This window comes from Oryctolagus cuniculus, chromosome 3 (assembly GCF_051225735.1).
Source record: "Oryctolagus cuniculus isolate XC-2025 breed Fujian yellow rabbit chromosome 3, ASM5122573v1, whole genome shotgun sequence".
NCBI lineage: Eukaryota > Metazoa > Chordata > Mammalia > Lagomorpha > Leporidae > Oryctolagus > Oryctolagus cuniculus.
In genome coordinates, this window is record NC_142869.1 from 12,844,520 (window position 1) to 12,916,608 (window position 72,089).

At 37.4% G+C, this 72,089-nt stretch overlaps 1 long non-coding RNA gene across 2 annotated transcripts; it reads right to left on the bottom strand.

Annotated features, from left to right (window-relative positions):
• Positions 1-13,179: 13,179 nt before the first annotated feature.
• Positions 13,180-46,973, bottom strand: LOC138848919 (uncharacterized). Of its 2 annotated transcripts, XR_016231419.1 has the most exons (4): positions 46,843-46,973; positions 20,051-23,742; positions 18,790-18,862; positions 13,180-14,650 (listed from the first exon to the last, which is right to left on the bottom strand). It is a non-coding gene; the product is annotated as an uncharacterized LOC138848919 (long non-coding RNA). The 2 variants fall into 2 exon arrangements; XR_011387082.2 differs by lacking the exons at positions 13,180-14,650; positions 18,790-18,862; positions 20,051-23,742 and adding an exon at positions 38,149-43,309 and having other exon boundaries at positions 46,843-46,970.
• Between the last annotated feature and the right edge of the window lie 25,116 nt (positions 46,974-72,089).

Below are 72,089 nucleotides of genomic sequence, written 5' to 3' on the forward strand. Positions count from 1 at the left end.
TAAACATTCACTAACATCATGAAACCATGTCATGTAAACCACTTTCCCATTAGAAATGATGGTTAAATGTGTTCTCATATTACATATATGCAACAAGGTTAGTTAACATAGTTTAATGAAATATTTCTTTCAACCACAATGATGAAAACAAATGCCTGAATTTGGGAGACTTCCACTGGGGAAAGTAATCATTTCAATAGAAGGGGTTCTTTGTACTGCTAAATTTGTCTCCCAGTGGTAAATATTTACTTGTAAGAATGATGCTCTATTTAGTTATGCTTACAAGGCTTAATGAGGAAGTAAAAGAGCTAACAAAATAGACACTAGTATTCATTTCTTTGTGAAATATTTTATGTGGCTTAACCGTGCTATTGTTAGAAGGTTCTGTTTGTTTTCGCTTGTTTACAGATGAATAATTAATATGTTGATTCTATTCCCTTTATTAGGTTCATTAATGATTTTTCAAGCACATTGTTTCAGATTCCTTCTTGACAAGCTGTCATTGAGTTAATGTTGCTTTTTTTCGTTTCTCAGATTTAATTCAATGGTTATTTGAGATGAACTTATCCATGTTGTGATTTTTTTGTTTGTTTTAATCACAAAGTTGGTAATAATACACATGGGAATTTGTGATATCCTTTTTACACCCCACAATTTTGCAAAAAAATTCAAGGAAAGTCCATTGACTTTTGTCGTGTACCAGCTTTATTAACTGAGAAGTGTGTGTTAAACAATTTTGTAGAGATCTAAATGCAGGATTTCCTTTTAGTGCTGATAATAGAACAAACAAGTATACACTGAACAAGTGTGAATATTCCAACACATTTCTGTGACTCAATGGATGAAACATATTTTAAAAATTGATTTTAGGGGCAGTCATTAACATATCAGTTAACACGCTGCTTGGCATACCCACACCCCATATCAAAGCACTTAGGTTTGAGTACCTGCTCCACTTCTTTTTGCAGCTTCCTACTAATGTGCACACTAACAGGCAGCAGGGGATGACTCAAGTGGTTGGATGTCAAGCATGTGAAAGAACTGGACTGAATTCCCAGCTCCCAGGCATTTGAAGAGTGAATTCTCCCCCCGACACAGCCACACGATGCTGTCTGTCAAACAAAATTAAATAAATAATTAATTATATTGCATTTTTAATTTAACCCAGCCATAAGAAATAATGAAATCCTGACATTTTCAGCAAATTAGATTGAATTGAAGATCGTTTTACTAAGCAAAATAGGTCAGACAGAGACAGATTCCAAATATTTTCTCTCCTATGTGGCAGTTTTATATAATATAAATTTATATATATATATATATATGTACACACAGAGAGAGAATGAAAATGTGTGAATGCCATATTGTTCATCAGATATGTTGTCTTTACTGCATTTTACCTCTTATGTAATAATATAATCTTTACCTCACTTTATGCTCTTAAATAGCATATTATATTAATACATCCATCTTTGATTTTAAGAAAAATGCTATGTCTGTGTGTATATATCATATTTGCATATGAAATGAATATGGAAAAATGCTTAAATGATTAAATCTATGTGTGCTCATATACTTTTCTTTGTACTTTTCTGTGTTATCTGAAATATTTTAGAATAAAAGTAGAAACTAAAAATTGCTGTTGTAAGTTTCTTGTGTTTATTTCACCAGAGTAGAAGAGTTTATGAGGTTATATAAGGCTGACAAAGCTATTATCATAATATTTTATTAGAGATACAATTAAAAACCTGTAATTCAAAGGAAATGCATTATTGTGGAAACTACTACCTTGTAGAAGGTTTGCGTGAATGGCTGAAGGCCAAGGACATTAGGAGCATGAACAGAAGTTCTTCAACAGGGGAAGTTTTAGAGGTAAGCCAGAGTCAATAGAAAGTATTAGAAATGTGGGTCCAGGTGGAACTTCAGGACCAAGGACCCTTTCAGGGAAACCTGGTTCCTCTACTGAAGAATCAGAAAAAATTGTTAGAGAAGGTTTCCTCTTCAAAAAGGAATGAATTGGGGCAGGCATCCTGCAGTAGATAAAGCAGCTGCCTGTGATGCTGGCATCCCATATGGGTGCCATTTCCTGTCCTGGATGCTCCACTTATGATCCAGTTCCCTGCTGGTGGCCTTGGAGAAGCAGTGGAGGATGGCCCAAGAGCTTGGACCCCTGCCATTTACATAGGAAGCCTAGGTGGGACTCTCGGCTCTGGCCTAGCCCAGCACTGTCCATTGCAGCCATTTAGGGAGTAACCAGTGATCGGAAAGACTCTCTCTGTCTCCCTCTCCCTCCCTCTCCTCTCTGTAACTCTGACTTTCAAAATATATAGATAAATCTTTTAATAAAGCAATAGATCAGAAATAATCCTCCTTCTATAATTTCCATGGCATCACTCTTGAATACATAGTGATAATAGCAATTTCTGTCTTGTATCTGGGTCTTTCTGTGGACCAGATTCATTACATATTTCAGTTCAATGATAATGACACTGAGGTGCAGAGATTCGGTACAATCACATCTTCAAAGCTAGATGGCAAGAAAGCAGGAGAGGAAGAATCTGAAGCCAAGACATCTGAAGCCAAGATATCTGACACCAGAGTGTGCTCTTTAGCACAAGTCTATACAGCTGTAGGGAAAGAGGCTGACTACACTGGGTGTGGGGTTGGTTCGAGAAGCTGGGGAGGGTCTGTTCGAGTTTGCAGTTCTAGAGGTTATCACCAACTCTCCCACAAGGGTCAGAACCTCTTGTCTTCTGTCTCCTGTCTTGGTAACAGCAATCATGTTAATTTGATGAAACTTCTGATGGGAGGAAGGAAGAAGAGACAACGGTAATCTAAAGAAGTGGAGCTTTGTCAAGATAGAACCACGGCTTTCCAAATCAGAAACTTTGGAGGAAGTATAAAGAATCATACTATACATTTTGTCATAGTTTCAAATAATGGCTGTCCCTTACAAGTGCATGTCAAGGTTTCATAATTTTGGAGCTAGTGACATTGTAGGACACCTAATTTTATATTGCAAGAGGCTGTCCTGGACAATGTAGGCTGCTAACCAACATTTATTGCAACTGTTCACCAATGGCAATAGCACTAGAATTCCCAGTATAAATGTCCCAATGTTCCCTAGAAACAAACTCAGTCTTGTCTGAGAACCACTGATACATGTAGCTGTGACCCAAGCAGAAAAGCATTTTTATAACTTTAATATAAATAGAATTACTATGAATGTCTCTATATTTTGGAAAATGAGAGCCTTATTTTCTATCCTGATTATAATTTTTATTTGTCTTCTTATTGATTGATGGATTGCTTCTTAGTAGAGTGAGTAGTAGCATCTAAGGAAAGAAATATAGATGTATATCAAGGTATGAAATAATGAAAGTTAAAATAATCCAGAGTGCTAAGAAACAGACTTATGAGCAATTCCAGAAATGATTCAATAGAGATAATTCCAATCCATGAAGAATGATAATTTTTCATAGAAAAAGTAATTAGGGCTCAGTCTTATCACAAAAACAGTGAAAATGTTTATTTTATTAGCTTTCTTGAAAGATTAGTCTCATGGTAGGTCAGAGCCAGAGGAATTATCTAAGATGATCTAACTCAGCTTTTTCACTTTAAAAATAAGCAGGGGCACAGGAAGCCTAGTAGGAATAGTAGAACTAAAAAGCCAGTCTTCTGACTCCCATTAATGCTAACCATTTTTTTCCTGGAGAATAATTTAAATCAGGAAGTGAGTTGCTGGAAGACCCTTCAGTTTGCACCTGTAGAATCAAAGCCTCCTTATTCTCTGCTCCCATTGATGTTTTATTTCTCTCTTTAATATTTCTATTACAATGCTGTTATCCCATGTTTGTCTTTCCATAATTAATCTGTTTCACTTCAGACCAGAGATTACATTCATGTCATTCAGTATCTGGAACAGTGATCCAAGTAATTAAGAAAACAATATTGCTTGTATCTTAAGAATAAGTTCCAGGAACTGTAGGCTAATACCCAGCCTTCTGCTAAGCACTTGATGATACCTGTGCTTTCCCATAGGAGGAAAGTGTTAGTAGGCATAGATGTTTTATTTGATTAATTGGTCTGTCTTCTCCCCAAACATGACTCCTCAAAGACAGGGCTCTTTTCTTCTTTGCACAGTTTTGGCTCCCCATAGGCCTCATATGGTAACTGGCCAACAGACAGCCTTCACTAAATTTATCTGTTGAATTATAAAATAGAGAACTGTCATTGCCAGGGTAGACACAGTGGAAATTTTCAAAATGTGTTTCATAATCAACATGATCACTTGTAAGCACCTGCCAAACAGGGTATGTAGTATCATGTTTACAAACAAACTTGGGTAACAATGTCAGTTCTACTCATATTAGGCTTGCAATGCTATTTAAGTTATTTCACTCTGCAAAAACTCAACTCAACCTCCACATCAATAAAATAGCCATAATAGTAGTATTTATTTCTTAGGGTGATTAAATGAGATAATGTAGGTAAGCTGCTTAGAACAATGCTTGACACTTAGTAAGCAGCCAATAATTGTAAGATGGGCAGAAAAGACAGTTCCCTTCAAGTCCAAAATGACAAAAATGACAATAGACTAAGTTGTATGGGCCAAAACCTTGATTCATGAAAGGATTACCATGCTGTAAATACCAGGCAGATCTATCATTGCTTCTAGCATCTCAGTTGTTGGTACACTTGGCTGCCTTACCTCCCTGTCATATGTAGCCCAGGGCACAGGGCATGGGCCTGGGTAAGGATGGACATCTTGATCCATGTCATTTGTTGTGTAAATGGGCTTACACCCATTCACAGGCCTACTATCCTGGATTGATAGAGAAAGCAAAAAAAAATCCACTTGAAATTCAGCCTGAATCTATGATCCAACAATGCTGTCTAGAGAGAAGCCTGTGGGGGGAGAGGACTGAATATATGGTAACAATCAACAAAATTTACTTCATTTTCCATATGTTCATTTCCGTTCTTTGTGTCAGGGAATTCCACAGAGCAACAATGGTGAAATACCAAGGATAGGGCCTTAAAAGCTTTAGAATCCTAGCCTTTATCTAAATGGAGAACAAAATACAAATAACAACCACAACTAGCTGAGAGATGAACCTACTTTCATCAATAGAAAGATCAACCAGACAAAAAACCAGGAAGGAAACAACAGAGTTAATCAACCCTATAGACGAAATGGACCTAACAGATATCTATAGAACTTTTCATCCCAGAGATGCAGAAAATACATACTTCTCACCAGTGAAGGAAATGTTCTTTAGGATTGACCACATGCAAGGTCATAAAGCAAGTATCAGAAAATTCAAAAAAAAAAAATCAAAATCATACCATGTATCTCAACTGACCACAATAGAACAAAGCTGAAAATCAAAAACTCAATAATCTCTAAAACATATGCAACACATGGAGACTGAACAATATGCTCCTGAATGAATAGTAGGTCATAAGAGAAATTTAAAAAAAATCTGTTAATGAATGAAGATGACAATACAACATATCAAAACTTATGGGAAGGGGTAGTGTTAAGAGGAAAGTTTATAACAATTGGTACCTACATCAAGCAATTGGAAAAGCACCAAATAAATGAGTTATCAATGCATCTCAAAGACTTGAAAAACAACAACAAACGTAACCCCAAATGAATATAAGGAAAAAAATTTAAATTAGAGAAGAAATATCAAAATTGAACCCAACAAAATAATACAAATGATCAGTAAAATTGAGTTCATTTTTTGTAAAAATAAACAAAATTAACACAACATTGACAAAACTGAAAAAAAAAAACAACCCAAATCAATAAAATCAGAGATGAAGGAAATGTGACAACAGATATCAATAAATAAAAATAATCATCAGGAATTATTACAAAGAGCAGTAGGCCAACAATTCAGGAAACCTAGAAGTAATGGATGTATTCCTAGAAACATACAATCCACCAAAATTGAGTCATGAAGGCATAGAACACCTAAACGGATCAATAACCAAGTTGGAGGTTGAACCAGTAATAAGGACCCTTCCAACAAAAAAAGGACAAGATGGCTTCACTGCTGAAGTCTACCAAACATTTAAAGAACTGATTCTTATTCTTCTCTAGCTATTCAAAGCAATTAAAAGGGAGGGTATCTTCCAAACTCCTTCTATGAAGCCTCCATCACCTTAATTCCTAAACCAGAAAAAGACACAACAGAGAAAGAGAATTATAGACCAATTTCTCTGATGTACATGGATGCAAAAATCCTTGATAATATATTAGCCAATGGAATCCAACACTTCAGAAAGATCACTCATCCAGCCAAGTGGGATTCATTCTAGGTATGCAGGGATGGTTCAACATTCACAAATCAATAAATGTGATACATCACATTAACAAACTGAAGAACAAATGCCATAAGGTTATCTCAATAGATTCAGAGAGAGCATTTGGTAAAATACAACACCCTTTCATGGTGAAAACCTTAAGCAAATTGGTTATAGAAGGAACATCCCTCAACACAATCAGGGCAATTTATGACAAACTTACAGCCAGCATCTTATTGAATGGGGAAAAGTTGGAAGCATTCCCAATGATATCGAGAACCAGACAAGAATGCCCACTCTCACCATTGCTATTCAATGTAGTCCTGCAAGTTTTAGCCAGAGCTATTGTGCAAGAAAAAGAAACAAAGGGATTCAGATTGGCAAGGATGAAGTCAAACTATCCTGATTTTGGAGACTATTGGAACTCATAAAACGTTTTGGAAAAGTGGCAGCATATGAAATCAACATAGAAAAATCAATAGCCTTCTTATATGCAGACAATGCCGTGCTTAGAAAGAACTACTAAAATCAGCCCCATTCACAATAGCTACAGAAAATTAAATACTTTGGAATAAATTTAACAACGGACATCAAATATCTCTACAATGAAAATTACAAAACATTAAAGGAAGATATAAAAGAAGACATATAAAAGCAAAAAAATCTTTCATATTCAGGGCCAGTGCTGTGCCATAATGGGCTAAGCCTCTGCCTATGGCACCGCCATCCCACATGGGTGCCAGTTCTAGTCCCTGCTGCTCCTCTTCTGATCCAACTCTCTGCTATGGTTTGGGAAAGCAGTGTAAGATTGCCCAAGTGCTTGGGCCCCTGCACTCATATAGGAGACCTGGGAAAAGCTCCTGGCCCCTGGCTTCATATTGGGTCAGCTCTGGCCATTGCAGCCATCTAGGGAGTGAATCAGCAGATAGAAGACCTTTCTCTCTGTCTTTTCCCCTCTCTGACTATAACTATCTCTCAAATAAATAAATAGAACCTTTTAAAAAATCTTCCATGTTCATGGATTGGAAGTATCAATATCATACTACCTAAAGCAATTTACAGATTTAATGTGATCCCAATCCAAATCACAACATTTTTCTCAGATATAGAAATAATGATGCTAAGATTCATATGGAAACACAAGAGACCCGAATAGCTAAAGCAATCTTAAACAACAAAAACAAAGCTGGAGGCATCAGAATACCAGATTTCAAGATGTTCAACAAGGCAGTTACAATAAAAAAAAATCCTGGTACTGGCACAAAACAGATGTGTAGACCAATGAAACAGAATAGGAACCTCCGAAATCAACCCATGCATCCACAACCAACTTATACTTGACAAAGGAACTAAAATCAATCATTGGAGCAAACACAATCTCTTCAATAAATGGAGCTGGGAAAACTGGATCTCCACATGCTGAAGTATGAAACAGACCTCTACCTTACAGCTTACACTAAAATCCACTCAGAATGGATCAGAGACTTAAATCTATGACCCACTAAAATAAAATTATTAAAGAAGACTGGGAAACCCTAAAAGACATTCGCATAGGGCAAGACTTCTTAGAAAATACCCTACAAGCATGGACAATCTAAATAAAAATTGACAAACGGGCTTCCATTAAATTGAGAAGCTTCTGCACTGCAAAAGAAACACTCAGCAAAGTAAAGAAACAACTGACAGAATGGGTGAAAATATTTGCAACTATGTAACTGATAAAAGATTAATTTCCTAATCTATAAAGAGCTCAATAAACTAAACAACAACCAAACCAAAAATACATTTAAGAAATGGGCAAAGGACCTGAACGTTTTTCAAGAGAGGAAATTCAAATAGCCAACAGACACATGAAAAAATTCTCAGGATCTCTAGTCATAAAAAGTGCAAATCAAAACAACAATGAGGTTTTACTTCACCCCAGTTAGCATGACTTACCTACAGAAATCAACAAATAAATGCCTAGGAGGATGTGGGGAAATGGTACCCTAATCAAGGATTGGTAAGAATGTAAACTGGTGCAGCAACTGTGGACATCAGCATGGAAATACCTCAGAAATCTGAATATAGAGCTGCCATATAACCCAGCCATCCCACTGCTGGGTGTTTACCCAAAGGAAATGAAATCAGTGTATGAAGGAGTGATCTGTACCCTCCATGTTTATTGTAGCTTAATTTACAATAGCTAAGATATGGAATCAACCTAGATGTCCCTCTACTGAAGACTGGATAAAGAAATTATGGTATATATACAATATGAAATACCACATAGCAGTAAGAAAAAAATGAAATCCTGTCAGTCACAATAAAATGGATGCAACTGGAAATAAATTATACTTAATCAAATAAGCCAGTCCCAAATAGACAAATACCATATGTTCTCTCTTATCTGTGGTAACTGATAGAATATCTAAAAGGTAGTCTATAGGAGTGAAATTGACACATTGTGATGTGATGGTTTTGAATAGTCCTTGTCTTGACTATTGAGGACCATGCTTTTTAATTTATTTTTGTTTTTCTTCATACTATTTGTTCAACTCTCTACTTTGTATAGGGCTAATCTTATGAGTATAAAGTTAACTGAAAAAGATTTTTGTAAAAAATAAGAACGAGGATGAAAGAAGAAGGAGGAAGAAGAGTGGGAGTTTGGATGGGAGAGGGTGTGGTGGGAAGAATCACTATGTTCCTAAATTTGTATATATGAAACGCATAGTTTCTATTCCTTAAATTTAATTTTAAAAAATTTTAAAAGTATTGTATCTGATCCTGTGCCTACAGAATTCAACCTCAGATTTACCTTTGAGCTTGTTCCTGTTGTTATTAATGGTTTTTTTTGTGTCTATAAATTAAATTGGGATTTTTTTCCTTTGTCCCTTTGTTTGATTTCCAGGATCTTAGAAATCTAATCCCAAACTCTAATTAAAGGTCCAGCATTAATCTGTAAAAAAATACCCAATGTAAATTTATTGATTTATAAGGATAATAATAAGTGACAAATGGACCATAAAATATTTGAAACTAGATACTTTGTAAAGAAAATAAATGTATTTCTCACAGCTTTGGATACTTGGAAGTCCCAAAACATGATGTCAGCAAAAGTTCAGCTTAATGTGCTGATGGACAACATCACACAGAAGAGAAAGGAAGTATGCTACCTTGATTCTTCTCTTCTTGCAAAACTACTAATCTTTTCATGAGGTAACAACCTCATGACCTCATCTAATCCTAGTTATCTCCCAAGGGCCCCACTTCCAAACAACAATGACACATGAATTTGGGGACTAAGTTTCCAGCACATAGGTTTTTGGGAGATGCATTCAAACCCAAGCACATCTATTTACTTCTGGATGCATGACTCCAGGATTGTGACTTTGAGGTTTCATGTATATGAAAAGAACGTGGACAAGTTGAGGTAAAGGAGTGAGGTAGAAGACTGATCTGACTACAGAGTTTAGACTGCCTCTTGGAGGATATTTGGATGGGAGGCTGCACAGGGGGTGATGTAACAGGCTGGGTAAAGCTGATCAAAAAATGGTTATATTATTATGAGACCTGGCAGTGTTGATCTGAATTGATTAACAAAAAAAGATTATTCCACTTTTTTTTTCTCAAGTATGGACACTTCTTTATATCTCTGGGACAACTGTGCATAAGAGGCAAGAAATTGTCAATCTTTAAAAATTATGTATTTATGTGAAAGGAAGAGAAACAGAGACTGACAGAACTCTCATCTGCTAATCCACTCTCCAAATGACTGCAATGGCCAGAGGTGGGTCAGGAGCCATACCTTAAAACAGACCACCTTGTGGGTGGCATGGACTCAACTACTTAACCATTACCTGCTGCATCTCAGGATAAATATTACTAGGAAGCTGGAATGGGGAGCCAAGCCAGGACTTAAACTCAGGTGCTCTGATATGGGATGTGGGCAATCCAACCTGTGGCTGAACTGCTGTTCCAAATGCCTGCCATGAAGTCAATAAATTTGACACTTAAACAGGCTTTGAACACCTATGCAGAGCACTTGTTAAGTCACTCACTCACTTATTTGTCCCTTTAATAAGCATTTAATATGCTCCTCCTATGGCCAAGACAAGAAAAAATATTGTGATATACAGGGGTACTTCAAAATGTTTGTGGAAGAATAGAACTGAAAGAAATTGATTTTAGTTGAATAAATATTTGAAATTTATGAGTTGTTCATAATGTGCATTTTCAAGGAGTAATTTGAAGATCTCTTATACCTCTAAGTTTATCAAACCTCTTACTGAAAAGTTCAGGAATAAAAATTTTGGAGACATTCCTGCAATCCAGAGATGATCTATTAACAATTACTGAGTAATAGCTTCCATTAGGAAAGAAGTGTTTCTTTGTTTTATTTTAGTGACTATTACAAAAAAAATACATAAAGATGTCTGGTGTTCTTATTGATGGCCTATATGGGTTTTAGATTTTCAAAGATCATCTTTTTAAAAAATTACAATAGTTTCATGGAACTATATACTATAAATTTGTTTGTAATCACTCTATCATTTAACAGAAAAAAAATAAAATAAATGCAACACTTTCTTTAAATTGCCTAACATTCACTTGTTACTGGATAAGAGATATTTCATTTTAGTTCATATTGGAGGTTGACTGTTTCTTATAATTACTTTTTTATTAGTTTGTACAAATTGGAACTTGAGATCCTAAAGGTGAGATTTATAACACCCTGAAGAATTTTATTAAGCCGTGAAGAAAAAGAATAGGTTTATAAAGTGAATTTTAATTATGTTCCACTGATAAAAGCTAGTTCATATTTCATGATTAAATAAAAACCACTTAGGATTAAAAATTTCTATTTATTGGAATATTCTGAGTTCCTTGAAAAAGGTAAATCAAGAGAAAATAGGAAATTGGGATTAAGGAAAATATTTCTTGTTCTGACATTATTGATTCTAATAATCCTAATCCATAGTAATAATAATAATTATGATAATTCACGTTTATCTTGCAGCTATGGGTACCAACTTTGTGCTAGATGCTGGTAAACTAATCATTTTACTTAATACTCACCACAGCTATAAGAGAACATTACTATTTTCACTTTAAGATGAGATGTGTTGGCACAGAGATATTGAGTAACCAGTCCAAAGTCAGACAGCTGGTAAAGAATAGAGATTGGATTCTCCAAATTTCTCTCGTTCCCTAGCCCATGAAATTAACTATGGTGGGTATCATGCTATATAAATTACATTCTTTCCATACTGTCAGTTGATATTTGCATTAAGGGCAAAGGAATACCTACCAAAATCTTTCTTGATTTCAGATTATGAGGAAGGAATGTGGTTCCTGTTTCTTGATGGTTTATCAATGCTACCTCATTGGGACACATCCTTTGGCAATTTTTCTTCCATTCTGGAGTGCTACCTCCCATGTGGCTCTACATACATCTTGTCCAACGTGTAGACCATTTGATAAAACTCTCCTTAAGAGGACCAGCGCTGTGGCACAGTGGGTTAACACCCTGGCCTGAAGTGCCAGCATCCATTATGGGCACTGGTTCGAGACCTGGCTGCTCCACTTCCGATCCAGCTCTCTGCTATGGCCTGGAAAAGTAGTGGCAGTGGAAGATGGCCCAAATGCTTGGGCTCCTGCATCTGCATGGGAGACCCAGAAGAAGTTCCTGGTTACTGGCTTTGGCTATGCACGGCTCCGGCCGCTGTGGTCAATTGGGGAGTGAACCATTGATGGAAGACTTCTCTCTCTCTCTCTCTCTCTCTCTCTCTCTCTGTGTAACTCTGATTTTCAAATAAATAAACTTTTTTAAAAAAACTCTCCTTAAGGTGCATTCTGAAGGAAAAATGAAAACTGTAAACCAAAATGAAAGTGCAGGGGAAAAGAAAATGTTTAGCTCTGTTCTCCTATCCTGCCCCACACATTTCTCCTCCAAAATCTCCATTTTGGACATCATATTGATTTCTCATGTTATTAGAAAAGACTTTTTGTATCCATAAATCTTTTATTTAAGGTATAAAAACTTCATTAACTTCATAAATACAAGTTTAGGAACATAGTGATTTTTCCTAGCCTACTCACCTCCCAGCTTTCTTCTTCCTCCCTTCCCTATTACCATTTTTGGTTTTTACTAAAACTATTTTCAATTAACTTTACACACATGATTAACCCTACACCAAGAAAAGAGTTCAAAAAATAGTGTGGAAAAAAATTTTCCCCAACAGTCTAGACAAGAGCTGTTCAAAATCATTGCACCTCAAAGTGTTAATTTCACTTCTGTAAATTACTTTTTAGGTACTCTGTTAATTAACACAGATTAGGGGAACATATGGTATTTGTCCTTTGGGACAGGCTTATTTCACTAGGTATAATGTTTTCCAATTGCATCCATTTTGTTGCAAAAGACAAGCTTTCATTTTTTTCACTGCTGTGTAGTATTCTGTGATGTACCTAACCCATAGTTTCTTTATCTAGTCTTCAATTGATGGACAATCAATTTGTTGAATTCCAATTCTGGCATTTCTTCAATCTCTTTGTCTTCACATTCTAGTATTGTAGTGTTGTTGTTTTCCTTTGGGGATTTCCTGTTGTCTTCCTGTTCCTCGAATTTCTGGGTTTATTTTTAGGCAATTGTGGAGATACTTGTTGTTAGTTTTTGGTTGTGTTTTTGTTTTCCTTCTAACAGTTTTTTTCTTTAGACTATGCCTATGTGACTTATTGGCGTGTCATTAACAGATTTTAACTTTTTGATAAAGTCGTATCTGTCACAGTGTACAGTATCCTCAGTAAACACTCCCTGACCACATACAGAGTACAGCATTACTTTGATATCAAAACTGAACAAAGACACAATACAAAAAGAAAACTATAGATCTTTCATGAACGTAGATGCAAAGATTCTCAACAAAACACTCACAAATTGAATCTAAAACATATCAAAAGATCATAAAACACCATCAAGTGGGATTTAACCTAGAAATGTAAGGATGGTTTGACATTAGCAAATTAATAAATATCATAAATCACATCAATAGAATGAAGAAAAAAACATATAGTCCTCTCAGTAGAAGCAGAGAAAGCATTTGATAAGATTCAACACCCCTTCATGATAACAAATCCTCCACAAATTTGGAATGAAGAAACATTCCTCAAAATTATAAAAGCTATATATCACAAACAAATAGCCAATAACGTACTGAATAGGGAAATGTTGAATGCATTTCCACTGAGGTCTGGAACAAGACAGGCATGTCCACTTTTGCCACCCTTATTCAATACAGTACTGGAAGTTTTAGCAAGAGCAACTAAGGAGGATAAAGAAATAACATAAAAATTAGAAGAGAGGAAGTCAAATTATCTGTTTGCAGATGACATTATTTTGTACACAGGAAACCTAACCACTCCATCAAAAAGGCTGTTAGAATTGATAAACCAGTTCAGTAAAGGAGCAGGTTACATAATACACATACAAAAACAGTAGTATTTATGTAGCTAGTGATTAACTCACTGAAAACAAAAATCAAGAAAAAAAATAGGAATAAATTTAACCAAAGAAGTGAAAGATCTATATAATGAAAATTATCAAATATTGATAAAACAAATTATGAAGGACACAAAAAATGGAAATATATTCCTTGCTCATGGAACTGAAGAATCAATATCATTAAAATTTCTATACTACCTAAAGCAATCCAATCCCAATCAAAACACCAACTACCTTCTTTACAGAATTAGAATAAACAATTCTAGAATTTATATGGAATCACAAAAGACCAGAAGACAATTAAAAAAGACACTTAAAGAGGATTCTCAAAAGAAGAAACACAAATGGCCAAGATACAAAAGAAAAAAATGCTCAACATCACTAGCTATAAGGGAAATACAAATCAAAACCACAATGAGATCACCTCATGTCGCTCCCCATCTTCGTGGAGGAACGACACAGGACCCTGCACTGTTCTTTTGTCTGCTCGGCCCTCCCCGGGTTTGCTGCTGGTTCTTCCCGGGTTGGCTGCCGTTCCTTCCACCTCCATGGAAGGGCGGTTCCCCCTGGCCACTTTCCCCACTTCCGCGGGGGAGCGGCATACTGCTGGCCGGCTCTCTCAGGGGCTGCACAGGTGTTCCTTCAGATAGATGTTCCCCTTAGATGTTCCTGGTGCATGTTGTCTCTCTCCTCCTTTATAGTCCTCTTCCGCCAATCCCAACTCGGCTGCCCACACGCGGAGTACGCTGCTCTCCTCCAATCAGGAGCAGGATCAGCTCCTGGAGGTCATCACTCAAGTTGGCAAGAGGCAGCTGCGTAGAAGCTGTTTTCTCCTCTCCCAGCGCCATACTGTGGGAGAGCAGATGCATAGAATAAGTCCTAATTCCAGCAACTCAATCTAGTCCGGGTTGCTCCCCACAACCTCATCTCTGTCAGAGTGGCTAAACTCCAAAATACAGGGAGTAGCAAATGTTGGTAAGGATGAGGAGAAAGAGGAACACTTATACACTGTTGATGGGAATGAAAATTAGCCCAGCCACTGTGGAAACAATGCAGAGATTTCCTGAAAAACTAGAAATAGACTTGCCATGTAATTCAACAATCTGACTACTGGGTATATACCCAAAAGATATGAGCATAGTGTATCAAAGAGGCACTTCCATATCATGTTTATAGCAACACTGCTCACAATAGCCAAAATTTGGAATCAACCAAGGTATCCATCATCAGATGAATGGATAAAGGAAATGTGGTACATATGCATAATGGAATATTATTCTTGTATAAAAAGAATGAAATTCTACCATTTGCAGTAAAATGGAAACAACTAGAGGACATCATGTTTTGTAAAATAAGCTAAACCCAGAAAGACAAATACATGTTCTCCTTTCAATGTGGAAGCTAAAATTAAAAAAAGGAAAGGAAAGAGGAAGAAAGGGAGGGAGGGAGGAAAGATGAAAAGAATGAAGGAAAGAAAGGAAAGAAGAACTGGAAGGAAGGGAGAGAGGGAGCGAGAGAGAAGGAAGGAAGGAAGGGAGGAAGGAAGGAAGGGAGGAAGGAAGGAAGGGAGGAAGGAAGGAAGGAAGGAAGCAAATGAAAGAAAGGAAAGAAAGGAAGCAAGAAATTGTGCATCAGTATAGTTGCAAACATAGTTTTGTAAAATCTCATTTAACATCTTTGTCAAACCAATGGTTAATAATGTTATACTAATATAATTTTTTTTTGTATTTAGGATTTTTTTTAACTTTTATTTAATGAATATAAGTTTCCAAAGTACGAATAATGGGTTACTATGGCTTCCCCCCCATACCGTCCCTCCCACCCACAACCCTCCCCTTTCCCACTCCCTCTCCCCTTCCATTCACATCAAGATTCATTTTCGATTATCTTAATATACAGAAGATCAGCTTAGTATACATTAAGTAAGGATTTCAACAGTTTGCTCCCACACAGAAACATAAAGTGAAAAATAATGGATAATTTTTTTTTAATGATGATGAAATCAGATCAGACCTATTGTCATGTTTAATCCCAGTGAGAGTCAAGTTGGGAGTTGATAGTTTCTTTTCTTTTTTTTTTTTTTTTCAGAGGATCAGTTTAGTATGCATTAAGTAAAGATTTCATATAATTTTAAAATCTGTGATTACTTTAAAATTTATATGAGTGAAATGGTCATTTTTCCATTCAATTATTGTTTATATATTGTATATATTACCACTAAACTAGAGACTTTTTCTTTTTTACTTGTTGAACTTATATGGTGAAGCATTAAGCCTTTTTACAGTAATGTAAATTTAAAAGATGTTATCTCGAAAACAACAAAGAGGGACCAGTGCTGTGGCACAGCGGGTAAAGCTACAGCCTGCAGTGCAGGTATCCCATATGGGTGTTGGTTCAAGTCCCAGCTACTGCACTTCTGATCCAGCTCTCTGTTATGGCATGGGAAAGCAGTAGAAGATGGCTCAAGTCCTTGGGTCCCTGCACCTACGTGAGAGCCCTAGAAGAAGCTCCTGGCTCCTGTCTTCAGATCAACACAGCTCTGGCCATTGCAGCCATTTGAGGAGTGAACCATTGGATGGAAGACCCCTCTTTCTTTCTCTCTATCTCTGCCTCTCTGTAACTCTGCCTTTCAAATAAATAAATCTAAAAAAAAATCTAAACAAAGAAAAAAAGGGAGGGGAAAGTGTGGGAGAGAGAGGAAGGAAAGAAATATCATTATAGTCTTATAATTGCATCTATGAACTATATTGAATCTGTTAAAAACTAATTAGAAATTAAAATCAAAAAACATGAAAAAAATTTCAAAAAAAGAAACAAATATTCTACTTGCAACTAGAGTTAGAATGCTTAGACATTTTTACTGCATTTTTCACTGAAAAAGAGGACCAAGTATTTCTTATCAGTTCCTTTTTATGTAATTTTCAGTGGAAACAATTGTTCTAACATCTTGACACATTTTGCCATTGTCATGAAAACTGAAAGACGTAACAAAAAGTGATGTCTTGAAATTATAAAATCAAATGTTCCAGTTCAAAAGATGATAGTACTCATCAATAATTGTAGAAGTAAAAGTTACTGCCACAAGAAGAGTACCATAAATGAATCACAAATACAGAATGCCAAATGTGGAAGGGTGTCTTTGTGAAGAGGCAGTGAACACAAACTAACATGGGTTGTGTTGAGAACATTTTAAAAGATTTAAATGGGGACCATAACAATAGTTTGCAAAAGTTCTTTAAAACTACTTTCAGGAAAAGTTGATTACCAGTCCAACTGAATGACCAGGGGAAATATGAGGGTGAAGTTGAAAGTGAAAAATAATAGCTAAGAAATTAAGAATTCCAAATATTTCTAAATTAAATTATTATTCAAGTAGCACTTTATTCATAAATCAATGCTTAGTGTTGGACCACAGATTTTATGCTTCATGTAAAACCACAACATATTTCTGTAGCATTCATCTTAATTCCTAGTCTGCCTTCCAACTCCATCCCCTATTTTTGTGTTCATTTGATCAACATGACAAATAAATGAATACCACAAACATCTTTGGACTGGCTTAAGAATTGGAAGTTTGCTGTAGTTTGGAGAGAGAAAAATGTAGCTTTGGGATGAATATGGGTTTTTTAGGATGTGTATGTTTAGTCCACAGAGAATTTAGTGTCAGTCTTCCTGGTGACTGTGATAGCCAGGGCCTTGATCTTGGTGCTGGAGGAGACAAAGCTCATGACGCTGGGGATTATGGCAGCAGCTGATGTGGCTTGAGGACTGTGTGATGCAGGTGGACCCTTTATCAAGTCCTGCTGGGAGACTCCAACTGGTGCTGTGGTTTATAACACCAACAGCCTTAGTCCTCAGACCAGGGGATATGAACTAAACACACTGCTCAACCGCTACAGAGTTACTACAAGGTATACAGGAGATTTGCTCTGGAGGGTGTGAGTCAAAAGAGGTAGAATACAAGTAGGTTCTTTCTTTGGTCCACAAAGTAAATTCCAGAGGCATTGAGAAATTTTGGGCTGCTTGTTACAGTCTGGAGTTGCATGACATAGTGGGGTCATTATCCAGATCTTCCATGGTTGGAGTGGCTTTTATAAGGGATGCTTCTGGTGTTAACCCCCATAAGTTAAGATGTATCCCCTGACTCATGAACAGTGTGTGAGCATAGCTCTGGGCTAATGTCGCATAACTCCCACAGCTGAGGTATGCAGGGGATCTGCCTTTTGTCCAACCTGATGCCCTGACTCTAGTAGGAGCAGAAGAGAGGCACACATCACATAAGTTTTGCTGCTGAGTGTGGCACTCTGTGGAGGTGGAGGACAGAAGGGAAGCAATGAGGTTTCCCTTCTCCAAGCCTGGCAGTTGCTCAGACCCTGGTCAGCCCTCAGTCTGAAGAAAAATAAGGGGGTAACTGACTTTTAGCTGATGTCTCAGCTAAAACTATGAATGGTGGGACGCATGGCAATTTCTTCCTACTTTGATGCAGTAAGATGGCTGCTTGAGCATTCGTTTCTGGGATATAATGAAGTGTTGCCATTCATTCCACTATTTCTGCTCACAAGATGGAAAAAATTCCTAACAATTTTGGAGGTTAATTTTGGCTCTGACTGTTATTTTGTCTTTGAAAGAAATATCTTTATCACATTTTTAAAAATTAAAAAATTAATTATTAATGTAAACTCCTGAAAGTAAGTCAGTAAAGTCATAGATATATGATAGATTTTGAAAGATTCTAGAGGAATCTGATTCCTGCTCTGCTTCCCCAAACTTTCTATACCTCCCAATTCAGAATTATGTCTACATGTTGGGTTTGACCCTCTATTGCCTCTTCTTGAGTTACATTTTTTCTAATTTATGGTTTTAAATCCTACAAAGATACAAGAGCACTTTTTTCCTCTTTGGCAAGAAAATGCAGAGTTTACTTTGCAGAGACAGAACTATGGTTGCTGCAGAGCATGGGTGTGATTAATATCACCGTCAAGTGTTACCTGGCCAGATTGGCTGATGCAGAATGTTGCCCCATAAAGGTGGAATCTCATCCTCACTTTCTGAATGTAAAACCTGGGAGGAAGTTTGATAAGGCAGTGAGAGGTTAAAGAAGAGGACTTTCCTTCCTGAAACACAAGAGTGGTACAAAAGGGACTAGGAGGAGTCAAACACTGAGAAAATACAAATTTACCCAGCTTTACAAGTTTGCTGAGCCCTGCTTTGCAGAAGACATTACTGACTGACAACTTATTTTAACTTTCTCAATCCACATTTATTCTCATTCCAAATTTCCAATTGCAGCTAAGGGACAGGATTATAAATAAAAATACTCAATGTCTTATAATAAATTCTTGGACTTGGATTCTGAACATCCATGGTGAGCAATGACAGTCCTTGGCTTGTACAATTATGAATTCCTTTATGTAAAAATCTCATTTCATCTAAACTCTGTATATTTTGCCTTTTGCAGACAAGGCTTCTCCATAATAGAATCTGAATCTGAATAGTCTATTAAAAAGTGTTTTTTTAAGAACAGCTGAGTTGTTATTTATCTTTTGTCTATGCTATCAACATATTAGTAGATAATAGTTTAAACATATACAAAGTAACTTTGTACCCACTGAATAATAATTACATCATATTATTTTACTGACATAATATACATATTTTTACAAGCACACATGTATATATGTAAAACATACAACCACATGTGAAACACTTTTCTGTTTTCCTTATTAACCCTAATAGCTGCTAACACGTGTTCTCCTATGAATGTAAACTTATTACTCCCCTTTCTTATTTGATGGAAGAGTTACCTTGGGTAACCTGTTCCTACACAGAGTTTTATAGCCTGCTTTCAAAATTGTACAAATTACTCTGAAGTGAAAACCACAATGGAAATGTTCCAGAATCACATTCTTGGCTCTGGAACACAATGCCTTGGTTGCTTGCCAACTTGCTTTTCTCCATCATTCAGGGTAGTTTATTAAAATGTTTATACATGCCAATATTGAGTACAGACATTAATGTGTTCTTTAAATTTATTGTTGGCAGCTACCAAGATAATTTGGGAAGGAAAAGATCAGTATCAATTGAATAGTACATCTCTATCCAGGAGATCTCTCATTATCCTAAATACATGATTAATTTGTGTCATGGAAACTTCATCTAAAATGTGTGGTCAGAGAGTAAAGGAAAGAACCAAGAATTATAGCAACTTGCTGATAGAAAAAAGATGCTACTGCCAATTTATGGTCTTACCAGTTTAAATCTTTGAATGCCTCAGTAGTTTCATTACAAGTGTCATTGAAAAATCAGTTGGAATTCCAAGCAATATCCTGGGCATTTAAACACAGAGCTGTATAAAGGGAACACTGAAAAGTGCACACATTCCATAACCAGTATCACGTAAATGTAACACAGTATTGAATTAAATAGCCTAAAATATGTAAAATGTATAAAATATGTAGAATAAAATAAAAATGTATAAAGTTCATTAAAGAAGGCAAACGTATTTTAAAATTAGAATATTTGCTTATGTACTTATGCAACTTATCATATTAATAGGTTAAAGAAGAAACACATAATAGTCTCTGGATAGATAATGAAGGCTTTTGATAAAAGTTCGAACCATTTGGTTGAAACTTTATGTCAAATTGGTCAGGTATATTTTCTTTAATGTGACAAAAACAGATTCAACCATTGTCTCACATCACATTAAAACAGAGACCAACTTAGAATTCCACTACCATCATTTCTAATGTAATTCTTTAAATCTCTCCCAGATCATAAGAAAATAAAATAACAAAGGAAGAGGTATAAGGATGGGGAAAAAAGGGAGGCAAAATTGCCAATATTGGATATTTTGATTGTATATCTATTGACCGTAATGTATCAAATGCAGTGAAGGAAACATTATTAGAACTACTCAGGGCCGGCGCCGTGGCTCACTAGGCTAATCTCCACCTAGCGGCACCGGCACACCGGGTTCTAGTCCTGGTCGGGGCGCTGGATTCTGTTCTGGTTGCCCCTCTTCCAGGCCAGCCCTCTGCTATGGCCTGGGAGTGCAGTGGAGGGTGGCCCAAGTCCTTGGGCCCTGCACCCACATGGGAGACCAGGAGAAGCACCTGGCTCCTGGCTTCGGATCAGCGCGATGCGCCTGCTGCAGCGCACTGGATGTGGCGGCCATTGGAGGGTGAACCAACGGCAAAGGAAGACCTTTCTTTCTATCTCTCTCTCTCTCACTGTCCCCTCTGCCTGTAAAAAAAAAAATGTTGTTTCTGCTTTTCTGTAGGATTGAGATTGTTTCAAGGGCTTTAAAGTAAGAAAGAAGAAATGATTAAGCATGTTTGATAGGTAGGCAAAGTATTAAGATGTACTTACTGATTTACTACAATGCTGACAGTACTCTACCACTATCAAGATTAAATAATCAGTATTTAAGGCAGGTTTAGCACCCTTGAAAAGTTTACAGGCTACCTGACTATGTCATATATGAAATAGAAACATTTGAGGTTAATCGAGTTCTACTCTATATGCTCAATAAGCATTCAGAAACTGATTGACGTATGTAAAAACCATGGAGAGTGACTCTGGGGAATACTTTGCAGAAAGCATTCATTAAGAGATACAAGAAAACCTCTTTTGTCTGCATCAGTGAACTGTGCTTCAGTAAGAGGTAAAATGCAAAGTTGATTTGAGTGACAAAGAATAACTTGCTGAGGGTGATCAGCTGAGCTGTTGGTTGCAGCAAATAGGCTCTGGACCAGAGTTTGGATTTAGAGTTAGTCAAACCCAACACTCCACTGCCATGTTGGAACGTGGCACGATGCAGATCACCATTATTCTTCCTAACATAGAGACTGCTTGGTAAAAGGGGATTTTATATTAATAATATATCAGGAAAGTCAGTGGCACCATCCAGCAAATAGACCTCCACAGCACACAAACTTTTGTCCTGTAGGTTTTCCCTAAGAGAAAGGAAACAGAACAGGTTATTTAAATTTACATCATTTTTTTTTTTAAAGAATAAAAGAGACTGAGTCCTCCCTGGCCTTCTAAAGGTGTTCAGGGAACACTTATATTATCTTTTTAAAGGCAGTTAAGTATATATTGTTTATAAAATATAATTAGAAGGAATTAGAATATAAGAATAAACATAAAATGAATGTACTATGAAGTCATGTGTGACATAAAAAGAATATATATAGTAACATAGATACCTTTGTCCCATGGATTAATGCTATGGTTTATGTCAGCAGGCTGAGGCTAAGCCAACACATCCTCAGATCTGGTGTATCTCCATTTGTATGTTTTATTGACCATTCTGCCTACAAAAATGCCCTCTTCGTTTGATTGTTTGCACTCAGAGGATCCCTCGTGTTTTTAAATATTTGATTAATATAACATAGTTCCATTACTTGTGGTCTATTAGAATCATCTCTAGAATTTTAAAAAAAAGCTACTGATGTCAAGATTATAGCTTAACGGATTATGCCATCATCTGTAATGGGAGCCTCCCCTAAGGGTGCCAGTTCAAGTCTCAGCAGCTCCACTTTCCACTCAAAACTTCCCTGGGAAAGCAGTGGAAGGGGACCCAAGTCTTTGGGCTCCTGCACCCATGTGGGAGACATGGAAGAAGTTTCTGGCTCCTGGCTTCAGCCTGGTCTAGCCCCAATCACTGTGGTCATTTTGGGGGTGAATCAGCAGTTGGAAAATCTCTCTCTGCTACTCCTTCCCTGTCTCTGTAATTAAGCCTCTCAAATAAATGAATAAATCTTTAAAAAAATATATAATGATTCATAATATTAATTAGTTGATGTATAATGTTATAAATTGTATTTATTACTAATTTAACCTAACACCATGTACCATACCCTGAATTTGACATTTAGAATCAAAGAACAGAATTGTGTCCATGTTTCCAAGAAATACACAGTATACTAACCGAGAGCCAGGGAAACACACTCTAAATACTTAGAAATGGTGGGACAATACAGAAATACAGTAAAAGAAGCAAAAGCAAAATATTTAGTGGCATCAGGGAAAAGCATTATCCTCTATGAAATAGTAGGGATTTTTTGATCATATATGTACATATATATTTACCATTACTCTCTACTTCTTATATTTACTTTGGTATCACTAGCTTTCATTATAATTTCATCTTTTTGATTTGTTTATTTTTGTTTGCTGAATAAAAGAACATCATGATCTGGGACCCTAACATTATTTGAATAAAAATGTTTATTTATGAGAACTGAACAGATCAGTCAGCTTCCGTGAATTCCCAGGGGGCCTCGGCAGTAGTTGATTGCTTCTCTCCTAAAGTAAGCACAGCCAGCATTTCCCAAAGACTGTGACTTAGACTTATTCTAGAGGTGCTTTATTTGTCCAGTGCCAACAAAGAGTACCAGGCTGCAGTGGATCTGAGTTATTCTGAGTTAAACAAAGGTAAATATATAAGTTTACCTCAGGACTTCTTGTAGTCTTTAAAATGCTGATATGCCATCTAATTCACCAAGTGGAAGACATTTTGTTTAGGATTTTTCAAAACTTGGATGCCAGAATTGTTGCTATTATGGCTTTGTGAATATTCCAGTTACCTTTTAAGGAGTCTCTGTTTCAAATGCCACCCTGCACAGAGATCACTCCTTCTACCCTATTAACTTAGTATGGCACTCATATTAATATCTACCATCTTATCACCCTTCCTATTTCTTCATATAACTTATTAGTACCTGGCACCCTTACTGTCTGTTTCTCATCCACTCTCACATGCTAGAATTCAGGGTCCCTGAAGATAAACCCCTGCTGTCTCCCTAATGCTTGCAACTTAAGAAGTATTTTTTAAAAACATGTTGCCTGAGTTCTTCTTTACCATCTTCAGTGTCTGTCTTTTGTGCCCAAGTTCGCAAAATGGCTGCTGTGTTTCCAGACATCTCCAGCATGTTCTGAAAGGAAAAAAAAAAAAAAAAAAAAAGGACAAAAAGTGCAAACATGTGTTTCTTCCATCCAGAGACTACAGTTTTCCCAATGGATCTACCCTTTATACTCCCCCTTTTATGTTGTAGGCCACAACTATATTGCATGATCATCACAAGATACAAGGGCTTCTAAGGAGGTGTTTTAACTGGGTAAGTTGCTATCTCAATGAAATTGTATTTCTGTTAATAAAGAAATCTATTCTGGGCATTTTATAATGACTAGCCCTAGAAAATCATGGTTGTTAGCATTGTTATTTTCACTAATGTCACTTGCTTGGCTTCTATAGGCATTTCAGTTTGAAACCTTGAACTAGAAATCTTGAAATCATTTGCAGTCTTGAAACTTCAGGATTTCATGACCTATGCATTTCCAGAAAATGTCCTCGATTTATCTGTGTACAGAAGAGGATCGTGTAGTGGGTGTAAATTACTAACATAATGATGGAGGAGAGGGGAGAGCTTTCTTTTTCTCTTTTTCTCTGGCAAAAAAAAAAAAGAGTCAATACTTTCAAGATAACGGTGAGGTCTGCTCTGAAGTCATTCTTGCTGGTGTTCACTGAAGTAAAACAAATGCTCCCGAACAAGTGAGTGTCCCTCCCCTGGGAAGGTTTGTCATGCCAGCATCATCACATTCTCAGGAACAATGATGACGCTGTCACTCGGAGGTCAGAAGAGGAAATTGCAAGGCTCTGAAATCTAAGCTGGAGTAAGACTGACAGAGGACGCATTAAAAAAATCAGACTCACAGAAAAGGAAATGAAGACACAAAAAAGCACTTTGTGAAATGTGCTGAAAATTGGAACATTTGGTTCTATAAAATACCCTGTCACCTTCTAAGTTTCCCATTTTGCTGTTTGATAAGTTACAAATTTTCCATGACACAGGTGGCCAATGCCACTAAAAATAGTTTCTTGAGCCTTATCAGTATCATTTATCAGAGGCAGTGAGCAATGTGGTGCTACACTAGGACATTCATTCCAGCACTATCTGTCCTGCTGACTGCCCAGTGGACTTCAAGATGGGCCAAAATGAGAAGCTGATGGTCATACCTACCAAATGCGAGGCATTACAATAGACATGTTCACATGAATCACATTGTTATATTTATTGTGCCAACCCAAATAACATTAAAAAAGAGGAGATTGAAGGACTAGGGCATAAATTTAGGCAAAGTGCTTGAACCTACAATTTCTCATTTTCTCTGAGCTGATTGAGTTTGGACTTGCTGGCATCCTTCTTTGTTCAATAACCATGTAATTTTCACAGACACCTTCACTCCTAAAACTTCAGTTTCCTCATTATTGGTGGACTGAGATTTAAAAAGTTTCCACAGAACCCTCACTGGGTTTTCATAAAAAAAGAAATAATAACAATACATAAAAATGCCTTTAACATTGTCAATGGTGCAGAAAAGTAAGCTTTAGGACTTTGAATTTATGTTCATATTTTCACAAAAATTTCAGAATTGCATTTTTGTGTGCGATATGACACTAGAAACAAGGTGGAAATCTTTTCTTCAGTAGAGATTGATCCATTACTACTTTCTAATCAATAACAAGTCCCTCCCCACCATTATGTAGTGTCACCTTTGTGCTAAGTATGGTGATGCTTATTTACAAGTCTGTCTTTTAATCCGTTAGGCTCCAGGAGTTTGTCTATCCTTGTGCCAACGCTATGTTATCAATAATGGCAGCTTGAAAATAATGTTAGATACCTAACAGTGTTAATCCACTACATTTGTTTTTTTCTGAGTTGTTTTGGCTGTATTTGGACCTTTCAGGTATTAATTTTCAGGTATTAATTTTGTTGTTGTTGTTGTTGTAAGGACAGGGAGTATCATTCCATTTACATAATTCTTCTCATTGACCTTGTATCCAGTGTCTTGGTAAATTCTCTTGTTAGTTTTAGCCATTTGTCTGGAGTTACTTTTAGATAGTTTTATGTATGGATTTTCGTTGCATGTACCTAATCATAATTGTGTTTATTTAGTTGGTTAGTTCTAATCCTTATGTTCTGGTGGTTTTGTTCTGAGAGGAAGAGTGCGGTGGGGGCAAGAGGCGCGGAGTCACCACACAAACCCTGGGAGTCATGAAAGCAGGCCAGAGGTGAGCAGCCCTCAGACTCGTTTATTTCAGTTAGTACAGCAACTTAAATAGCCAAGGCAGCCAATCCGGTCAAGGGGAGATATATGCCCTAGCCAATCATAGCCTGTTGCCAGACAGGCTCCATTGCCATGTGATTTCCGAAGCCATCCAATCACAGACTGTTGCCAGGCAGGCTCTGTTGTTAGCGGCCATCTTGGCATGGCCTTCTCATTCCACCACATTTCCCCCTTTTCATTTATTTTTGAGGAACGGGAGACATGACCCTTGGCCATACCATTGTTGACCCCATTTCCATGTGGTCTCCATACACAGCTGTGCCAGGAGATCTTACCCTTTATAAGATTTAGGATCTTCTATTATGTTCCAAGTAAACTGAATTTTTAGAAAAAATTTCTAATCAGCTATTTCAATATCTCACTTCTCAAATATGACTTAATAACCAAAAACCATATATAGGGAATTTACAATCTAAAACAGTCGAGCAAATAAAAGCATTAAATGAAGAACATTCATTTTCAGATTGAAAAGATTCACTGATCAATTTGCACAGTGAATTTAAAAAGCCCAATACACTGTGAGATTTCAGAATACCAGTGATAGAGAAAATCTTAAATGTTTACTTAAAAAGTTAAAACTGAATAAGCGGTGTATATCTAAGCACAGATTCAGACTGTATTTCAATTTCTTAAAGGTATAACAGAAAAAATAAAGACTGAATAAATGAAGTAATCACTTCAAAAGCCCAAAGGGTAGTGGTTTTCCCATAGAATACCTTACTCAAACGATGTTAAATATATCATTGTAAAAATTAAGAGTGGAAATATCAGAGAGAGGAAGGAAGAAGAAAGTTGGAGCATGAGCAGTAAGGAGGATAGGATGAGAAGTATCACTATGTTCCTAAATCTGTATATATGAAATACATGAAATTTGTATAACTTAAACAAAATTTTAAAAAATAGAAAAGAGATATTTTCAGATATACAAAGTCTCCAAAAGTTCACTCAACCCTATGTGGCCCCACTTGCCATCCCTCTATCTCCCAGGATAACTAACACTATTCATTCCTTCCTCCAAATTTATAATAACAGTGCTGCAATGTTATTTTGTGAATTAAATAATGAATTTTAAGGTATTAAGTTACTTGTAAATATTTTAATCAATAAAATATTAATAGTTTTAAGGTGCATGAAATTATATTTCAATAAAAATTATCAGAATAAATCTAATATAAGGAAAAAGAAATACAAAATACATGCATGTTGTTCATTAAAAGTGAATGTAAATTGGTAATAGAATGTGTATTGGGAAACACATAAATGTAGAAATTAAACACACTATTAAACAACAGATGTTTAAGAGATGAAATAAAGAAGGAAATAAACCATATATTAAGACAAATAAAAGTGGAAACACAACATATCAATACTTGTGGATGATAAGTAAAAGAAGTTCCAAGAGAGAACTTTATAACTATAAATGTCTATATTAAGAAAAAAAGAGAAAGATCTCCAATGAACCACTTAACTTTACACCTCAAGGAATTAGAGAAGGAAGAAAAACTGAGCCCAAAGCCAGAAGAAAGGAGGAAATAATAAATACTACAGCAGAAATAAATAAAGCAGAAAATTCAAAAACAGTAGAAAAAATCAATGAAACTTTAAGAGCTGATTCTTTGAAAAGGTACGTAAAATTGACAAAGTTTTCATTTGACTAACCAAGAGAAAAAGAAATCGACTCAAATAAATAAAAGTATAAGAGAAAGTGGAGACATTACAACTGTAGCCAAGAAACACAAAGGCTCATAAGCACTTTCCACATACAATTATGTATCAAAAACAGATAAAATAGAAGAAAGGGAGAAATTTATTGAAACAGAAAATCCAGTAAATTTGAGTCATGAAAACATATAATTCTAAACAACCAATAAGAAGCAAGGAATTTAAATCGCTAAGGAACCTCCCCCCCATACATTCACAGACACACACAACAACGTAAACCTCAGCACCAGATGACTTCAGTAGTGATTCTACTAAACATAAAGGAAGCATTAATACCAATCCTTCTCCAAGTCTTCCAAAAGCTGAAGATGAGGAAACACTTCCACATTTATCTTATGAAGTCAGCATTATCCTAAAATCAAGGCCAGAGGAGGACTTTACAAGAAAAGGAGATTGCAGGTCAATATTCTCAGCAAACATACATGCAAAATCTCAACAAGATAGCAGCAAATTGATTTCAAAAGCACATTTAAAAATCATATAACAAGATCAAATGAAATTTTATCCCAGTGCTAAAGGAATAATTCAATGTATGCAAATCAATAAATTTGATAAACACATTAACTGAATGAATGATCTAAATAAATTCTTCATTATAATAGATATATAAAAAACATTTGACAGAATGAAACAGCTTTGAACAACAACTATCAGCTAGTTGGATATTGAAGGAATGCTTCTCAACATAGTAAAAGCCACATATGACTAGCTCATTTCCAATATCATATTCAATGGTGAAAAGCTGAAAATGTATCCCCTATGGTCAGAAATAGAACAAGGGGTCCCACTCTCATGACATTTTATTCAGCCTAGTACTGGAAGTCATAGCCAGAGCAATTAGACAAGAAAGATATAAAAAAGCACCCAAATAAAAAAGGAAGACATTAAATTGCTTTTGTTTGGAGATGACATGATCTGATAGATAGAGCAATCCAAAGCCTTCATTGAAGAGCTATGACTTCAGAAAAGTTGTAGGACATAAAACAGCATACAAAAATCATTGTGTTACTATACACTACACTAACAGCATGTTATCTGAAAGAGAAGTGAAGAAATAATCTGATTTATAACAGCACCAAAAAGGAATACTTAGGAATAAATTGAGCAAAGATGATGAAAAATGTGTACTTTAAAAACTAATACATTGATAAAAGAAATAAAAAAGATGCAAATAAATGGAAAGATGTCTGTTGACTATGCACTGGAAAAATTTGTTATTAAAATATCCATGCAGGGGTGGCACTGTGGTGAAAAGGCTAGAGCCACCACCTGCAGTGCCATCATCTCATATGGGCACCACTTCAAATCCTGGCTGCTCCACTTCTGAACAAGCTCTTTGCTATGGCCTGGGAAAGCGGTAGATGATGGCCAACGTCTTTGGGCCCCTGCACCTGCATTGGAAATCCAGAAGAAGCTCCTGGCTCCTGGCTTTGGATTGGCCCAGCTCTGACCATTGTGGCCAGTTGAGGAATAAACCAGCTAATGGAAGACCTCTTTTTCTCTCTGCCTCTCCTTCTGTCTCTGTGTAACTTTTTCAAATAAATAAATAAATCTTTTAAAAAAAGTCCATACAATCGAAAACAATCTATAGATTCAAAGTAATCCCCATTGAAATTAAATTTTTCACAAAAATTTAAAAATATAATAATTCATATTGAACTACAGCTAGATAAAGCTATTTTGAGAAGGAATGACATATTTAGAGGCATTAAACTTTTTGGATTTAAGGTATTATGAATCTATAGTAATGCAAACAGTAAGGCAGTGGCAAAAACAAATAAAACAAAGCAAATAAACAGTAAACAGATATAAAGACCAATGGAGCAGAATAGAGACCCCAGAAATAACCTCAGGTATGTACAGCCACGTAATATTAGACAAGGGAGTCAAGAAACAAAAGAAGGAAAGGATTGCTTTTTTAATAAAGGATGTTGGGAAAATGAAATATCCATATTCAAAAGAATGAAACTGGATCCTTCTCTTAAACCACTCACAAAGTTAACTCAAGATAGATTAAAGACTTAAATTTACAGCCTGAAACCAGAAAATTCCTCAATTGAAACTTAAGGTCCTTGACTTTGGTCTTGGCAACGATTTTTTAATGTGACAACAAAAGTAAGAGCAACATAAAAAAAAAAAAAAACTGAAAATATATCAATCTAAGAACCTCTCCACAGAAAAGGAAGCAACAAAGTGAAAGTAAATATTTGCAAATCTGTATTTGATAAGAGGTTAATATTAGAAATATATAAGGAGCTCACACAACTCAATAGAAAATATCATATTCTGGAATTAAAACATGAGCAAAGAACCTTAACAGACATTTTTCTTAAGATATACAAATGGCCAATAGATACATGAAAAAAATGTTAAAATTTTTGATATTAGGAAAAGGAAAATATAAAGTGCTATATCACTTCACAGCTGTTAGAATGGTTATTATAAAAAAGACAGAGATAATTGGCATTGGTGAGGATGCAGAGAGAAGGGAATATTTTTACACTACTGGTGGGAATGTGGAAAACAATATGGTAGTTCCCAAAAACTTAAAAATTGAACTACCAAGTGATCTAAAAATCACACTTCTGGGTACCTATCTGAAGGAAATTACATCAGAAAATCTCTTAAATTGTTATTTGTTCTCCTATGTCCACTGAAGCATTACTCACAATAATTAAGACATGGAATGCTCAAGTATCTGTGACCAGAAAGAAAATGAATGAAATGTTATTCAGGCATATCCAAGAATTACAGCCTGTTATTTTCAACAATATGTATGAACCCTAAAACATGCCAAGTGAAGTAAGTCAGAAAAAAGACAAATACTATGTGATCTCATAAGGGGAATTTTGAAAAGGCAAACTCATAGAAAAAAGTAGAATGGTATTGCAAACAAGGGGCTCACAGGGCTTGGGGATGGGAAAATGTTGATCAAAAGGTACAAACTTTTAGTTATAAAATTAATAAGTTCTAGAAATCTAATGTACAACATGATGAAGGTAGTTCATAAAATTTTGTTGTATACTTGAAATTTACCAAGAAAGTAGATAGTAGGTATTCTTAACACACACACACACACACACACAAAGATTCGATTGTGGTAATAGTTTCACAATCTACATGTTTTTTATTTTATTTTATTTTATTTTATTTTTTTATTTATTTTTTTTTAATTTTTTGACAGGCAGAATGGACAGTGAGAGAGAGAGACAGAGAGAAAGGTCTTCCTTTGCCGTTGGTTCACCCTCCAATGGCCGCCGCGGCCGGCGCGCTGCAGCCGGCGCACCGCGCTGATCCGATGGCAGGAGCCAGGAGCCAGGTGCTTCTCCTGGTCTCCCATGGGGTGCAGGGCCCAAGCACTTGGGCCATCCTCCACTGCACTCCTGGGCCACAGCAGAGAGCTGGCCTGGAAGAGGGGCAACCGGGACAGAATCCGGCTCCCCGACCGGGACTAGAACCCGGTGTGCCGGCGCCGCTAGGCGGAGGATTAGCCTAGTGAGCCACGGCGCCGGCAACAATCTACATGTTTAAACAATCATCATGATATACACCTTAAATTTATACAATTTAAATATCAATTACACCTCAATAAAGCTAGAAAAAAATTTAAATTTAAAATGAGGATATTTATTACATTTGAAAAATTTTGGTTGGTTTATACTTTTGATGTAATAGGAACTTACTGTTGAAATAGTGAATCTGCATTTTAAATGTATATGTTAGCAAAAAGTGTTTATATCAAAATTTAATTGTTTTAATGTTATCAATGTGCTTAATTTTGCTTGTTAAATTATCTATCCTAGTTAGGATTGTTGACAATAGTATATCAGGGAATAATCCCTACAATGTTTCTGTCTTTTATTTTAATAACACTTATGATAGAAAAGGAAGCCTCCCAACATATGTGCAAAAATGGAAGGTGAATTTTCAAAGCAACTGCATGTGCTCAGGATATTCAATTTTACCTTTCATTTAAACTGAAATAAATCATGAAATATTTTCTACATCATCTTCAGTCAATCAATAGTAGGAAGTACCAAGAAAATATCTTATAAAATCTTGTTTCAATGTTTTTGAATGAAATAAAAAGATTCTATAACTCATGAATCAGCCTATAATTTTAATAGGTAAAATTATTTTGATGCATTCACTGACAATTTTCCCAGATATAAAATGTTGAATAATCTCTATTCCACTGATAACTGTAATAAATTATGAAAATGTCATAAAAACCACAGAAATTTTCTACATTTGTAAATTTCCCTTTGCCTTTCAATCTAATATGCTATTTAATAAAAGTGTTGGATTCCCTCTCACAAGGGAGTGCTAACATAATTAAAAGTATCAATGAAATAACAAAATAAACAAATTGGTTCAGACCTTTAAATTTCCAAGACTCACCCAGTTTCTCATTTTGCAGGAGCACCAATTTATTCCTTATTTTAATTAGTTTAGACAGAAATTTCCCCCTTGATAACAATTGTACTTCAGCCTGCAAAGAAACTGTTTTTAATTAATTTACATATTACTCTTTAATTAGTAGAGTAAGCTAAAATTCAATGTGTTAACCTTATAGATGATAGCTTTTGTATTCTTCTTCCTTGCTTTATAATAAGACTTTCATGTAAAGGATGCTGTGGCATTGATTGACACTAATGAACAATGAATCTTTTATAGTTTATATTCTAGATTTCAGACCTAGTTGTATTTTTTTACAATGAGAAATATTCACTCAAATAACCATCACAGTTGAACTTTATACATTCCAAAAGAATTACCACATTAACATATATGGCCATTTCTCAACATGTTGGCTTGATTTGTTCTGAGTTTAGTTTAGTTGTTTGTATCTTCATATATAAAATTGTTTAATCATTGAAGGCTTGCTTTCTTCATCAGTCAGTTCATCTAGTAAGAAATAAGCACTTTCTTGTCATCTATCACTCCTAAAGGACAAACTATTATATATTTTATGTACACTCGCAGGGAACCCTTGGTCTTAACTTCTTTCACATCTTTTTCTCATTGCCACTGGGCTATCACTGCCACATTTAGAAAAGTTGTTTACTGGGGGCTGGCGCTGTGGCTCACTTGGCTAATCCTCCACCTGCAGTGACAGCATCCCAAATGGGCGCCGGGTTCTAGTCCCGGTTGCTCCTCTTCCAGTCCAGCTCTCTGCTGTGGCCTAGGAAGGCAGAGGAGGATGTCCCAAGTGCTTGGGCCTCTGCACCCGCATGGGAGACCAGGAGGAAGCATCTGGCTGCTGCCTTCGGATCAGCATAGCTCCAGCCGTAGTGGCCATTTGGGGGGTGAACCAACAGAAGGAAGACCTTTCTCTCTGTCTCTCTCACTGTCTAACTCTATCTGTCAAATAAAAAAAAAATTGTTCACCTTCTTTAGAAAATTCCAGAATAGATTATTTCATTTGAGGGTTGAGAATAAACAAATAAATAAATAAAATTCCCCTTTTTTGATAACAAACTGTACATTTATAAATTGCTTATTAAATCAAAATTAACTTAATGTAACAAGTTAAAATAATGCTCATTTCCCTCCTTGAATTTTATGTACTTTTGGGTTATCACTAGATGATTTTGAACCACTATGGAGTGTGAATGGTCCTACCACTATGTGCACTATCACACTGGTGCCATGATGCCTGAACTGGTCTATAGCTAGATCATATGTACACTTGGATTGACAATATCAAATTATCGCAAAAGCTTTATAACATATTTTTTAGAATTTTATTTAAGTTATACAAGTTTTATATATTTCATATAGACAGATTTAGGAACATAGTGACACTTCCCTTCCTTGTACCTACACCCCAATCCTTCCTCCTCCCTTTCCCATTCCAACTCTTTATTTTTACAGAGATTTAGTTTCAGTTTATTTAATGATCATGAGGTTAACTCTACACTAAATAAAAGAGTTCAACAAATATTATAAAAAAAAAAAAAACAAAAAACCACTGTTCCCACAACAGAAGAGACAAGGACTGTAAACTGTCATTGAATCTCAAAATGTCCATTTCATTCCAACACATTAAATTTTAGGTACTCTATTAGTTACCCTTGTTCAGGGAAAACACAAATATTATCTGTCTTTTTGGGACTGGCTTATTTCACTTAGTATGATGGTTTTCAGTTGCATCCATTTTGTTGCAAAAGACAGGACTTCATTTTTTACCCAGCTGATTAGTACTTCTTAATGTACATATACCATAATTTCTTTATCCAGTCTTCAGTTGATGGACATCTGGGTTGATTCCATATCTTAGGTATTGTGACTTGACCTGGGGTGAACATGGCAGTACAGATAACTCATATGTTGATTTCTTTTGATTTGGGTAAATTCCCAGGAGTGGGATTGCTGAATCAAGCAATCTACTTAAGAAATGGGCAAAGGACCTGAACAGGCATTTTTCAAGAATAAATTTAAATGACAAACAGACACTTGAAAAAATCCTCAGGATCATTAATCATTAGGGACATGCAAATCAAAACCAAAGTGAGGTTTCACCTCACTCCAATTACAATGACTCTCATACAGAAATCAACAAACAACCAATGCTGGAGAGGATGTGGGGAAAATTCTAATCCACTGTTTGTGGAAATGTAAACTTGTCTAGCCACTGTGGAAGACGCTATGGAGATACTTCAGAATCTGAATAAAGACCTACCATAGGATCACAAAAGCTTTTAAAAGTTTACTATTTATTTCTGCTCATGTATTTTCATATAATGAAGTCTGTGGACCAGGGGTGGTTTGTGCACACACTGTATTAGAGGACACATATACTCCACCAAGTCCAGGAAATGAAAGAAGAAAGAGGAAGAACAAGACAAAGACATACTCGGAATCAGTGAAAATGGAGGACAGTAACAGAGCAGCAGGCATAGAAACGTACCTCCACACTGCACCAGGGTGTAGAGTCAAAGAAGTTACAAGGAAGAAAGAACAAAAAAAACAAGAAACCAACAACAGCAAAAAAACACAAAAGGCTAGATGGAGGGAGGGAAGAAGGAAGGAAGAAAGGGAGAGAAGGAAGGAGGGAGGGAGGCAATAGAGAGGAAAAATGAAAGAAGGAAAACAATTGACGGATTGTTAGCTTCTCAATTGTGCTTGGCCAATTGTGACAAAGTGCATTCAAGGATATTTTTAATTCACTTAGAGATCTTGAAAATAATAGTAACCATAAAATCAAGAAAGCAAACAAAATTATTATTATTAATGGTAACAAAGCCTAAGTAAATCATGCTTAAAATGGCTGCCATAAAAGTATGATACAACCACATTGGAGTATGTAGAAAAACGGATTTGATAGTGAGGGATATGATAATGATTTTTTTTCTCCAATAGAACATCAATAAACATTACCTAAAAATGTATAAATCAAGAAATAATAGGAAATGTGTAATCAATAGAAGTTGATAGCAGAGTGAACTATTAAAATTTTATCTGAAAAATATATTAATCCTTATAACACTGATCTTTTTGCTTAAAGTTCAAAAAATTTCATATTTAAAGCTTCAGTGGGGTAATTGTTTTTAGTGCTTATGATTAAAAAGTGGCTCAGAGAACTTCAAATTTTATTTTTTAGACAGTTAGTTCACCTCTGAGCAGAGAAACCTCTGCTCCTTAGAGGGAAAGCATTTGTACAAGTTTCAACCAAGAAGAAATGAGGTTAGAGTGGAAAGTGTTTGGCAATGATCAATTTTAGTGCTTGCCAGAATCACAGTTATTGTGCTTTAAGTTTATAACATTTTCATATTATCTTGCCCAATAGAAAATATGACAATTTTCTTTGAATATACAAGATAAGTCTCACACTAGAAAAAGTGAAATCATTGATGAGCTTGGTTCCATCAGCTTGCTAATATATTCTAACAATAACTTTGTCAAGTTTTTTTAATCATTTTAATTATAAAGGTTATACAAGCATGAGACAAAGAGCTTAAACCTGGAATGAATTTTATTCTGTTCAGTGACCTGAAACATCTCCCTAGGAAATTCTTACTTCAGTCACATGATCTTATTTGTTCTTTAGTCCTCAATGGCCCAAAACCTTTCACTGATTCTCATCCTGCTGAATGACAAATTACCCTCTGACTGCAACTTAGAGCCTCTGAAATTCCCACTGGAAATGCAACCTGGAAGTGTAGATAGAGAGCTGTCTGGAAAAATTAAGCACATGAGAAATTGCCTTGAGTTATTCAGGAATAAAATGACACTGTTGTTTAAATGGAGGTGGTGGTGCTTTCTTGCTCAATACCTACACTCCCAATAAATTATACCTTCTGTCTGCAGATTCATTGTAGAGTTCACATTGACCTGGAAACAATTCAGTTTACAGGGATCAAAGCCAAGAGGAAAGAAAGATATGGCATAAAAGTCAACTCATGGCATGAATCTTCCTTTTCCAAAATGAGTGTGCAGTAGAAATCAGGTTGATATAAATATTAGGGTTACTAAGTAGCATAAGGAGGCTATGTGGTAATGCCAAGGGCAGAATGACCTGCTTTGCCCTGCTCATAGCAGGTAGAGTCTTTCTAGTCTTAGAATGCATTGGCAACATATTATGATGACTAGAATCCACTTACTTATAAATACCATGCCCAATGAGCTATTGGTAACATACGTGTTCAACTGAGATTAACACTTCTCCCTGGAATGTTCCGTTATCACGTATGTAAGATTTCTGCTCATCCTTCAAAACTCAGGGCATTTTCTCTGCCTGCACATTTTACTGCCACTTCTATGACATATACCTAAAGATGGAAATATTAGTCTATTCCTTGTTCTACGTTCTTTGTCTCCATAGAAGACTCACTCCTTTTACATGTTCCATGTCCATTTCTTCTCTTCCTTCTAAGATACAGATTCTGAAATTATCCCTTGATTCAATGGGTTAACGTAATCTATAGCACTATTGTGTAGTGGCCTTCAACTTCTAAAGGTGCTCTTTTCCCAAATGGTTTAAAAGGCTTTCCTTGATGTTACACTTCAAACGTTCTTCTTTTATCATCCGTAGTGAAAAGGAGACTACATTTGCTGGTTTAATTCTTGTACCTTCTACCTACTTTTCAGCCCATTATAATGTCATTTCAAATGGCAGCACATAACAAAGTGTTGACTGAAATTCACCAGCTATCTGCTGAGTGTAAAGTCAAAAATTGTATGTTTGTCCTTATCTTAACTAATCCCTTCAAAATAATTGCAGTTCATTCACTTTGAAATTCCTTTTAATTTATTTAAACTACAATTTACTATTTTACTTAAATCCTGTACCTTTGATAATTCCTTGTATTTTTTCACTTTTCCCTGTTTTTCTTGCCCCATATAGAAGAACTACCTTAAGGAATTATCCCCTCTCTCCTCACTCGTTTACACTATAGCATAAATTGTCACCTTTCTGTAGATAAAACTGAATACATATTTTTAACTGCCTCTTATGCTTTTAAATGTTTAACATTTTTATTTGAAAGGCATACTAACAGAAAGAAAAGGAGAGACAGAGAGACGAGAGATCTTCCATATACTGGTTCAGCCCTCAAATACCTGAAACATCCAGGTCTGGGCCAGGCTGAAGCCAGGAACCGGGAACTCCATTCAGCACTCAAGTGGGTGGCAGGGACCCAAGTACTTGAGCCATAACCTGTTGCCTCCAAAGTGTATTAGCAGTGGGGGGCGGCGACATGGCGCACTAGGTTAATCTTCCACTTGTGGCGCCAGCATCCCATATGGGCGCCAGGTCCTAGTCCCGGTTGTTCCTCTTCCAGTCCAGCTCTCTGCTGTGGCCGGGAGGGCAGTGGAAGATGGCCCAGGTGCTTGGGCCCCTGCACCCACATGAGAGACCAGGAAGAAGCACCTGGCTCCTGGCTTCGGATCGGTGCAGTACTGGCTGTTGAGGCCATTTGGGGAGTGAACCAACGGAAGGCAGACCCATCTCTCCCTCTCACCGTCTGTAAGTCTACCTCTCAAATAAATAAATAAAATATTTAAAAATAAGTGTTTTAGCAGGAAGCTGAATGGGAAGCACAGAGTAATTGAAGCTTGAACAAGGCATTCTGGACTGGAATGTGGGTGTGCACGCTTAGTTTAATCTGACGCACCGCAATTCCCACCAGTTTTTCTTTTCTTAATTGAAACTTGAAATCTACATTTCTAATGACCTGTTTGGCATCTCTCAAATCTTAGAAGTATGAAAAGGACCTAGTAAGTTCTTGTCTTGATGTTTCACCATGACCTTGTTCCCCTTTGGCCTTGATATCAGTGATGGTTTGGGGCCTTGCATTCACCTTTAGAACAACTATTCTTTTTCTCATCTTTCAAATCTTGCTGATCTCTTGATATTGCCAATCCTGCTTCCCTTCTGCTAATTTATTCTTTCTGTTACTGTTGTCTTGATACTAGTTTAGAATCTCTTTTCTAAGGTTTTTAAAATAGATATCTCTCTGGTGTTTCTTTTCTGCAATTCATTCTGCATTCTGCTATCATTTCTCTCTCTGAAAGTCTATATTTGTTCACATCATTTACCTCTTCACAAATCTATTTATTATTGTTGATATAATAAAACTAAAATACAAATATTAAAACAGTAACTCCTTAGTTCACAGCTTAGCATTTTCTCCAAATTGGAAATCTTTTCTCAGATTCATTTTTTCAATATACTTCAAAATTATTAGAGCACTAGTTTCCCAAGAATTTGATCTATACATTTCTCTATGTTATCTATCTATTTAGAAGTAAAAATTGGGTACATGCTATATGCCAGATTCTATACTGTACCAAGGATATAATGGCAAATAAAACATGAAATTCCCTTGATATTCATGGCTATCACAGTTCTAGTTCAATAAATTAAGGAATAAATAAGGCAATAAAAAGTGTGCTACATTTTATGCTAGAAGAAGTATACATTTTCAAAATGTACACACTAAGGTACCTTAACTCATGTTCAGGTTTTGGTATTGATGTCTTGGGCAGGAAGAAGACTCAAAGAATGATTTGTTATTTAAATTGAGCCAATCAAAGAGGGAGAAGATGGATCAGTTGACTGATTCTAGACAGGATAAAATGGCCACTTATAGCATTCAAATTAAATATATTCACTATAGTGATTGCTCAGAATGCGAGTGGAAGAATAATGATTACAGTGAAACTAATAGTGTAGAAAAAAATATCCTGGATAATGGAGGTATGTGTTAACCAACACAAGTGCTTTGGACTTCATATGACATGCATTTGAGATTTTGTTTTAAATATAGGTATGTGAATCATCTTTGTATTGAAAAAATTATTCTGGTTCCCGTGTGAAGGATAAGATAGAAAGACAGGACGAGAATAAATACACCTTTAGGAGCAATTGTTGAAGTCCTTTGTAGCAGTCACATTGTTCTAATTGGGTTGTTTCTTGCATGCACAGAGAAAGGTAAATTGATTCAGAAAGCAGGCAGAATCAAAAGCAGAACTTCATGATTGCTTTACTATTTATGGTGCAGTTTAAGTTAGGGACTGGGGTTGCAGTGTAGCTAACGCTGGAGAAGTGGATGAGATGACTGGAGGTTGGGGATGGGTAGGTATAATGAGTACAGTACCTAAGACAGGGCCTGCAGGAATGCCAAGGTTTTAACGCTAGTCGAAAGAAGAGGACTAGGTGGCTTAGGGAAATCAGAAGCTATTTCAAAAATGAAGAAGTAAGAGATGTAAAATGCAGTCAACTGTAGAAACAAGGGTGATAGATTTTTTAAAAAATTGATCTTTTGTACAGGACATCATCAATAGTATGGCGAGAACACTTTAACACAGGGTTGACACGGAAGCTGGCATTCACCTACTGTTCAGACTGCCTCTTGGGTGAGCCGAGAAGGCAGCAGCCCTAGCGCTGTTCTTAATGCTGTTGAGGAGGAGGTATGGAGCACACTAACTGCCTCACACAAACCCCCTCATTTTGCTTTTCTTCCTGAGAATTATTGCTAGCTAATTTTGACATTTCTGTCTTTATTAAGATTCCAGGAAACCTATGAATGATGGCAGAGGCAAGGCCGCTATTCAAGTATGATTATCTTGGACTCTTTGCCAAAGTAGCTTGGCACAGGCCTGTGCACTTCTGAGGACAGACCCTACCTGCCATCTCCTCTTTGTTGAAATTCCAACCATTTTTTAAGAGACTGCTCAAGTATTACTTCCTCTTAAAAACATCCTTGCTTCGCTGGAAAATTACTGTTCTTTCTTTTGTGTTCTCAGAGGATTTGGTATATAAATTCAAAAAGTGTTTAAAACGTTCTGCTTCATAATATAGTTATATGTGTAGGTCTGTCTTGTCCCCATGGGACCAGAGCACTGTCTTATTTATCTTCGTACCCCAGACTTCACTGTGTGAATTGAGGTATTTAATCCTTGTTCATGGGATTGAATTGAAATGTTTATATGCTATGGTTTGTCTGATGACAGTAAATTATTTTGAAAGCTTAGACTTAGTTTTTCAGGAGGGAGAACTGAACTAAAATTCCGTTAAAAAATATGGGATAGTTGCAGTAATTTTGAGTCCTTTTTTACACTGTGAAGACTGCTGCCTTCAGCAATAGCTAGGGAATAGCTGTGAAAGTAGAGTGCTAACCTGTATTTGTGAAGGATTCAGCTAATACTTTGTTGCATGCAGAGGAGGGAGTAAAACTCAGTCAAAACTCTTTGTGAGTGTAGTCTTCCATGAGCAGTCTTACTGGGTCTTCCTGGAAACTGGGTTTGTTTTAGATATTTGAAACTGTCTGCCATCTGACAAGTTTCCTACTGAAGATGACGGTCTAGTTTACATGCTTTACCTTCAAGAATACATTGGAGTTGAATAAGTCAAAAATTGTGCTAAGGAAAGAAATTCAAAGCCCGTGACTAAATAAGGCTCATGTTTTCTGCCAATTTTCTGCCTTTTAAAGGTAAAATTTTATTTATATTGCCCCAGATCTGGAAGAGTTGCAGTTAGTACTTTAATCTGATTATTGCCAGTGTAATGTTGGATTTGTGGAGTGCTTTCTCTGTGGTAGCGAAACATTTAACATAGGTATTAATTTTCAAATCTCCAATGAATTCTCAACATCTGCAACTATAATAAAATCCGAGAATCACCTAGAAATTTGTGACTTCATAGCATAGTCTTAGCCTTCAAGAAGTTACAAATTTCTGAATTTTTTCTTTCTATCCAAAAATTGCACTTCTCGGTGCAAATTGATACTTGACAGAAGACTTGCTGAAAATCAGTAACACTGCAACATGATAAGCACTAGCACAATGTGCCCAGGTTTGAACTGCTATTTGACTGCATTCCTCTTCCCAACGGACAGAGCACATAGCAAATGACATGATGTATGCTAAACACATAATCATAATTCATCACAGTTAGCAAGACATGGAATGGTGTGCTTTCAAATTCGGTAAAAATGTCCTGGCAGACCAACATCTTACTCAGTAAAGTCGGCGCTAATATCACGGAACATGGTTTTTTCCTAGTATATTGAGTGAGGTAAACTAAGGTCTAGACAGCACTTATTTGCTATGCTGGTTGGGAAAAGCATGCTTACAGATGCAAAAGGAGACAGGAATCCAATCTGTGTTCTTTGCTGCCGTGTATATGTGTGCACCTGTATTAGGGAGGGGGAGGAGCATTCAAATGGCTTTAGTGTTCTCACATGGTGTACAGGGAATAGCTTTTCACTGGAATGCAAATACCTCTTTATATTAAAGTTATGATAATGTATTTTAAGGGGTGAATTCCATTTCATGAATTCCTTAAGCAAAATTTTAATGAAAGATAATTTTTTAAAGCTAACAATGAAACTTTGCTTCTGTTTACATTGTAAAATGGCAAATATAGTCATTGAAAATTTTCCATGAAAATTTTTTTTTCTGTCTAAGTCTAAGGTCACTGCTAAAATATTTGAAACTGGACACCTAGGACACTTGCTTCCTGCCTGGGTGCAGATCTTTTCATTTCACATACTCTTGACCCAATAAACTCCATTTGTAATGGTCAAAATCCCATCAGACCAAAGCAACAGAGAATAAACTTTGCATTTATGTCCACAACTTCCCTCTTTACTTCATTCACTCCACTCTGTCATGGCCCCTCTAAGCTCTGAGAGGCATCCTTGAACTCTTCTACCACTCTTCACTGCACTTTTGATGGGTTCCAGCCAAGACTCACTGTGAATTTCATTCTATGGGTAATTTTCTGACGTCATTGTCTTTTATCTGAGCTTTGATTTGGACATGAGAGGCTCTGTCCTTTATTATAGTATATGCAGGCATCGAAGTGCAGGAAAGGAAGCTATTGTCTCCTCTAGGCTCTCAGAAAACATGTGACCATGCAACATTATCCAAATAAAACTATTCTCACTCCCAGTTGTTCTATGACATTCAGGACCCTGTGACCTTCCTCCAGGAGCCAATTTCTCTTTTACCCTGTAGCCATTCTGTAATTAATATTGCTTCAGATAATTTTGGTAACTTCTCTGTGGCCTGTATATTGTATATAATATATATTTGGATCTCTACCGGGGTAGGGAGTGAGAGATTCTTCTAAATATTTCTTGGAATTAATCTCTTTTTGATCTTATTTGTCCTCATTTAATCTTAAGTGCATTCCATGTGGTAAATCAACCACCAGACCCGATGTAGACCTAAGTACAGGGGATTTTCTCTTGTTTTGTAAAAATCCGTCCACACAAATTTTATGTACTTCACCTCTGTTCCTATTGGGCACACAGTACTGCTGAAGCCACAGTTATTTTGCAAGTCAGCGAGGACTTCTCCAGCACTGGGTTGAAGTTACATTGGTAACTTTGCTCCAAATTCCCCCTTTAGTGGAAAAAAAAATACGGATGGAAGGCAGAGGAGCATAAATCTTGAGAGTTACTTTGCCATGACCAGCCAAGACCAGTCCTAAATGAAGACACTGTACACTGCTGGCGGTCGTACTCTATCCATTCTGATTTCAACAAGTAATTGCCAGCCAGAGAAGCATTACAAGGCAAAAAGGATCAACCAGTTGTTAATCCAGTTGTGACTTTGATTTGGGGTTCATGTCTTCAGACGGCCAAGTTTGCGTTGTTCTGTGATTGAGCGCTTTTGTACTGACAGAACTTTTCATTTTGTACCTTTCACCATTGTTTTTGGCGACAGACCAAGCCTCACATCTTCTGGTCATAGAATTCCTTTCTGCAGACTCCAGTGTAGACTAAGGGCTCCGGGTAACATGAGATGCCTCGATTTCCCAGTAGACAGCACATTAAAGCGAGGTCTGTTGGCCAGCTGCAGAGGCAGGTGTTATTCTCCTTTAATTCACACACGCCCCCATTTATTTGTCCTAAGAATTCCTCTCACTGAGTTGATCACAAACGCTGAAAAGAGTTGGGCAGATTTTATCGATGGTACGGACTGGAATGAAATGCTTTACCTGCCTGGGGGTTGCACTGCAGGTACAATACTTCCAGATGCAGTGTGCTTATTTCTTCTCACCGCTTTTGTTTGTCTCTCCTTAATGAGCGAGAAGAGGCACAGTGCAGCTTGACAGTCCACCACACCACGTGTTTCCCGACTCAGATTCCATCTCTGCTCTTTGGAAAAGGCTGGCTCATGCTGCTTTCTCAGAAACTGGAGAAGTAAAGTAAAGGCTATGATAATTGTCCTTTTTTTTTTTTTTCATCCATATAGCAGAGCCATGAAAACCTGAACTGGTTTAGTCCTATAAAACTTTACTTCTGTTGGACTAATCCAGGTCAATTTTTTATAGCTCTATCATATAGAAAAAAAAGGGTCAAATATCATAATGTTTACTACAGATACTATTTCTCTTTCGAATATTTGTTTAGAGAAGCTAATGATTTTTATGGGAGAATGAGCTTAGATGCTGGGTGAGTGTCCATGAATGGGCTTGCCTTGTATAGTCTAACATGTGCTGTCACTACTGCTTCTAATACAGCAAATCTATTTCCAAGTTGCTGAGTGTGTTTCTCTTCTTGATCTGAAATTGAGATGTAAAAACCCCTCTTTGAGCTGCCTCAGCAGTTTTTCACAAGGCACATATTATTTGTACACACTTTACTGGCTTTGTCACTCTGCCTTGTTCTGTCCTTGACCATGCTTCTGTCATTCTGTCTTAAAGGTGTGGCTTTTTAAACACCTGATCACATAGGAGTTTCCTGATCAGTGCTATCTGTTCAATGTCCTTTCTTTTATTTTCTTCTCAGCACATTCTGTTCAACTCCATTAATCTGTAAATTCACAGGGGTCAGGACAAGGCCCTTCTAACCCATTCTTGCACTGCATCTGCTGGCAGTAAATATTCATTAAATGAATGATAATATAATTTTCCAGCTCTGGAAACATACTTTTTTTGCATTTAGGTTAACAGTCATTAACTATAAGAGATTGATTTCATTCTTTTATTACAATGCCACTTTCTCCATCCAGTTGATTGGCAGGGGTGAATAGGAACCCTTTTATCAGAATTAGGCAAAAGAGCATTATATATATATATATATATATATATATATATATATGTAAATACTATAGAGTCAGTGGAACCCTGAGACAAACAGGATGACTATGAGTTAATAGACTTCCTCTGGGACATTTAGAATGGTACCATCTAAGATGTTTAGTGGAGACATGGACCACCCGGAAAGATTATTCTGCTCTTTGTCTTCCAGAATTTCCTTACTTAAATGCCCAGAGGTTGTTAGTATCTTTGGGCTCTCCCTTCCTTTCTTTCAGGCAGAAATCAGACGAGCTTGCATGGTAGCAACACTTCCTAAGTGGTCTCCTACCTTCTGAAGATTCCTGGGTCTTTGTCAGCAAACCTCATTCTGCCACAGAACACCCTGGCTTCCAACCACACACCTCCAGGCATGCCCTGAGCATTTTGTGTTCTAGGCTTCAGCACTTTCTGCATGAGGCATTGTCTAGCCTAGGATCTTTTTTATGCCTTCTCTTCCCTTTCTTCACTACATTACTACTTACTTTCCTTTTACTCTTAAAATGAAGTACCTTAATTAAGTGTCAAAGGGATCACATAAATAAGACCAGTGTCTGCTAATAATAATTGATAGAATTAAAAAGGAGAGAATGACCCAACATGGAAAGCAGGCCACACAGCAGACTCAGAATCACAAATGCCCTAACCAGCACTCTGGCCTCAGAATCAGCCCTTAAGGCATTTGGTTCTGGCTAAAAAGCCCATGAGAGTATTTCAGGCATGGAAAGCCAAGATACAAGATACTGCAGAAAAAAAAAAAAAAAAAAAAAAAAAACAACAACAACAACAACAACACCTAAATGAAAGATCTTTGTCAGTGAGATCCTGGTGGAAAGAAAGGTCATCAAAGAAATAGGTAGCTGTCTCTGAAGGAAGGAGAGAACTTCCACTTTGATTATGGCCTCGTTTAAATAAGGTCAGAGTTTGTGAGCTCAAGAGGCTTCCATAGCCTAAGCAGCTCATGACAAGAACCTCAGGTGATTACTAATGTCATAAATAAGACTGTCAATTGTGAATCAACAACAGGAGTCACTGTGCACTTGCTCCCCATGTAGGACACATGTCCTCAATAAATTGTACTATGATAATTAATTGTAAAACTAGTGTTCAAACAATACTTAATACTTTGTGTGTATGTGTGGGTGCAAACTGTTGAAATCTTTACTTAGGATAGAGTTGATCTTCTGTATAAAGATAATTAAAAGTGAATCTTAGTGAAGAATGGGATGGGAAAGGGAATAGGAAGTGGGATGGTTGTCGGTGGGAGAGCGGGTATGGGGGGAAGAACCAATATAATGCAAAAATTATACTTTTGAAATTTATATGTATTAAAGTTTTCTATTAAAAATGGCAAAAAATGAAGTTCTTTATCATTCGAGAAACATTCCCGACAATTTCTGAGCAGAGATACAGACTTCCTTTTCTCTTGGGTTCTTGACCACAGCCCCCTTTTTTAAATTAGGAATCAAATAATCTTTGTTTAGCTCTTGGTTTCCTTTTGAGCATCTGCTTGATGTGAAACCACAGTTCCTTGAGCAAGAAGATTGTATCTCTTTTTTCAGCATGACTCTGGGGCTTTGTTCACACCTGCACCTTCTGCTTTTTTCCCCCTGCTTCCTCCTGACAGTGTCCAAGGTGCAAAATAGGTTCTCAACTAACATAAGTTAAATAAATGAATGAGGAGGTGAGTGAAGAAAGTTATAATTGACCTTGAAAGGACTGGGAAGACAGAGGCAGCCTCTAAACTCTGTGAAGGGACGGTGAGCGTGAGCCATAGAGAAATAAAACACTGAACGTCAGCTGCCTGTTCTCCAGGACTTGGCACCAATCAGCTAAAATGGAGTAGTCATACCTTTCACTTAGCTTTTTTCTTCCCATTTGTTTATTACAGCAATGGTATGTGAACAAGGCAATGGGGAAAATTTCCAATGTGGCATCTTTCTGCCATACTGGAGCTCTTGTGCCATTTTATCCAGTATTTCATATTAATAAGTGAAGAAAGATTTCTCTTTGCTTCAAAATAAAATAATTCACTTTTTAAATTTAAAAAAAAAAATTTTGACAGGCAGAGTTAAACAGTGAGAGAGAGAGACAGAGTGAAAGGTCTTCCTTCCGTTGGTTCACTCCCCAAATGGTTGCCATGGCCAGTGCGCTGCACCGATCCGAAGCCAGGAGCCAGGTGCTTCCTCCTGGTCCCCCAATGCGGGTGCAGGGCCCAAGGACTTGGGCCATCCTTCACTGCCTTCCCGGGCCACAGCAGAGAGCTGGACTGGATGAGGAGCAACCGGGACAGAACCAGAGCCCCAACCAGGACTAGACCCCGGAGTGCTGGCGCCACACTAGTGAGCCTAGTGAGCCGAGGCACTGGCCAATAATTCACTCTTATATATTGATGCACCATAGATAAATATCAGACCCTGGTGTTTGCATTGCTCTGTAGAACATAGTGATTTTTTATTTTGGTCTTGTGATGGTGAGATTCTTTCCTTCTGTCTTTTCTCTCTGCTTAGTCTACAGAGATAGAGAAAAATAGTTCCAGGTACGGTTTTAGGGGCTTTTAAAGTCCTCAGGACAGCTATATAAGGGAGGTGCTATTAAGTCCTTGCTTTACAGAGAAGAGTTATGGGTTCAGAGAGATTAAGTGGCTTACCTCAGGGCATAGAGCAGTGAGAGGCAGAACTGGAAATCGAGTCCACTCAGTCTAGGTCTGAATTGTGTGCTCTTCACCACTATGACCAAACAATTTCTTCTTCAGAAGTTGACTCTATACTAAGTAAAGGCAACGTTGTTTACAAGGAAGAAAACTGGGCTGGGCAGCTGATTCAATGGTCTCTTGGCATTGTTTCACAAAGGATAAAGAGAAGAGAAAAATACTAATTTCAATTGCAGTTTCAAAAGCTCTATGCTCATGCAACTTGTACCTAAAATGAAATAACTGAATATTTCTGAAGCAAGTGACCGGCTCTGTAACTTTCAGGAATCTCTGACTCCACCTGAGCTCTGCAGAGGGCTGTGGCCTGTGGTCTAAATGCCAGGGTATTTTAAATCAAGATTTACTTATACAGTGGAACTTTCGTTGTAGTTGTTGTTTTACCCTTTCCTCTGGCTTGAAAAACATTTTAAAATCTAAAGTTGTATTTTTTACATAGAAAGTCAGGATCACAATGATAACATTTAGCTGTAAGAAAGGCTGTTTTTCATTATGGTAGCCATGAAGAAAAGCTTACCCAATGAAATCCAGTCATCCCTCACTTCTGATTCTGTGCCTACTGAGATGTTCACATTTGAGTGAAGCCCTTGATAAAGTACTAATTGCTAAAAGGTAGCTCTGTCTCATAGGGGATCTGGAATGAGATCTAGTAGAAATTTTCATTCAAGTTGAATGAAAAACATGAAAGGGAATGTTCCATGGAGCTCAGGAGTCTGGCCATGATAGATTTACTCTGATCGTGAAAGATCAGAAATAGGTATCCTTCCCACAGTTGCTGTATTAAGTAGGCCCTGTGAGCTGATGTCTCAGTATCTGTTTTTGAATAGAGTTACAAAATCTTAGAGAGCCCACAAATTAAATATCAAATGAATCTCTAATATCTATCAATTGATCTTTCTCTCTCTCTCTCTCTTTCTCTTTTTTTCTACCTACCAAATAATTTCCTAAAAGATTACCTACTATCCTAAGAGATAGTAGCATGGCTAACCTGAGCAGAATACTATATTTTTAATTTACTTTTAAACATAGATATTTCCAGAGAAAATCAAATATCAATTTAATGGGGGAAATTATCAGTCTTTCTTGGAATATGATTAAATTCATAGTATGAAGTGCACCCATTTCTCATAGGGTTCCTTTAGTGATATTCTCATTTCATGAAGTTCCATGGCATCATACCATAACTGAATGAAATCTTCCACATTTAGCCTAATTACCCATAGTCACATTATAGAAAAATTTTTCATAATTTTTCAGTAGTATAAATTTTCAATATTTTACTGATGGGCCAAATTTTATCTAAACCATCTTGAAATGCTTCTTTTTATATTAAAAAAAAAGAAATGTCTATTATATAATTTCCTGATGTAGGTACCCATCAAGCTAGTGAATTCAAAGTTTCTTAAATTCCTCTAACACCTTTTTAGCATCATACGGCCCCATTCTCAATTCTCTTTTCATTGACAGTGGAGAACAGCTGGCTACAATTCTGTATGATAACGACCTTTATATAGTCGGAACCTGAATGGTTTGGACATGGTACTTACAAAAATATTTCCTTGCAAATGATGTCGTCTATCTGGTATTTCCCCCTGTAAATCGTTAGATTCCTTATATCAATGCTTCCAGCAACTATCAAATTTTAGCTCTGTTTAGTATAATGCAAGCATTTTCTGCCTCGTCTATTCAGGAATGTCTTCCTCTTCCTTGGAGATTTCACAATAAAATTTATTGTGTTTAATTTATGACGGTCGATGTAAGAAGACTGGAATGCTTTTGTTAGGATCTACACTGGTGGTGAAAGGTTATTATAGAGCCAGCCTGCTTTTACCAAATTTACCGAATTCTGAAGAGAATGTCAATGAGAAGGATGTAATGGTCACAGCAAAAGCCTGCAGCCATGACCTGGTGGAAAGGACCATGGCTTTTGACCGGGTCTGACTTCTCTTTGGGAAACAAGGCAATGCTAGATCACATGCAGTGTTTATGGAGCCATACCAATCATTCCAAGTCAGAGCCACTCCCCAAGTAAGCTGAGGAAGTGACTCACTTCTTCTGAGGTCCTCTTTTCTATTAGTAGCAGTGTAGCCAAAAGTCTGAAAACACTCCAATTTTGCTCTCTTTAGGAAAAAACAACATTGATTTTAGAGGTTTTTGTTATAGAGGCCAGGGGGATTTTCCTCCTGCAGGTTAGAGGAAGCTGGGTTTGGACTGGGAAGCCAGACATTTGTTGGCACGTTTCTTACTTGAATGGGGGTCCACATTGTCCCCTCCTCACCTCACTCCAGGCCCAGAGCAGCTAGAAGCCCCACCTCCTCCCTTGCACCATATGGGGAAGCTGGCTCAGGGGCTGTTGTTCCACTGATTCCAAGTTCACGCAGCTGTTCATCCCTGCTTAATGTACCGGTAATTACAGCAATGTGCTCTTCTCTTTTTCCAATCATGTAACTTTTACTAATGGAAAATGATTTGATTTTAACAACTTTCATGCATTTTGTTCTTGTTTTGATAGGAGAGAGTGTCTTGAGGCATTGAGTGATTGAATTCTTTGTAAAAACAAAAGTCCCCATACCAGTTCCCAGCTCCATAGGAGGGCTCCATAAGATGGGCCAAAAGTGGGGTAGGGGTGGGGGACTTAAGTGGGTGTAACTAACTTGATATGAATAGGTCAGCTGGGAAACAAAGCAAGCTCATTGCCTTCTGCACATGGAGGTGATGAAAGAGCATTTTTTTTTTTAATTGTGAAACTAGAAAAAATTAAAAGTATAAGTTGAGCTCTGCTTTCATGATCCAAGCTCAGCAGTCTTCTCAAAGGATTTTTCAAGGAAATATCTGAAGAACCTGGAAATTATTTTAGTTCACTCCTTCTGAGCACATAAATGTTCTACTTTGATGATCAGGGTTTGTTGGGATCTCAAATGCAAACAAGAGAGACATCCTTTGCTTTAGCCATGCTAAGCTGCTGGGCACAGACCAAACGTGTGTGTTCATATTGTTAAGCCATTTGTAGCCAAAATATATCAGCACTGGGCTGTCCACTCTCATATCTTAAATGGAACTGTGGATCACTTTAGGAGGATTATTTTTTAAGCAAAACTTTTCCAACTAATTAGGCTATTTCATTTTGATACTTTTGTTTATTTTTCCCAAAGAAACCTTTTATTTAAGGAATACAAACTTCATGCATTTCATAAGTACAACTTTAGGAATATAGTGATTCTTTCCATAATACCTGCCCTCTAACCCACACTCCCACCCCTCCCCCTCCTCCCTCTCCCAGACCCAATCCCATTCTCTACTAAGGTCCTTTTTCGGCTAACTTTATGCACAGAAGATCAACTCTATACTAAGTAAATAATTCAAACAATTTGCATGAAAAAAAAAAAAACAACTGTTCCTCAACAGTCAAGACAAGAACTGTTCAAAGTCATTTCATCTTGAAGTTAATTTCATTTCTTTTTGTTGTTATTATTGTTAGAAACTTAATTGACTTTGAAGAAGCACCCAAGAATGATACGTCTTTTGTGAAAATTTTATTTTTAAAAATGTCAGTTAAGCAGCAGTTGTAGCAAAGAACACAAAGGCCTATCCATGTGTGTGGATGGAATTTGGACTTATACAAAACACACATTACTAATCAGGTTAGAAGGATGACGGTATAGAGAATGCCTTTTAAAAATATTTATTTATTTGTTTCTTTATTTGAAAGATCATACATACACAGAGAGAAAGGGGTGGGGGGAGATCTTCTATCCCTGATTCATTCCCCCGCTGCTGAAATAGCTGGGGCTGGCCGAGTGGGTCAAGGCAGAAGTCAAGAATCCAAAACTCCTTTTGGGTCTCCCAAGTGGGTAGCAGGGGCCCAAGTACATGGATCATCTTCTACTGTACCTTCTCAAGTACGTCAATAGGGAGCTAGATTAGAAGCAGAGCAGCTGAGACTTGAACTGGCAATCTGTATGGGGTGCTGACATAATAAGCAGTATTACACTGGCCCTGAGAAAGCTTTCTTTAAAGCAAACTCAAAATTCACAGGAGTTGACAGAGATTGACTGTGATTGCCAAGAGGATTTGCCCCCTCTTGACATTTCAGATTCATATAATTTAGGATTTAGCTAAAGTTATAAAACATATATTCTGAGTTTAAGTAACCTCCAGAAACATTAATTTTATTACTTGTGCCTTAACTTTATTCTGGCAATGATTTATAACACAACTGCTGCATGCAGAAATCACTATCTTTACCTCAACTATTCTTATCAAGCACCCCCCCCCCAGAAGTCCTTCTTCTTCTTAAACATTTCTTAGATTAAGATCTCTAGAATTAATGGTATGACACTAATCCATGTGTTTATCTATTCTGTATTCTGTTTCTTCAGATGGTTATATTATGAGCTTGGAGAGGATTGTATCTTCAAAGCTTTAAGTAATAACCATTAGACCATCAATAATATAAATACAATCTGAGTCTCATAATAAGTAGTATTTGTGTGATAAGTAGGCGTACACTCCTTTAATTGTTCATTAATTTCACAAATGTTAATTGAACCATTTATATGTACCATATGAGTCCCATATAGTAGGTCTATATTCAGATTTCTAGATATCACCATATCTTCTTCCATAGTGGCTACACCAGTTTCCATTGCCATCAACACTGGACTAGGGTACGTTTTTCCCACATCCTCACCAGCATTGTCATTTGTTGGTTTCTGTATGTGAGCCATTCTGACTGGAGTGAGGTGAAACCTCCTTGTGGTTTTCATTTGCAGTTCCCTGATGGCTACTGATCCTGAGCATTTTCTCAAGCATCTGTTGGCTATTTGAATTCCCTCTCCTGAAAAGTGCGTGTTCAAGTCCTAGTCCGTTTCTTAACTTGATTGTTTTGTTGTTAATGAATTTCTTGAGCTCTTTATAAATTCTAGATGTTAATCCTTTATCAGTTGCATAGTTTGTAACAATTTTCTTCCATTCTGTCGGTTTCCTCTTCACTGAGTGCTTCTTTTGACGTGCAGAAGCTTCTCAGCTTGATGTAATCCCATTTATCAATTTTGGCTTTGATTGCCTACTCTTCTGGGGTATTTTCTAAGCAGTCTTTTCATATGTTATTGTCTTGTAGAGTTTCCCCAATATTCTCTGGTAACTTTATGGCATCAGGTTGTAGATTTAGGTCTTTGATACATTTTGAGTGGATTTTTGTGTACAGTGTTAGAAATGGGTATAGTTTCAACTTCTGCATATGAAGATCTAGATTCCCCAGCACCATTTGTTAAAGAGAATATCCTTGCTCCAAGGATTGATTTTAGCTTCTTTGTCAAAGATAAGTTGGTTTTAGATGCATGGATTGATTTCTGAAGTTTATATTCTGCTCTATTGGTCTACACATCTGTTTTTGTGATAGTACTAGGCTGTTTTAATTATAACTGTCCTGTAGTATGTCTTGTAATCAGGTATTGCAATGCCTCTGCTTTGTTTTTGTTATATAGTATTGTTTTAGCTATTCAGGGTCTCTTGTGTTTCCATACGAATTTTAGCATCTTTTTTATAGATCTGTGAAGAATGTCATGGGAATTTTGATTGGAATTGCATTGAATCTGTCAGTTACTTTTGATAGTATAGACATTTTCATGATGGTGAATCTTCCAATCCATGAACATTGAAGATTTTTTTCATTTCATAATTTCTTCTTCTATTTCTTTCTTTAATGTATGGTAATTTTCATTGTAGAGATCTTAGACATCCTTGGATAAATTTATTTCAGGTTATTTAATTCTTTTGAGAACTATTGTAAGTGGGACTGCTCTTAAAAGTTCTTCTTCAGCCATGATATTTTCTGTGTAGAAAAAGGCCATTGATTTTTCTGTGTTGATTTTATATCCTGTCACTTTATCAAATGTTTCTATGAATTCTAATGGTCTCTCAGTAGAATCTTTTGGGTCCCGTATACATAAGATCATGCCATTTGCAAATAGGGATAGTTTGAGTTTCTCCTTTCCAATTTGTATCATATTAATTTATTTTTCTTGACAAATGGCTGTGGCTAAAACTTATAGGACTATATTAATTAGCAGTGGTGAGAGTGGGCATCCTTCTCTGGTTCTGGATCTTAGGGAGAGTGCTTCCAGCTTTCCCCCATTCAATAGGATGCACCATCAGTTTTTCATAAATTACCTTGATTGTCCTGAGGAATGTTCCGTCTATACCCAATTACTTAACTTTTTCATAATGAAGGCATATTTTATTTAATCAAATGCTTTCTCTGCATTATTGAGATAGTCATGTGGCTTTTGTTCTTCAGTTTGTTAATGTGATATATCACATTGGTTGATTTGTGAATGTTGAACCGTCCTTGCAAACCAGGGATCAATCTCACCTGGTCAGGATGAATGATATTTCTGATGTGCTGTTGGATTTGAGTTGAGGATTTTTGCATTTATGTTCATCAGGGGTATTGGTCTATAATCTTATTCCTATGTTGTATTTTTTTCTAGCATAGGAATTAAGGTGATGCAGGCTACATAGAAGGAGTTTGGGATGATTCACTCCCTTTCAATTGTTTTGAATAGCTTGAGAAGAATTGGAATTAGTTCTTCTTTAAATGTCTGGTAGAATTCAGCAGTGAATCCCTCCAGCCCTGGGCTATTTTTTTGTTAGGAGGATCTTTATTATTGATTCAATTTCCGGCTTGGAAATTATTGGTCTGTTTAAGTTTTCGATGTCTTCATTACTCAATTTTGAAAGATTGTATGTGTCTAGGAATCTATCCATTTCTTCTAGGTTTCCCAATCTATTGCCATAGAGCTCTTTGTAGTAATTCCTGGTGATTCTTTTTATTTTTTGTGGTATCTATTTTTACATTTCCTTTTCATCTCTGATTAGGTTGATTTGGGTCTTCTCCCTCTTTTTTTTTGGTTAGGTGGGCCAATGGTATGTTAATTTCATTTATTTTTTTCAAAAAACCAGCTCTTCATTTCACTAAGCTTTTATATTGTATTTTTGTTTCAATTTTGATTATTTCTTCTCTAATTGAAAGTATCTCCTTCCTCTTACTAATTTTGGGTTTGGTTTCTTATTTTTTTAGGTCCTTGAGATGCATTCATATATTTGATACCTTTCCAATTTCTTCATGTAGGCACTGATTGCTATAAACACTGCTTTTGCTGTATCCCATAAGTTTTGATATGATGTTTTTTACTTAATTTCTTTGCAGAAATTTTTTTATTTTATCTTTTGATTTCTTCTATGACCCACTGTTCATTCAGGAACATGTTATTCGGTATCCATGTTTTTGCATATTATCTAGAGATTTCTGAGTTGTTGCTTTCTGGCTTCTTTCCATTGCGGATAGAGATGCTGAGTGGGATGATTTTGATTTTTTTTTTAATTTGCTGGTAATTTTTTTATGGCCTAGTATGTAGTCTATCCTAGAGAAAGTCCATGCAATGCACTGGTGAAAAGAATGTGTATTCTAAAACTGCGTGGTGGAAAGTTCTGTAGATATCAGTTAGGTCCATTGGTTCATTGTGTCAATTAGTTCTGTTATTTCTTTGTTGAATTTCTGTCTAGTATGTCTGTCCTTTGATGAAAGTGGTGTGATGAAAGTAATGGTGATGATGTCCCCCTTACTATTGAATTGGAGTCTATGTCTCCCTTTAGATCCATTAAATTTTTTTAATTAGCCAGAAGCCTTTTAATTGGATGCATATACATTTAGTATAGTCACATCTTCCTATTGAATTGATCACCTAATCATTACATAGTGCTTTGCTTTATCTTTTTTAATTGTTTTTATGTTAAAGTCTATTTTTTCTGATATTAGGATGGCAACACCTGCCCTTTTTTGCTTTCCATTTGCATGGCATATTTTTTTCCATCCTTTCACTTTCAGTCTATGAGTATCTTTGTTGGTGAGGTGTGTTTCTTGTAGGCAACAAATAATTGGTACTGTCTTTTAATCCACTGAGCCAGTATGTTGTATCTTTTAACAGGAGAGTGTAGGCCATTTACATTCAAGGTAACTACTGGTAAGTAATGACTTGGCCCTGCTATTTTTCCATAAATATTATTATTTACTTTGGGTTCTTTTTGTGATTTTACTGTGGGTAGTTTCTGTCTTCACATTCTTGCATAATTATTGTTATATTTATGTGTTTCTGTGTCTAGCATATCCTTACGCAGCTTTTGTAAGGCTGGATAAGTGGTGACAAATTCTTTCAATTTCTGATTATTGTGGAAGCTCTTTATTTCACCTTAATTCATAAAGCTTTGCATGGTAGAGTATTCTGAGTTGACAATTTTTTTTCTCTAAGACTTGGACTACCTTGCCATTCCTTTCTAGCCTATAGTTTCTGATGAGAAGTCAGCTGTGAGTCCTCTGAAAGTAATCTGGCATTGGCCAGCACCGTGGCTCACTACGCTACTCCTCTGCCTGCGGCGCCGGCACCCTGGGTGCTAGTCCTGGTTGGGGCTCCAGATTCTGTCCTGATTGCTCCTCTTCCAGTCCAGCTCTCTGCTGTGGCCCGGGAGTGCAGTGAAGAATGGCCCTGGTCCTTGGGCCTTGCACCTGCATGGGAAACCAGGAGGAAGCACCTGACTCCTGGCTTTGGATCGGCGCAGCACGCCAGCCGCAACAAGTCGGCCGTAGTGGCAATTTGGGGAGTGAACCAACAGAAGGAAGACCTTTCTCTTTCTCTCTCTCTCTCTCTCTCTCTCTCACTGTCTAACTCTGCCTGTCAAAAAAAAAAAAAAAAAAAAAAAAGAAAGAAAAAAAGAAAAAGAAAAAAGAAAATAATCTGGCATTTTTCTCATGCACATTTTAGAATCTTTTTCTTTTTTTTTTTCTTTTCTTTTTTTTTTTTTTTTTTTTTTTTTTTTTTTTTTTTTTTTTTAACTGTGGAGAGTTTTACTGCAATGTCTTGTGCTGAAGGTCTTTTCTGGTCATTTCTATTAGGAGTTCTATGTGCTTCCTCTATTTGGATGTCCCTTTCTTTTTCCAAATTGGGAACGTAACGTTTTCTGAAATTATTTCACTAAGTAGACCTTATAGTCCATTCTCCCTTTCCACAATTTCAGGAACTTCTAAGACCTGTATATTGGGTATAACTGGATATTGGGTATCCAACACTGTTTTTGAGTTTTCTATTTTGTTCTTTTTGTTTGTTTGTTTATTTGTTTTGGGTTTGACTGTAGGATTTCCAAAGATTTGTCTTCTAGTTCTGATGTTCTTTCTTCTTCATCACCAAGTCTTTTGTTAAGGCTTTCCACTGCATTTTTTATTTGATTTATTGAATTCTTCATTTCTTTTTTTTTAACTTTTATTTAGTAAATATAAATTTCCAAAGTACAGTTTATGGATTACAATGGCTTCCCCCCCCACAACTTCCCTCCCACTTCTCTTTAAAATCTCAATTTCATTGGAAAATTTTTCATTCATTGCTTATATGGGTTTCTTTAAACATAGGTTTGCTTCTGATTGCTTTTGACTAGCCCTATGATTAATTTTTTGAATTCTTTTTTCAGCATTCCCTCAATCTCTTCATCTTCACATTCTAGTATTGGAATGTTGTTGTGTTCCTTTGGGGAGATCATGATGTCTTCCTTATTCTTGTTTATAGAATTTCCAAATTTGTTTTTAGGCATTTGTTGGTTTGACTTTGTTCTTTTCCTCTGATGGCTTTTATCTTTTAGCTATGCCTCTATGGCTTAGTGGGACGTCTGCTCCTTAGTGACTATCAAGAGGTATGTGGTGGGGCCGGCGCCGCGGCTCACTAGGCTAATCCTCCGCCTTGTGGCGCCGGCACACCGGGTTCTAGTCCCGATCGGGGTGACGGATTCTGTCCCGGTTGCCCCTCTTCCAGGCCAGCTCTCTGCTGTGGCCAGGGAGTGCAGTGGAGGATGGCCCAAGTGCTTGGGCCCTAAACCCCATGGGAGACCAGGATAAGTACCTGGCTCCTGCCATCGGATTAGCGCGGTGTGCTGGCCGCAGTGTGCTGGCCGTGGCGGCCATTGGAGGGTGAACCAATGGCAAAGGAAGACCTTTCTTTCTGTCTCTCTCTCTCACAGTCCTCTGCCTGTCAAAAAAAAAAAAAAAAAAAAAAAAAAAGAGAGAGAGAGAGAGAGAGGTATGTGGTGGGTGTGACCAGGAGCTCTGGTTAGTGCTCCAGGGTGGAGCCAGTATCCAGGGTAACACCCAAGTTGGGTATGGTAGATCTCAATGCCTGTATGTTAGTCTCCAGTGTGTTCTGTGCCACTGTGTGAACCACTCAAATGATCTGTGTACAGTCCTAACTGTGAGCACAGTGAGTGTGTGGAGCCACTCCTGGTGATTGCCCAGAGACCCAGCTACTCCCTGTACCTTCTCATGTAACCACCGAGTCCCCACATTCAGCACACAAGGCTCTCACAGTTGTTGGGTGCAAAGGTTTCTGTTTGCCCTGCCAGCTGGCCCAGTTAACAGGCAGACAGATGTCCCTCCTAGGTGTCTTGATCCTGGGAGGCTGCAGGCACTTCACTGTCCTACATGGTTGCCCAGCCATCTTCTAGCTGGGCTCACAGTCAGTGGGACCTGCAGATGCTTCCTTCTACTAGATCACTGGATCACACAGGTACAGAAAAGTCACTAGCCAAATATTTCTCCACCACTGTTGCCATTTTTGCGATGTGGGTGACATCTTGTCTCAGCCAGTTGCTGTGGGTGTGCACAAAGTCTTGAGTAGTTTCTGCCCTGACCCAAAATGGCTCCTACCCTTTCTCAGCCAGGCAGTGGGCACTGTTGTGGGGAATTTGAAGTGAAACAAACGTGTCCTGTCTACTTCTACTGGGTCTACAGGCAACCACTAGCAACAGCTAGCCCCCAGGGCTCCAGTCCAGACTCATACCATGCTCTCTCTTCGGTTATATTGCCAGGGGGTGCTGCAGTCCTATTTCACTTCTGTCTCCATGCTGTGGCCAACTCCTGCTCTTGGCTGCTGCAGTTACACTGTGGGTCCACACCGTCCACACAGGTCCAGGGGGTTCCTCCTCCTCTTGTAGGATTTTCAGTGTGGTTTCCTTTCCAATTCTCCCTTGAAAATGCACTTCCTACAGCCCTTTATTTCATTGTTTATCCCTAGTCTACTGCATCATGTCACTCCCTAATCTGCCATCTTGAACCTCCCACTTTACATATTTTTAACACAGCTGTTTGTATTCCTTTAAAAGTATTGGTTTGCAGGGCCGGCGCTGTGGTATGGTGGGTAAAGCCACAGCCTGCAGTGCCGGTATCCCATATGGGTGCCAGTTCGAGACCTGGCTGCTCCACTTCCAATCCAGCTCTCTGCTATGGCCTGGGAAAGCAGTAGAAGATGGCCCAAGTTCTTGGGGCCCTGCACCCATGTGGGAGACCTGGAAGAAGCTCCTGGCTCCTGGTTCTAGATTGGCTCAACTCCAGCCATTGCGATCATTTGGAGGAGTAAACAAGCAGATGGAAGATTTCTCTCTCTGCCTCTCTATAACTGTCTTTCAAATAAATAAATAATCTTTTTTTAAAAGCATTGGTTTGGGCTGTATATGTGGTTGGTTTTTGTTTGTTTGTCAGCAGAGTGATCAGGGAAGCCCTCCCAAAGGCAAGGACATTTGAGCAGAGAAGTTCATGGATAGAGGGAGTATCCAGAACTGGGAGCGCCTGGTGGTCAGAAGCATGAACAAGAAGACAAGCAGCAGAGGGTGAGATCAGGGCTAGGGGATCCTCCTGGGCTTCACAGGCCTTGAGAAATTTGGACTCTTTTTCCATAGGAAACCCATGAGCAGGGGAGTAACATTATGTGCTGTATCTGCTGCAATGTGGGAGTACAGCAGGGATTTTTCTGCAATTTGTTATTTGGGACTAGATGACTCTGTTGTGGGGAGATTTCCTTTGCCTGGGAGGATATTTACCAGCATCCCTGGTCTCTACCTAACAAAGCATCATCTTCACTCTCCTAATTGAAATGATGAAAAATATCTAGAGATATTGCTACATCTGGGAAAACCCATCCCTGGCTGAGCATGGCTGAAATGTACTGAAGCTGGCAAAAGGCAGATCTGGAGTGAAGGGAGAAAGACACGGCTGCAACCACTTCAGTCAATAGCTGGGACCAGGCAAAAGTCCTTCTGCTTTCCAAAAACAATTCTTCATAGCTTGTGTCTGTATTCATGTCTGGAATATCTACAATTTGTGGTCCATTGGAATTCTCAAGATGTGAATTCACACTCAAAACAAATATTTTCCAGGTGCTATAGAAACACAGAACATTTGACCATGAAATCGTCCATATGGTTGTTTTTGAGGTCAGAAGTGTCTGTCTCTCTTCCTCTTGGCTTTGTCAAATCTGACAGCTCAGTCTTTGATTTGCATCCAGGTGAGTTCCTGAAGCCTTGACCTGAGGACCTCCTCCATGCTTTAGCCTTTATTACATGTTCAGACACTCTGATTGGCAGCGGTTCTAACACAGACAATGTGTAGAGAAAACACCACAGGCACATAACAGATCTACGCACATAACAGATCTACACAAGGGTTGCTTCTGAGGGCACATTTCTGTCTGAGGCGTATCAACAGGAGATAAGCCTCGCACCCCTAACCTGAAAGGGCAAGGGAGTCAGAAGGGCATTTTGTTCAGTGTGGGACACTGAGCAGTAAGAAGGGACCCTTGAGCTCAGTAACATGGGAAGGAAGGAATATTGCAGAATATGAAGTAGCAAAGCGAGAGAGCAGCATGTACAGTTGTAACCTTGGGAACTCTCCTCTGAGGACACTGGTCAGCTATCACCAAGGTCTTGCAGGGGCCTGGTTGGGAAAGGCATAAATAGATACAAAGACATGGAGTGGCCTTTGGCCTGAGTATGAGTCACACAACTGTTAGGTAAATAGTTCTGGTGTTCTAGTAGTGGTATTGGGAAATGGTGCTATAGAAAATCAAATGGCTCACAACTAGAAAATGTTAACTCTGCTGAAGCACATCCAGCTTCCTCTCCTGACAGGGAGAATGTCACGGAAACTCCAGGGTCCAAACTTGGTGCTGTTGAGAGGCTCAGCTCATTCATACCATAAGCACTTATTGTCTTGTCTCCCAGGCTAGGGAGCCCTGCCTATGAAGATAGGGCCAGGATACAAGAGAAGGGAAGGAGATGGAGAAGACTTGTGTTTCCATTTGCAGAGTGTGCCATTCATCTCTTATATTTATATCTGAAACCAGAATCCCACATCATGATCCACTTTTCCAAAATAGTATCTCATAGGGCAGGCGCTGTGGCTCTCTTGGTTAATCCTCCACCTGCGGTGCCGGCATCCCATATGGGTGCCAGTTTCTAGTACCAGTTGCTCCTCTTCCAGTCTAGCTCTCTGCTGTGGCCCGGGAGGCAGCAGAGGATGGCCCAAGTTCTTGGGCTCCTGCACCCTCATGGGAGACCCGGAAGAAGCACCTGGCTCCTGGCTTCAGATCAGCACAGCGCCAGCCGTGGCAGCCACTTGGGGAATGAACCAACAGAAAGAAGGTCTTTCTTTCTTTCTCTCTCACTATCTATAACTCTACCTGTCAAATAAATTTTTAAAAAATAAAAAATAAAATAAAGCAAAATAGTATCTCAAAGGTAACAAAAGGATGACCTGTGTCAACTCACCTTTCAGAAATAGATAGAAGGACATATGTTTCAACAAAGTGAGAGAAAGGGATATTTATAATAATGTTAGATGTTGCCACCAGTCAAAGAGCAGCTGTAGGAGAGGAACTCCATCATTGCTCACAATGTCAACCAGGGGCAATTTTTCTTATTTATTTATATGTCTATTTAGTTAGTTATTTGCTCACTTGTATTTTGAACATTTAATCTCTGGTAGTAATCTTATCTTGCATTAAAACAAGAGGCCCATTAGTTTCTTACTTACTTTTGATCCTGTGGTCACTTGATATCACAAAGTTTGGATTTAGAAAATGGAATGTCCTATATGAGACATTAATCCAAACTGAAGTTTGTATGATGATCAAATATCAACTCTCTCTTTTCAGTTTGCACCTGTTCTTAGCTGGAAAGCTATAAAGGGTTCAGGATGGTGGGTGTGGGGTTTGTGCTACCTCTGGTTTCCTCTCTCTTTTTTACAGGGTAATCTTTCCACTTCCTCCAACAGCTCACCAGGCAATGTCTGTCTTCCAGGTTCCTGGAGTGGGAGTGGGGAAGCAGGGTGCAGAGGATAGGTCTTGCTGAGCTGGACCCTCCTTATCAGAGTTTGAGTTTCCTGTATCTAACAGATGGTTAAGGTTGATATTTACTTGTGTGGATATGCAAAGGACCCCATTCCTATAATCACCTTGACCTGGGGAGGTGCCTCTAACTTTGAGAGATGGCAAAGCTTTATGTCTTCCACGAACATAGCATTCATTTCCATCTTCTATTGTGAACCCTGGCTATGCAGTTGGACTTTTTAGGAGAATTTAATGGCTACATCCCTGTTTTCTCTTGCACAAAGGACATGTAAGTGAGGCATACATGCTTCTGAAGTATAGACAGGCCCTCCCTAGGGCAGCTACCCCTACCCTCCTACCTTGAGCTCTTGTGCCTTTCTCAGGCGCAGGTCAAGTTCAGGCCACATTTTGTACACATTGCATGACCCTCTGAGTCATTACATGGTCACTCCTCCTCAGGCTTGATACCACCACTATCGGAGGAAGAACGGCCACCACAACCAGTATCAGCAATCTCCTGACTTATCTCTTCCTAGCCTTTCTGTAAAGATTTATATGTTATTGAAGTAAATGAGGAAATACAAGAATCATAAAACAGGTTCTTATCCGTTTCCTTGGCAAGACCTGTTCATGTCAAATTTACTCACACAATTTGTTATTTGATATTAACGTGGACCTTGTTTTAAGCTATGTGAGGAAGATTCCCATGTCAAACATAATTGTTTAAAGATTTATTTATTTATTTATTTATTTGAAAGGTGAAGTTAAAGAGAGAGAGGGGCAGAGAGAGATCTTCCATCTGTTGGTTCACTCCCCAAATGGCTGTAATGTCCAGGGCTGGAACAGCCAGAAGCCAGGAGCCTAGAACTCCATGCTGATCTCCCATATGGTCGCAGGACTTGAGCAATCTTCTGCTGCTTTCCCAGGTACATTAACAGGGAGTCGGATTGGAAGTGGAGCAGCTGGGACTTGAACTGGCACGCATATGGGATGGTGGCTTAACCCACTTTGCCACAATGCCAGCCCCATTTATAAAATTTTAAAAGAAATTTGAATTTAAATAGGTAAGATGCGTAGAACACATAGTTGATTTTCTACATTCATTTATCCTTGGTCTTCCCATAGAGTCACGGGGCCCCCCCACATTCCTACCATTCTTGTTTCTTGTCATCAGGAATTGTAGAAACTGTGGTGTCCAACAGCACAAGATGGTGCTGCCACCACCATCGCCAGCAATAGACACCCCAAGCTCATCTCTCTGTTAAACTTCTCTCGGGAGCTTTACCCTAAAGATAATGCTGCAGTTGTATCACTTTTGCCAAGTGCTGTGTAATGTTCTGACCAAGAGTTTCCTACCTAGACAAGCTTGTGGTTTATTCTAGTTCCTTTTTATTGGCATCTGAAACAGCATTGTATCACAATTAAATCATTTTTCCAGGACATTTTGATCATGTGGAAATGTGTTTCTGCAGTAGCTGAACAGCGTTACTGTACATAGTGATACTGGTCAGAGCAAATGCGCCTGAAGCCTGAGTAGGGGGAATGCACCTCTTTAGGTCAAAGGTAAGCTGATGCCACCAAAAGGAAAGGATACCTCATTTACTACAACCCACAGCAATACAGCTCTTCTGTGTTTTACTTCAAAGGACAATTTCCCGGAAGTTAAACTTTTGACTCAAACTTCTAAACACTGTCGAAAGAATATCAAGTGAACAGGATTGTAATAGCACGTTTTAAAAATTGCATTTGAAAAAATTGACATTCCAATATAACCCTAAAATCTGATAATAGTCACAGAAAATTTGACAACCTCTGATTCATTCATTATTAAAGAAAATGTTATAAACTTATTTGTTAATGGTTGACAATCAGGTTTCCTAATGTTCCAGGGTCTTTGCATTTCGAGTTTAAAAAAAAAAAAAAAAAAAAAAAAAACAGTGCCTTCAAGCCTGAATGGTTTGCTTGCATAAACATTTGGGCAACTTTGGTGAAGCTTACTGTGGAGACATTATTGTAAACAGAACAGCTGCTACCACTGGCCAGTCCTCCTCACTCGAGACACATTTAAATCTAGTATTGATGCTTGAGAACACTGAAAAGAGAGACAGAATCAGTAGAAAAATGAAAAGCAGGTGACTTGAAGGACAGCTTTTGGTTCCACCATTTCTTTAAAAAAGACCATGTCTTAGCCGTTACACATCAGTTACCAAACTTACTGAGGATATAAATATTTATTCTTTTTTGAAAAAGAATTGAACTTTTTAAAAATAAAAAAATTATAATTTTGAGTCAATTTTCCATTGAGGAAATTATCTCAGGATGTGTTGCTGAATGGGGACAAAATGTCAAGAACTTGACAGACCTAGAATTAAACAAAACTTCATGTGGTAGAGTCTCCATGATGTAGTCCCATCTCAAAAACTCCCAGAAGGAATCCTGCCCTCACTACCATGTATTCCCAACACAAACTGCTAAAATCAGGCTTCCAAGCTGGATTCTCTTTTGGAGTGCCCTGTAAACCATGCCAAAGAAAAAGGAAAAAGGTATACTCATACATTCTTAGAAAAACATGTTCTAATAATATGAAGCAAGTGGAAAGAGTTAATGAAACCTCACAATCAAAAACTATGACTGCACATAAAGATGTCCATTGCCCAATCTGTTTTTTCACCATTGTCAACCCTGGTGAACCAGCCCAGTACGGGAAGCTACGAACTCAGTAATCAGTGACTGATTGGAAATGACTGTTCCCGTTGCCCAAAACACAGAGTCATAGAACAAACAGCAACAGTGTCTCCTAATTCAAACTGTTGATACTTGGTTCCACTTGGACTTTTAAAAATATTGCACTAGACTATTATTTATTTTGAAGACAAATTTTATATCTGAAATAAGTACTTCACTTGCCCCAGCTGAATCCAGGACCCACTCTCTTGGTTTGTTGCAATCTGTGTGACTTCTATCTGTGGGGAGAAAAAAACCCACAGAGCTAGAGTATGTCCTTAATGGAAACCCTATGTTGAGTCTACAGAATCCCATGCTTTGTCTGGGATCCAGGAGCAACACACAGCCTGCAATGAGTGAGAAATACAGACACTTAGCTAGACTCAGTGATCAGAAAATCAGCAGGAAGCATTGAAAGCAAGTGATAATGTTAGGTATAAAAGCATTTAAGGTTAATTAGATTTTAAATAGTAAGTTTAAAAAAACAGATTTTGTGGCAAAGAATAATTTTCAGATATGAGTACAATGAGGGAAGGGCCCCTATCTCTTATCCTAATTTAGGATATTCTAACTTTACTTGCACAATAAATAAAACAGTGGGTTGACTGAAAAGCCCTCTCTGAATATGTGATATGTAATGCTACTCTGAGATCCATCACCCCAAGAATTCAGACCAAAGTGAGGCACCATATAGTATTTTTGAAAAAACATGGCTGTCCTTAAAATGAAAGTATAGGAAGTGGAGGTTCTATCCTAAAATCTACCTGTATTTTCATGTTCATCTTTTATAAATCCATTACACAATTATTTATTCAAAGATTTTCTGTAACTTTCCATTTTCAATGTATTTTTGAATGCATTTACAGTGATTTGTTTAAATTTTTTGAGTTTTGAATGTAGTTGACAATATTTAAAGGTGATAAAAACACAACATAAAATTTAGCATCTTAACCATTTCTAAATATACAATTCAGTAGTGTTAAGTGTATTTATATTGTGCAACCAATCTTCAGAACTTTCAAACTTGCAAAACTGAAACTCTGTACTCATTACAGAACTCCCCAGTTACTCCTCCTTCCAGATCCTGACAATCACCATTATAGCTTCTACTTCTATGAATTTGACTATTCCAGAAAACTTCCTGTAGGTGAAATTATATAGCATTTATCTTTTTAACACTTTCTTGAGTGTTTCAAAGTTATAGTATGAGCTAGAATTTTTCACTTTTCATGGCTAAATAATATCCCAATACATGAATAGCCCACATTTTGTTTATTCTTTCATCTTTGCATAGACACTTGGTTGCTTCCGCCTTTTGACAATTGTGAATAGTGCTGCTATACACATGGGTATGAACATATCTCTTCAAGATTCTCCTTTGAATTTTTATGGATAAGTACACAAAAGATTGCTGGATTATATGACAGTTTATTTTTAATCTTTTGAGGAACCATAAGAGTGTTTTCCATAATGGCTGCATTATTTTACATTCCCAGCAACAGAGCACACGTATTCTAATTTCTCCACATGTTCACCAGAACTTGTTTTCTGATTTTTAAGATTTATTTTATTTATTTAAAAGACAGAGTTATAGTGAGAAGTAGAGCCAGAGAGAGAGAGAAATCTTCCATCCATTGGTTCACTCCCCAAATGGCTACAATGGCCTTGGTTCACTCCCCAAATGGCTACAATGGCCAGAGCTGATTTGATCCAAAGCGAGGAAACAGGAGTTTCTTCCACATATCTCCCACATGGGTGCAGGGGCCCAAACACTTGGGGATCTTCCACTGCTTTCCTAGGCCATCAGCAGGGAGCTGGATTGGAAGTGGAGCAGCTGGGACTCGAACCAGCACCCATAGGGAATTCTGGCACCACAGGCAGAGGCTTAACATACTATGCCACAACACTGGCCCCATTTGTACATTTTCTTTAGATAAAATGACTTTTCAAAACCTTTGCCCATTTTAAAATCAAGTTACATGGCTTGAGGTGTTTTTCATAAGTGTGTTCTCAAGTTTGAGTTTCTGAATTTTAATTACTGTGGTGTATTTTCCCTGCCATTTAAGGCTGGATTCTCACTGGTGGAAGTAGGTTTAACTGAGCACAGCCAGAGATAGTCATTCCTGGGATAGAGAGATGAAAAGGGACAGATTGAGGGACAGGATAAACATTGGACATCATGAGGTATGATCTGCACATAGACTGCTTGGGTGTGGATTTCAGTGTCAGCCCTTACAGTACATGGTTATATTCTGTTTCGGTAATAAGAGGTTTTACCTCATACTAAGTGATTAACTTGTGAACTTTTAAGACACAGGAACCCACTGAAGGGTTTTAAGGATTGAGAGTGTCAAAGAACGGAAGAAAAGATGAAAAGCTTTAAGGAAATATCATGGGAAGACAGATTAAAGAAGATAGGAGAATACAATTTCCCTTAAAGCCAAAGCTGTGACACTCTCTTAGGTGCTAGGTCTTAGATCGGCAATTGACTGGATTTATGTTCAGGAGGGGTCATTTTAACTTTCTGGTCCATGATTTAGTTAAATATAAAACAGTATTAACAAGTAATAATACTTTAAAAATTATTAAGAAGAAGATGTACTCCAAAGTTTCTTGCAGTTTCCTCAGCACTCAGGAGCCGTGCATTGTGATTAAAAACATTCAAAAGATGGGCTAGGCTTCCTCCACTTTCCAACCCCATCGCCCCCACATACACACACACATGTTTAGTGACATGTCACCCATGTTTGTGAGCTTACCCCTGAATTAGAGTCTGAGACCAATCAGGTTTCAAATCAAGCCAGCTGAGGTCTTTCTGATGTTTTCTCTTCATTCTTGTTCTTGTAGTAGTTGGGTTATGGCACGGTTTTAAATTACTCATCTCAAATTGTAATCTAATGAGAATAGCTGGATTCTTAGACTGACCCTGTCATTTTCACTTTTGTTTCCCCCTAATAATGTTTTAAAAGAAGAAATGAAAGAAGAGGTCGACCCAACATGTCTAGTCCCTCTATCACATTCTGATCATGCCACAAAGTATGTTCAAGGTTCAGATCCACAACATCCTTATGAAAAATGGAATTTTATTTTGTTTCATTTTAGTGTTTCCTTTTGCATTTGGTATTCTGTTGAGAACTTTTTCACATTGGAAGCTCAGGAGTTGGAGATCTAGGAGAATATACAGCCATGTTCTGTGGACAACTCTTTTGAGGCAGATAGGAAAGGAAGAAACCATCTACCTGCAGCTTCTGTCTGGTTAGGAATGAAATTTTGCCTGAGCTTCTGTGAAAAATTAGTTTGTCCCCATTGTTTCAGAATGTTTATCTCTGTTCATTGGTAATTCTTATCCACCAGGGTGGGCAAAGAGTGGGAGATGAGGAGTAAAAGGAAATTTTTGGTCTAGGGATGCGAACCTGGAGAAGAAGAAGAAAATTAGAAAGTAGAGTTGAAAAAACATGAGAAAATAAATTTCTGATTATGTTAACTGATTGATGTACGATGTTTCTCTTTTACTATTTAAATTATATGCAACACTAGATTGCAGGAACTTGGTAGGCAGATTATACCATTTCAGATTAAAATTATAGCTATAGCACCTGCAGCAGTGGTCATAGTTTATGTTCAATAAATATTTGTTAAATTAGAAAGAAAAGGAGTAAGGAAGAAAAGTATAGGAAAGAAGAGAGGGAGTGATGGAAGAAGGCAAGAAGAAGCAAATGCAACTGATGGCTGATTTTTCTGTTGAGTTGACAAGAATATAGCTGAATTATTTACCTTGCTCAATAAAATAAATCTGAAGATTTTCACAAGCAATTTTAGGTGACTTTATCATTTTATGTTGTATCTGAAATAAATAACTGGGATGAAACGGACATCAGAGACATAAGTATGTGGTTTAATCATAACATAACAGATCACTTTAAAGCCGCTTGCATGCACTTTTCTAGAATAAGGACATTGGACTAGAACCATTCACTCACATGAACATTCATCCATAAGAAGTTATAGATGACTCAGAGTTTCCCTAATCCAAATCTTAATCTTCATTATACCTGTCTGAAGAGAGATTCTCCACTGGCATTTACAAAATACCTTTTAAGGCAGAATTGTGAAATAGTTTTCTATCAAAAAAAAAAAAAAGCTAAGATTCAATTAGTACTATGTAATATGTAATAGTAATATGTAATGTAATAGTAATACGATGTGGATAACTATGTAAAAATCTCTCTCTCTCTTTCTCTCATACATACATTCACACACACCATATGCCATTTAATTCTCTCACAAGAACCCAAAAATTGGTAGGTAGCATAATTAGCCCAGTTTTACAGATGAAGAAAATGAAGAGCAGAAAGGTTAAGTAACCCACTTCCCAGAAGTAGAATCCAAGTCCAGGCCAACTACCTCTGGAGCCTGTGCTTGTGTCCACTGTGCCTCATTTCATTTTCCTATATTCTGTGTATTTATGTGCATGTTTATTTCTGCCCCTAGAGAAGGAATCCTCAAGTGGAAGCCTGTGAGAACACGTCTGTATATTTTTTGGATTACTATACTTCGAGAATAGCGCAAATACTCTGCAACACAGAAGACAGTCATCCACAACAAAAAAAATGATACATCCAAAGTATCAATAATTTTAAAGATGGGCCTGCATTATGGAATAGTGTGTAAAGCCCCCACCTGCAGTGCCAGCATCCCATATGGGTGTTGATTGGAGTCCCTGCTGCTGCATTTCTGATCCAACTCCCTGGTAATGGCTTGAGAAAAGGAGCCGAAGATGGCTCAAATGCTTGGTGCCCAGCGAAAGATGCAAAGGAGGCTCCGGCTCCTGGCTTGGTTCTGGCCATATGGGAAGTAAGCCAGCAATGGAAGATCTCTCTCTCTCTCTCTCTCTCTCTCTCTCTTTCTCTCTCTCCCTCTCCCTCTCTTTCTCTGTAACTCTGAGTTTCAAATAAATAAATATATCTTTAGAAAATATTGAAATTGTAAACCCTATAGTAGAATGTAAGTTATAAAGTATAAAAATTATGCCTTACTTATATTAGCATAGCATGTGAACAGAGCTGGATGGAAACAAATGTGTATTGAAGGAAATTATAACTTACCTAATTTGTTAAAAGGAAGAAGTTGTACTTAACAATCAATAAGTTGTCATTTAGTTCAACCCATGAAATTAATGTCTTTTTCAAGAAATGTGTTTGTATACCTATTGTAGTGAATACACTAACTTCTGCCCCTTACTTGTATGATTCTACAGCATAGAATTTTGGCCTTTCATAGAAAAATAATCTAGATATACATGGAGTCCAGTACAAAACAAGAAATGTAAATGAATATTATTAGGAAAAAAAAGTAATGATATTGAATATGGCAGATTCTTATGAATATGAGAATTCAAAGATGTAGAAATGGTAACAAACACTTTAAGAATTTGCCAATTGCAAGAGAAGTATAGTATATTCAACATTTTGGAAGAGAAGGATTTCATATCTAACATCTTTGGGCTAATAGCAGTGCCAATGATGAGAAGGGTATAAAATTTATTTTAATAAATCTTACTGTGATTTACTCTTACAAAATCCTCGTGCTTACAGGACAACCAACATAGACTACATTTAGGCTGCCCCAACCTGGTTCACAAATTTCTTGATATATAACAAGTAGTCCACTCAAAGACAGAGGTATGTCTTCTCCCTCTGGTTTACTTTTGTTGGTAAAGGCCCTGCTTGCTTTGCCCATTAGTGTGCTAAACGGTGCTTCATGAAGAGTAATTGCTTTAAACTGATGTAACCTCTCTTTTCTGGACTTTCAGGAAACAGCAGCCAAGATACCCAGGTGAGAAACTCCCTGAGGGACAGGAAGCAGAAGATGCCCCAGTAATACTAGCAAGGTATCACTTGACTTAGATGGAGTCAGGGCTCTTAGAAACTTCAATGTCATTGCAGGGTCCTAAAGCGAATGAAAAATATTTCAGATTCACTTCTTTTTTCTTAACCTAATAGTTGTGTTACCTCAAGAATCTTGTAACCTATTACATGTCTATGAGATTTTGAATCAGATTTTTCCTATTTCCTGGATTCAAAGTCTAATCTTAAGTTCATGGACAAAGTGATACAGAGAGAGAGTTCATTAACAACAAACAGATACTCCATCCTGTTATAACACAGCTTTGGTGGATATAAAAAAACACTGGCCATAAATTTTCCTGTGTAATAACACCCACCATCAAAACATATGTTTTTTAAAGTAATAACATATGTTACTAGACATTGAAGCATTTGAGATTCTCATATATTAAGCTAAGATAATATGTTATCCTCTGTCCTTGAAATCTTGAAAATACCCTGGACAAAGTAATCTTTTCTGATCCTATAGAATGATCTTTCAAAGAATCCTATGAGGCTGTCATGGGAGTTACCTGGACATCTTTTGCAACAATTACTAACTGAAATCACCTAAGAACCTCTTTCAGGATGTGTAGATCTGTAGTTCTAGGGTAGACCTTTACCTTCAAGTATTGAAAACACAGACTCAAATCCCAAGCCTAGATGGATGGTTTTTCTTTTAACATCCCAACCACAGCATTTCCCTAGGAATGTACCGGCTTTTCTTTTAACACCCCAACCACAGCATTTCCCTAGGAATGTACCACTCTGAGAGATCCATTCATTCTAATTTATTGTGTTCATGTCTGACAATATAATTTTGGGTTTTGTTGGGGGGAGGCAATGCTTTTTCAGCTTTCTTAAGATAGCACTTTTAAGAGAATTGCTGACAATTCCTGGTTCAGGAGAAAGAAGGCAAAACTGAAAAACTGTGATTCAGGTATGTAGGACCACAATATTTTTTATATATTTCTAATACAATCATTTTTGTGACAATGTTTAAATTTATTCCTAATGGTGCCTTTCTTCTCAAGGATTCATGTGACTGTTACCTTTAATTTTTGCTCATTTCATAAATAGAATTCATTTTAAATGAATTTAAATGAATAAGTGTACAGATCACCTTCTTTACCATTATGGCCCCAGTGCAAACCACACCATCACTTACACAGGCAACTGTAACCGTTTCCATAAACAAATCACAGACTCCTTTGCCAGCACTTCTCTATGTGACAGTGGTGAAGCATCGTCATCTGAGGCTATTGAATTCCTCCAAAGACCTCCATATTCTTAGGGTTAAAAACAAATTTCACAATGTGATGTGTTTCAAGGCATATCCTCTTACCAGCTTCATGGTGCTTCAACCCCTCATCATATCAATACTGCTGATCCTCATCCCTATCCCCATATCAATACTGCTGATTCAGCCAGTATGTTTGTCTCCCAATCCTTCCAATTCTCCAAAGAGCCTTTGATGTGCACTTTTTTTTCTGTCTAGGATGCTCTCCTTGCTCATTGGCGGACTTACCTTCATCTTTCATGATATAACTTACACGCAGCCTCTAAGAGGTCATCCTTGAATAACATTCAAACTAGCAACATCGAATTATTATCTTCCAATATAACCTGAGATTTGCTTTAGTAGTTAATTTTAAAATTTTATAAAGTTTTATCAGTTAACTTTAAATATTGTTCAGGGTGTATACTTTTGCCTAGCAGTTAAGTTGATGGTTAAGATACACATTTCTCATTTGTTATGCCTGTATTCAATGTGGGGCTCAGTTGCTGATCCCAGCTTCCTTTCAATGCAGCCCTGTAAGGCTGTGGTGACAGCTTAAGTGATTGGGTTACAGCCAATCCAAGAGGGAGACCTGGATTGAGTTCCTAATTCCTAGCTTTGGACCCTGACCCAGGGCCATTGTGGACATTTGAGTAGTGAAGCAGTACATGGAAGCACTCTCCCTTCTCCCCTTTCTCTCTTCCTCTCAAATAGATAAACAAGATAATAAGAATAAAAAAGTCCAGATGCTAATTTTCCTACCAGAGAATGCATTAGGCCAGAGATTTATTCAATTTATGTCTGTATCCCAAGTGTTTTCTAAATGCCTGCCACATTATAAATGCACATTAAATATTTGTTAAATAAGTTAAAAATAGTCAAATTAACAATGGCAGGATATTACTTGTTTTTAATAATGATGATGGTGGAGTTGATGCATTCTGGCACTGACATTAAAAGGTATACTTTTTTAAAAAAATTGCTTTCTACTATAAGGCATTTTAGTCTTTCAGTTTAAGGAAATACAATCACAAGTAACAAGCTATCAAAGCAATTTTAAACAATTAGTAGGGTAATTGGCACAAAGTCTGAATCCTTTAT